The 72089-nt window shown below is 43.8% G+C and overlaps 2 protein-coding genes and 1 long non-coding RNA gene across 3 annotated transcripts; all 3 read left to right on the forward strand.

Moving 5' to 3' along the window:
* Positions 1 to 1817: 1817 nt before the first annotated feature.
* Positions 1818 to 3513, forward strand: LOC146577338 (uncharacterized). Its single transcript, XR_014889395.1, has 3 exons — positions 1818 to 2226; positions 2552 to 2655; positions 3478 to 3513. It is a non-coding gene; the product is annotated as an uncharacterized LOC146577338 (long non-coding RNA).
* A 44-nt stretch (positions 3514 to 3557) lies between these two features.
* Positions 3558 to 34954, forward strand: LOC146577339 (kinesin-like protein KIF1C). The gene is given in 31 exon segments (XM_085253378.1): positions 3558 to 3593; positions 3891 to 3993; positions 12966 to 13091; positions 14001 to 14077; positions 14214 to 14292; positions 14658 to 14758; positions 14866 to 14931; positions 14998 to 15176; positions 15529 to 15649; positions 15739 to 15816; positions 15924 to 15989; positions 16096 to 16174; positions 21653 to 21731; positions 21862 to 22010; positions 22809 to 22925; positions 23058 to 23185; positions 23555 to 23634; positions 24209 to 24284; positions 25316 to 25395; positions 25934 to 26035; positions 26154 to 26166; positions 27940 to 28003; positions 28235 to 28415; positions 28559 to 28635; positions 28704 to 28804; positions 28972 to 29130; positions 30222 to 30328; positions 30330 to 30516; positions 30596 to 30685; positions 30760 to 31031; positions 31184 to 34954. Coding segments are annotated over 29 exon segments (3837 nt in total). The 5' UTR covers positions 3558 to 3593; positions 3891 to 3993; positions 12966 to 12985; the 3' UTR covers positions 32007 to 34954.
* A 3334-nt stretch (positions 34955 to 38288) lies between these two features.
* Positions 38289 to 44444, forward strand: LOC146577340 (butyrophilin subfamily 1 member A1-like). Its single transcript, XM_085253408.1, has 4 exons — positions 38289 to 38441; positions 40114 to 40455; positions 43387 to 43443; positions 43671 to 44444. Exons 1-4 carry the CDS (start codon positions 38372 to 38374, stop codon positions 43754 to 43756), a joined length of 555 nt encoding a protein of 184 aa, XP_085109534.1. The 5' UTR covers positions 38289 to 38371; the 3' UTR covers positions 43757 to 44444.
* Positions 44445 to 72089: the final 27645 nt, after the last annotated feature.

Consider the following 72089-nt stretch of genomic DNA (forward strand, 5'->3'; position numbering starts at 1 on the left):
CGGGGCTCGCACACAAACACAAAGCAGAGGATGAAGCATCACCAAATATGTTTCCAAACCAAAGAAGATAAGATGAAGCATACCTGCGCAGCGGTGGGTGATGAGGAGAGGCCGCAGCGAGTCTGTCTTAAAGTGCAAGTTTGTGACAGTTTAAAGCTTAACAAGCTAAGACGCCAAACATCCAGAGCACAAAGACAAGTCAGAGGGCTTTTTCAGACACACACTTCTAAACTGTCGTGCTCAACAGTGTCTCTGCTAAAACTGCATCTGTGCTCTGCTCCTGTCAAGTTGCCTATCGAGTGCTTAATGACAAGGTGCATGGTAGCTGCTTTCCTCTGCAGGTGGATGAAGCCACTGATAGCGACAAAGGAATGACTTCTCTGCAGACAGGCTCCTGGCAGAGCCACTGCAGAGGAACTCTTTACAATCACTGACTGTGAAACGTGAGGACTGTGTGGGGACGTGCAGACGGGGGCGCGACGGCTGGGAAACGAGGAGGGCTGCAAGTGGACGCACTGTATGATACACGCTGGCGTCTAGACAGCTCAGTCCTGAGCTGAGTGATGTAATGACTGATTGCATCGACACAGTCATTACATCAAAATACAACCCCTTTTTTTCGGCACTGAAACGAAACAGGCTCCGCACACACAGCCGTTCTGTATCACAGCTGTGATGCAAAAAGATTTGGGCACCACTGGTATAGAGTGACTGGAACCCAGAACCTGGAAGTGTCCAGTGATGTGAGGGTAAAGGACGTCTCACTGTGTACTTTGGTGCACAGATGAGTTTGTGGTCGGTTCAGTGAATGCAGCCCATGAGCTGCAGAAAAAGCCCAAATCCTGAGCCCTCCAAGATTTGGGCTCAAGATGTGTTCTGCACTGCAGGCCCTTGGACTCCATCAGGGTTTGGGCCAGTTTTGAGCTCTTATAAGTATCAGAGATGGACACGTGATATTTTCAGGGCTGCGTAGGCATGATGGGTAGAACATGACCCTGGTGTTAAAATGCAGGTAAATGTGATTTAGTTTGTTTACTCTAGCTAGCTACCCAACCCTCACTGTGAAAGGAGCCTGGAAAGTTTCCCCAACATGAATTTCTTTCAGTCAAGTTTTCTCCAGTAATGATCAGAAATCAGATAAAACCCACTCTTTCTTTTATTCTACACACAATAAATTGATAATTATTCCAGGATACAGAAAAGTCTAGATTTCGTCTTCAGACTGTCACATCTGGAGCAGGGCATAATTTTATTTGGTTTTTAGAAGAAGCTAAAGATCTTTCAGTCGTGTTGCTGTTGTTCCCTGACACCTGCAGTGCAACCATCAATTTAGCTAATGAGAGTTCACGTATAATTATAACAGGTCTTAGTTTCTGGATCGTCTCTAAGTTGACGGTATACTGCTAAGACCAGTTCTGAGTCTAGAGACAGCCAATGAGAGACACTAGTAAGGACATCACTGAGGAGAGTTTTCTAGTACTTTGGAGAAACCTCAATCAGCTAACGTCCTGCTGTGATACTCAGACCTTTTCTCTAATTAAACCAGAAAGCTAGTTTTCATTTATTCTGTAATATCCCAGAATGTTTCAGCAGGTCAGAAATGCTTTGGTGCCTATCCAGGTTGTATGCAAATTAATTCTGATTAAGTCTGGACTACAAAATACAAAACATAGCTTGGACACAACAATAATGTCTTCGTTTCACTTCTTTAAAAAATGTATTTTGATCTTATGACACTTACTAAAAGCTTTACTTCCAGAGGTTGACAGAGACGCTCCGTGCTGATAACACGTGAATGTGTGAAGGTTTGTATCATATCTATCTAATAGACTCCAGTTTGTGCATGTAAATGGAGAGTCCTCTTCACACACTGCGGTTAATTATGGAGTTCCACAGGGTTCAGTGCTAGGGCCAATTCTGTTTACATTATACATGCTTCCCTTAGGCAGCATCATTAGAAGACATAGCATACATTTACACTGCTATGCAGATGACACCCAGCTCTATCTGTCCATGAAGCCAGATAACACACACCAATGAGTTAAACTGCAGGAATGTCTTAAAGACACAAAGACCTGGATGGCCGCTAACTTTCTGCTTCTTAATTCAGATCAAACTGAGGTTATTGTACTCGGTTATTGCAGATGGCCCCGCCCCTCCCTGAGCCTGGCTCTGCTGAAGGCTTCTTCCTGTTTAAAGGGAGTTTTTCCTTGTGCCAAAGCACATGTGGGTATATTCCTGGACAAAAGGCTTAGTTTCTATTTGCAGATGTGTTCTGTGATCCTCTGAAATAGCTGGATTAATTAACTCCAATAATAATCCATCAAGACTTTGTGGATATGTTTTAATCTCTGTAAAGATTATTATAAAATGTTGTGAAGGTTTTGATTATTTCAAAAGGATCTGTATTAGTGAGATAATAGTTTGCAGGTTTACTCGATTTTAGACTTTTTCTCATGTTAACAGTAATTGAGGTTACAAACGTGGCAGGTCTTTCTTTTAATCACAGCTTTCTGTCAATCTGGAAACACTGTCATTTCTTCTCTTTCAGAGTCTGCTGAAGATATTCCATCAGTGCAAAAAACCATTCAGCAAGCTACAGTTCAAGCGAGCAAGCTCCTGCAGTCCCCCAACCAGGACTACAAGAAGTTAGAGGTCAGTGAAAACTCGACCGGACTTTCCACAAATAATTCAGTTTAAAAGAAAGTATCATTAGATTCACCCAAAAAAGTTTTGTTTTTAAATACATTATTGATTGATTGTTAACTGTGTTTTTGTTGTTGTTGAGTATGTGCTGTACATGAGGTGTACGTAGACTGGACAGTGTGCTCCATGGCTGAGAACTTGGCTGATAATTATTATGGCCATTGATGGTTGAACCATGAAAACAGGGGTGTGGTGCAGTGGGATTGTAGTGGGAGCTGGAGTAACAAACTCCAGTGCTTCCTCAGTGATTTTTTTCTAAACCTAGGTAATTCCTTCGGCTGTTCCCACCTGGGCTCAAAGCTTTTATACTCTGCTGATATCGGATGTGTTTATCAGTGATCGAAAACAGAGACTGAGATTGTTATTATTGAGTTTGATCACATGTTAGGTGCATTAAACACCTGCTTTAATACTGTCCTAAAGTCTGAGAACAATCATCACTTCTTCACATATAAAAATGTTCTTCTCACTAGCACTCAGTATCCATACAGCCCCTTTTCTTTGAATGTCACTGTACAGCTGCACAGCTAAACCCCACCATGTTAGTTTTCCTTGATTGGACAGTCTTGTTGTGTAAAAGTATTCTTGGGTTTCTCAAAGTACATTTAAGTATGCCATGTATCCACGGTGACTCCAAACACGCCTTTTACACCCCGAGACTCAGCCTATGACGTTCCACGTAGGAAAAACCACGTATGTGTATAAATGTAACAGTCTTGGGGTCTCATGCTGTCAGGATTGAGCAGACAGTTGTTCTTGTCCTGTGTGCAGGATTTCATTAACCAGCTGCTGAGCATGGAGACAGTCATCACTCAAGCTCGCTCGCTCAAGGCCAAGTTCTCCGTTCCTGAGGACGACAGCGGAGAGGCTGCTGATGAACTGAAGAAGTGAGTCGCAGAGTTTGAGCTGCGCTCACTGACAGCTTTGTTTGTGCTGTTGGTAACATGTAACCGTCTTCACCGTCACTACAGATAGTTAGTCAGTAACTTGTTGTCACGATGAATCTGTTAACGTTTCACAAAGACGGCGTCTGAAGGATCACAGTCAGTTCACACGTTTCTTTCTCGCTCATGTTGGTGGTCTTATTTTATAGTTTTGGTGTCTTCAGGTTTCACATGTTCTTATTTAAGTGTTTTGTTTTGTGGGAATATTGTAACATTTTCCACATTGTGTGTTGTCTCTAGGTTTGTGAGCTCCCTGCTGGAGGAACCAGAGGTGGTAGTGACAGGAGCAGGCCAGGGCCTGGCTGGCAGTATAATCCACAGACTCTTCATCAGTGCTCAGAGGGTAACTCTCACTCTGCCTCCGTGTCCTTCCCACGTCTTGCTGTCAGTTTCATGTATACAGTCATGTATTTGTCATCTACAGAGACATCTTTAGAGGTACACACACACACCACACTTATTCAATATCAGCATCAAGAATAGGTCGGTGTCCCGGTCCTAGAACAAGACATGAAGTCAGCGCTGTTTTATTTATATATACTTCATGTGGATGAAACTGGAAGGACGTGGTCAGCACTGATGTAAAGACGCGGTGTTTTCTGTCAGTGTCAGGAGAGTCTGCTCTATTGTAACGTTGTTTCTTCCTGAAACACACAATTGCTGCTGCTGTGCTGTGAAGCACGTTCAGAGCTATAAGAACCAGTCTGTTTAACTATCAATGAAAAATGAAGAATTATCAGTTTGACTGTGTGACAATTCTGCAGGAACAAAGTTGTGCAGCTCTCTCCACAGTGGAGCAGATCTCCTTCCTGTCTTTGACGCTTCTTTTTCTCTTTCTGCAGTAACAACTATTAATGTGCATTTGTATATGTTTACAGTGTTAGCAGAAACAAAGCTTTGGTGGCCGTGACTCCAGAGATGGAGCCGAGTATCTAATCGAATCATCGGTTTGTTCTTTAAGCCTTAAAAGTGTCCATGTGCTCCACACTGGATCCCAGATTGACTCTGATGCATCAACTGGAACATGAATCCAAAATCCTGCTCCTTCAAGGTCTTAAATAATCAGGCCCCATCTTATCTTAATGACCTTGTAGTACCATATCACCCTATTAGAGCACTTCGCTCTCGCTCTGCAGGCCTACTTGTTGTTCCTAGAGTATTTAAAAGTAGAATGGGAGGCAGAGCCTTCAGTTTTCAGGCCCCTCTTCTGTGGAACCAGCTTCCAGTTTGGATTCAGGAGACAGACAAAACTTTCCTCTTTGATAAAGCACATAGTTAGGGTTGGATCAGCAACCTTAATTAGTCTGCAATAGACCCTGTGCACGAGAAAATGCTAACTTCCTGTTTTAAGATCGGATGCAGGGTTGTACATTTCCGGTAGCTTTACTTTGCGGTCAATTGCTGCTGCAAAGATGGACTCCAAAGTCATGTCCAAAATATGAGAACAGAAAGATGGCGTTAAGTTACAAAGAGCAGAAGGTGGGAACACTCACCACTGCTGTGTCATAAAAAAAATCAAATGATCAGTTTTGACGTTTGAAGCGTGCAGATCGATTGGTGGTTTACATCACTCAACACAAGCAGAACTGCATTACAGAATCAGAAGCACATCTCTGTATAGTGACAGTTCTTATGATTTAAACAGGCAGATGTTCAGCATTCAAACTACAGGTGAACAATAGTCAAAGGTTTCCTGCTAGTCAAGTACACACCTACACAGCATGTCAACAAACCGTGGTAAGGGTCTCTATGCATGAGTATTTACGAAGGGTATGTTGTGACGTACCTTCAAAATTACAGCGGTCCCTCGCTATAACGCGGCCTCGCTGGTTCGCACATTTTTTTTTGTGCAAGTTTGCATGCGCACAGCGCTTTGTGTTCTGCGTCCTGATTGGCTGCAGACTATTGTTGATCTCCTCCGTGCCGTCTCTCCTGTGCAGTACAGAATCACTGATTCATTGATTCATTAATGATTCACTGATGTTGAATTATCTCTCAGCTGCTCTGTTCTCATGTGCTGGACCTGAAAACACGGTTTGATCTTTGGTTTCTGTAATACTGGATTTATTTGTCTACGAAGGTTTGAGCTTTGAGAGCTTAAACAGGAGAGAAACGTGTGAAAATGTTCATGTCGGTCTGAGTGTATAAAGTGTGTAGTGACGGGTTTTACCTTAAAACATCTATAATAATTGTAAAAAATAAAGTTGGCTACTTCAGATTTCACCAATCGCAGGTTATTTTTAGAACGTAACTCCCGCGATAAACGAGGGAGCGCTGTAAACAGATACTGAGAAGTATAAAAGTATCATATGCTAAGGCGCACAGGTCTAAGTTATAGGTCTAAGTTCCCCATAATGCACTGGGTGTTTCTTCTTCACTCAACATGTGTTAGTAGACCTCTCTGCATTCAGCCCGTCTGCCCCTCATCTATCGATGGATGTTAGAGGCTTTGGTTCCCACTGTCGCTCACAGACGGTCACCTCATGTTTCCTGTGTAACTGCAGGGTCTTTGCCTTATAACATAGAAGCAGCTTGAGGTAACTGTTGTTGTGATGCTGTGTGTGTGTAATAAAGCTCCCTTACTGACAGTGGGTCACCACAGCTTGTAGCTCCATGTATTTGATGTGGCACGTTTGCCCTCGCTGACACAACCTTAAAGGGATTTGTGTGTATGAATAAAGTTTATTGTTCATACAGTTCATTGCCGTATGTCTGTGAAAGGGTGAATGAGGGTTGTAGCTCCCTCAGCAGCTGTGGAGCGATGGAGATGTGGTTGGTTAGACACGCTGCTTTAGTTTACACTACAAACCACACTCACCTGTTTACACTCCTTTTGTGTTACAACCACCTTGTTACACTCAAACACCAGATGATGGATCTGAGCCAACTAAGGATTCACTGAGACTGAAGAAGCTCGAGATCATAAGAATTTGAGGCTCAGCTGATACAGTATCATAGGACAATCCAACCATTGTATGTCAAGAGACTATAGGCAGTGAAAGCTCCATCTGGAGGAGGAACGACGTGGTTCAGAGCGTTGCCTCCTGCAGCTGGTGACATGTTCAGATTTCAGCTCTGTCGGTTAGAAAGTCTGTTTTTGTTTTTCATCTGTGTGTTGCTCTTTCATCCTTTTCTTCTTCCTGTTTCTTGCATCAAGCTGGCTGACTTCACCACTGATGAGGTAACCATGAGCAGTAAGCCTCGTGTCGCTCACAGTTACATTTAATATAGTGCGATAAACACACTCAGTCATTATAAGGTACATCCTCTAAAGCAGGGGTGCTCAATACGTCGATCGCGATCGACCAGTCGATCGCAAAGGTAGTATTGGTAGATCGCATGGCATTAAAAAAATAGATGCCAGCCTATCATCCATCCCGTCACTTGATTGATACAGGGAAGCCAGTCAGATGACATCAGATTTTTTCTGACGCTTAGGTCGCTGCGCATGCGCAAACAGCGGCGCGAAGTGTAGTAAAACTGACAAGCTAGTCAGCGAGTTAACTCCAATTTTTAGCTCTCGGTTTTTTCTCTTAAACCTGGCCGTCAGCAGCTACTGTCCGGACTATGCATCCCTGGCTGATTCAATTCAGTGCAAGTCATCAGAGTAAACTCAGGTAATGACAAAAAATTTACATAGTTAATTGTGTTGTGAAATATTGGATATTGCGGTTATGCATGTATATACATTGTAGATATAAAGAATCCTCAATATATTTATAAATAAGTATATGTTTTGGATTTTTGTAGTGGGTAGATCATTTTGACTTGGTCATTTTATAAGTAGCTCACATGCGGAAAAAGTGTGAGCACCCCTGCTCTAAAGGTTCACATAACAGACAAACAGGATAATAAAAATAATCTGGTTCTTTGCAGCGTCCTCAGATGAACGACACACGACATTATTACACGTCTCAGTATTTGTTACACTGAACACAAATATAAACACAACACTTTTGTTTCCATGAGCTGAACCGGATCCTGACTGGTTTTGCGACATGTGTGTCATTGTGCTACACATGTACGGCATATTTCAGAGTGGCCTTTTATTGTGGGCAGTCTCAGACACACCTGTGCAATATTCATGCTGTCTAATCAGCACCTTGACATGCCACACCTGTGAGGTGGGATGGATTATCTCAGCTAACGAGAAGTTCTCACTAACACACATTTAGACAGATTTGTGAACAGTGTTTGCGAGCAATGTTCCCTGTAATGTTTCACGTGTCTGAGCGAACACACAAACTCCCTGAGCGTCCCTTGGACCACTGTGAGCAACAGCAGACGTGTGCACTGTGGTCACGCCAGCACCCAAGTTACATGTTTATTAAAATAATCAAATTACAGCATTTACATTTATGTTAGATTACTTTTAATTAACTGCTTTAGCCCACTTACAATGAAAATTAAAACAATCTTCTTCATGACCTGTGCAGCATGTTAACACTATTGGAAGTAAAAATAACTTGAACTTCAATTTTGAAAACACAACTTTCTTTAAATAAAGCTCTGACTTGTATTATGAGTCTGTGGTCTGGGAGAGAGTCTGTAACTCTGTCTGCAAGTACAGGAAATAATGACCAATGTTGGGCAGTTAATTATATAGTTACTTCTTCAAAAAAGTAACTGAGTTTTGCAAACACAGTTTTTTGCAGCTGTTTACCTAAAAATGCAGCCAAGGTGTTTTTTAAACAAACATTTCAAACTATTTACAGAACAATCAGCTGTTCTGCATCAAATCTGATGCCACACAAATTATTTGTGTCGCTCCAAAAAATAATTTCTGTCCACTATGAGATGAAGGAGAACAACAGCCTGATACCTGCAGGCCTGACAGCAGCAGATGTATCACTGCTGTAACACCTGTAAACCATTGTTCTGACACACACAACAAAACTATTGACTACACTACACACTAACTACACACTAACTACACACTGACTACACACTGACTACACACTGACTACACAAGATTTGTGCTAAACTTGGCAATCGCATCTCAAACACCGCCGTCACTCCTAAAACTTCCCCCTTCCTAAACAACTAAATGTCATGTTGCCATATCATTTTTTGATTGGTCGACATGGTGCATTTTTCCACCAATAGGAAAGGCTGGTGGGGGTTTGTTTTGGTGTTGTTTTTGCTCACAGGCTTTCGAGCGTTTTCCTTATAAAACGGCGTTTTTACCGTTTCTTCCCGCAGTAAATATAAACAACGACAGTATTCAGGAAGAAAACCAAACATTGCAGATATTTTATCATAACTCTGGTTTTACACGGCCGATCAACACAATTTAAAAACTGGTATAAAGTCCACACTTTGTCTGTCAGTTGTTCCGTCTGTCCTGCTCACATCTCCAATGGTTGTACACGTTGTCATTAACGTGGCTTCACGCCACATCAGCCGCTTTGCTAAAACACCGGTGTCGCACATAAGGACGCTGTCACAGCCTGTCAACCACGTTGATTAGCTGCGTATATACGAATGTGAATCGCGTGATTGGCTGGACTACGGGATAAGGTGGCCTCGTTCTGATCCCATACGGGAGCAGCCAGTCACTGACTAACACTGCAGAACAATTGTTAAAGTTTTCATTTTAATTTCAATTCAGGTGATTTTTCTTTTTTTCTTTTTTTTTTGTGCGCAACGCAGATTTTCTGTGCAGAGACCGTGCCAGCAGTGCACAATTGTGCACGCGCGCAGCTTAGAGGGAACATTGCTTGCGAGTGTCGGGTCTTTTGTGTTTGTAGAAAATGTTTCATATCTTTGAGTTCAGCTCATGGAAAACAGGAGCAAAAACAAAAGTGTTGCGTTTATATTTTTGTTCAGTGTAAACGATAAAACATCAGGTTTGACCCAGAATACAGTTTGATCCACATGGTGGCGCTGTGAAAAGTGCGCGCTGTACTGGTGGCACCAGTGTCCCCAGCCCACAGACCAGTGCTGCCACTAATCGAGTTTCATTAGCAGCATCTAAATGCTGTTTAAAGGTGGACTTCATCTGTCACACAGGAGCAGTTTGGCTTCACTTTGCTTAAATAATGACCTGGTGTATTTCTTTTTTTTTCTTTTTGTTGCCTGTCCCATTTGGTTCTTTAGCCATCAGAATTGTTGTCTGAAGACCAACAAGGATACCCAATGGATTTACTTTGCCAAATGGATCATCGTGGCATTGCCGTATTGGTCCATTTGGTCGATCTTTGTTTTTATTATTTATTATATTTTATTTTCAGATGTTACAGACGGGACAGACATCAGTGAGGGATAGGAAAGGGAGAAAGGAAGAGGAAGGAAAGGAAAAACAGAAGGGGAGAGGGACAGTGAGAAAGGGGGGGAGAAAAAAAATAAGAATCTCCTGGATCACCTGTTGAGAGAAGAATAGAAAACAAGCAAAAAAACAAAAAAAACAAAGCAACATACTAAACACAACACCATCGCATTAGTCTAGTTTAGTGTAAACAGCAGTAAATACTAAATATTCAATGTTGTTGTGCAGCACGCAGGACAGATGTGCTTCCAAGTAGCAGCCAAGAAAGGTGTAATTTAAGTCTACGAGCAGTGAACACCCGTGTGCATACCTGTGTGGATCAGCGCGCTTGCATTCCAAAGGTTTCTCCATGTAACGATCTGCTAGGGAGTGTGGGGGGGCCACAGCCCCGTCCTCCAGGGTGTGAAGCAGGTATGGAGGAGATCAAAACTCCAGACATCCAGAGGCCCCCAGAACACAAGAGACCAAGGAAGACCAACAGAGGGGCAGCCGCGCCACTGTCCCAGTAAGAGCTGAGGAGAGTCCCAGATGAGGGTTCACTCAGCAGCCGCGGAGCAGAAGCCAGGGGGAGTTGCAGAGCCGGTGTGTACCTGGACGCCCATCCCCAGACACAAAGAACCACCAACGCACCGATGTCTGAGGGAGTCCGCCACCGGCAGGGGAGACGACGACTCCACCAGAGGATCGCATACTTTTCATCCACGTCAGATCATTTTATCTATAAAACAGTGAAGTGATGGAAACGGAGTACTCAGGACTTCCCCGAGCCACCGCTTAGTGAGCTTTTGTTGGAATGTCAGTCATGTGATGATTACAGACCGTCGAGGACGAAATTATGGAGCAGCCGCACACACATGATGCCTGATCCCATCTGCCGGTGGATCACTGACTTCCTGTCGGACAGGAAGCAGCACGTGAGGCTGGGAAAGAATGTCTCGGACTCCCGGACCATCAGCACCGGCTCCCCTCAGGGCTGTGTTCTTTCTCCTCTGCTCTTCTCCCTGTACACCAACTGCTGCACCTCCACCCACCAGTCTGTCAAGCTAATCAAGTTTGCAGATGACACCACCGTTATTGGACTCATCTCGGACGGGGATGAGTCTGCCTACAGGAGGGAGGTTGAACGTCTGGTGTCCTGGTGCAGCCACAACAACCTGGTGCTGAATGCCCAGAAGACAGTGGAGATTATTGTGGACTTCAGGAAGCACACAGCCCCACTCCCCCCCATCATCCTGACTGACACCCCCATCACCTCTGTGGACTCATTCCGCTTCCTGGGTACCACCATCACCCAGGACCTGAAGTGGGAGCCCACCATCACCTCCGTCATCAAGAAAGCCCAGCAGAGGATGTACTTCCTGAGGCAGCTGAAGAAATTCAACCTGCCAACACGGACGATGATGCAATTCTACACTGCAATCATCGAGTCCATCCTCACCTCCTCCATCACCGTGTGGTACGCTGGAGCCACTATCAGGGACAAACAGAGACTGCAGCGTGTTGTGCGCTCTGCTGAGAAGGTGATTGGCTGCAGACTCCCATCTCTGCAGGACCTGTACACCTCCAGGACATTGCGGCGTGCAGCTCGGATCTCAGCTGACCCTTCTCACCCTGGACACAGTCTGTTTGACCTGCTCCCCTCAAGCAGGAGGCTCCGGTCCATTCGCACCAGAACCTCTCGCCATAAGAACAGTTTCTTCCCCTCTGCTGTTGGACACATGAACAATAACCGTATGACTGTTCCCACCACTAACACATGACCCTACGCTGTGTTCACTGCATCATTCCATGTTTGGCACTGATCACCACCTGCACTCATGTATATATCTTTCTACGTAGCACTTTTAATTCTTATTCTTATTTTTATATTTTTATAACACTATGTTTGCACTGAAGCACCGCAGCAATTTCCTAATGTTGTAAACCTGCTCAACATTTGGCAATAAACCCTTTCTGATTCTGATTCTGACATGCTAACACATCAACACCACTGAGCTGATCGCAAGCAGGCCGATGATCATCCCACTCTGATAGATGATTGACTGTCAGATCAATAACCTGCTCACTGTTTAACAGACCTCACACACACACACTCGCTGACTGCAACAGTATCTGACGAGGTTCCTTCCCATGAGAACCGACTGGAGTGTAGATGGGCCCGAGGCGAGGGCGATCGGCATAGACTGACACACAAAGAGAGAAAGGTTTGGGAACGAGAGGAACAATAAAAGGGAAAAAAGTAGGGAAACTGGGGTGAAAAAGAGCCTCGTTGAGACGAGGAAGAACGGGAATGTCAAGAGGGAGGAAAGAATGAAGGGAGGAACTCAGGAGACGCTAATGAAAGGGGGAGAGAGGAGGAAACATTGTTTGAATGCTTCAGATGAGTTGGAGGTAAGAAAGGAGAATAAAAGCACGAGAGAAGCTGGGAAACAAAAGCATAAGAAATGTAGATGATGAGAAAGGGAAGAGGAGGAAAGCAGAAAGATGAATAGAGGAAGTAAGAAAAAGCATTAACAAGAAGAGGAGGAAGAAAAGGAAAGATGAGATGAATGGGAGAGGATAAGAACGAAAGGCAGAAACGGTAAGATGGAAAAATGAAGAAAGAAAGGAGAAGGCAGTTTAGAGAGTCGAGGAAAACTTAAGGATGAGGGGAAAAATAAGAGTTGAGGATTATAGGAAGACTATGGAAGAGGACAGAGGAGAGAAGAAGAGGAAATGAAAATGTGTGAAGGAAAAAAGGATGATAGGGGGATGGAAAACTGAGGACTGGAAAAAGAGGAGGAGAGAAAGAAAAGAGCGGGAATGAGAAAAACCCGGCTCGTAAAATGAAGGGAGGAGTGCTGGGAAAGAGGAGGAAAAGTGGTCTGAGCAGCCTGGAAGCACAGGGAAAAATGGATATTAAAAAAACACGACTAAAGGATCAACAGAAAGACACTAAAATTGACCAAAGTAGTGAAGAAACCCTCTGTGTGCTGTGTGATTTGGATTTTTTTCTGTATGTTTATGACTGCTTTTTTTAACCGTGCTTTCTCATTTGCTGTGCTCAGGTGGTGGGCGGAGCTGAAAAATGGCGGGTGCATCAGTGAAGGTGGCGGTGCGAGTCCGCCCATTCAACTCCAGAGAGATCGGACGCAACGCCAAGTGTGTGATCCAGATGCAGGGAAACACCACCTGTGAGAACAACACACATGTTCTGTCCTTTAGGCTTTATGGGGCCCCTTACTGAGACACTAACCTGAAGATGTCCTCACAGGATCTGAAACATTCAGATGTCCTGACAAAGATAAAGAAAGGAGAACAAATAAATGAGAAACCATGGAAACAGATTACAAAGGTTTTTAGATAATGAGATAATGACAGAGTTTTATGATCACCATCTCATTATGATGTAAGGAGGATTTTTATTGTGACCTTGAATCATAAACTGTGGGTATAACATGGATATAGCCTCTATGCATATTAAAGCCTCAGGTGTAGCATTGTGGCTGCGGCCATGTTGGTGTTTTGGAGGTTAATCCTCTGTCACGAGCATTAATAAAGTTAAAACTGACCTTCAGCTTAAACGCTGTGAACCTGCTCGTCGCAGAGTTAGCCATGAAAGCAGCTGTGGCATCACTTTAATGTGGCTGAAGAATATAACAGTCCCTGGACTGTAACAGCATTTAGCTTTAGGCTAACAGTCACTATTGATTTTAATTAACAAAGAATGCTAACACTCTCCTGTCCCTGTGCGGGTTAGGGGTTTTTATGGCTTCAGCGATCCCAACGTCCTCCTGGGCTGTCATGTGACGTCTGATCCTACTGCTGCATAAACTGACAGGCACACACAGCCTGGTTATTAATAGACTTCACTGCAGCAGGGCTGTTATTGGCAGCTGTGTGTCCATCTGACTAATATTTATATGCAGAGCCCGTCATATATGCTGTGAATGCTGGGAGTGGTCACATGCAGATGTCCCCACTTCAACAGTCACATTTTGTTGCCTCCATATTTGAAAGTGAGGAGAAAAGAAATAAAACTGGAGTGTGTCCACACACTTCTGGTCATGCACTGAAGGTTGTTTCTTTATGATTCTTTCCAGGCATCTCCAATCCCAAACAGCCCAAAGATGGAGCCAAGAACTTCACCTTTGACTACTCCTACTGGTCACACACAACGGTGAAAACACTCTCTCTCTCTCTCTCACTCTCACACACACACACACACACACACACACACACACACACACACAGAAAACATCAATATTATAACCCAGAATCAGTGATAACAGTGCCATGTGTTTGTGTCCCTGCAGCCCGATGACCCCGGCTTCACCTCTCAGACACAGGTGTATAAGGACATCGGAGAGGAGATGCTGCTGCACGCCTTCGAAGGTGCGTCTGAACGTCCTCTCAGATGTCAAAGAATAGTCCGACCTCTGTCTGCTAAAATACAATTTTAAATTTTTTTTAACTCTAATTAAATTTGGCAGTATCGGTCCTCCATAGTCCAACTCCGACTATGTAGCTAATGAGACTAATGGTGACCGGTAACAATGCTGATACTTGTTACTATAGTGATACTGATGTGTAAAATGAGACTGTTGATGGTGATGATGATGCTGATCATGACAGCACAATTATATTCTACATAGGCAGGCTGATAGTCTTAATGTCTAATACAGGAATAAGCTAAAGAGGACTTTATTTATAATTTTAGAATAACTTGTAATATTGTTGTTGTTGTTGTTGTTTTCCAGGATACAATGTGTGTATTTTTGCGTATGGACAGACGGGTGCAGGAAAGAGCTACACTATGATGGGCAAACAGGAGCCTGGACAGGAAGGGATCATACCACAGGTAAACGCAGTCATGTCACGTCATTACTGCTGTTGCATTAATGTTTACTGATTCAAAGGCATAACTGATGAAGAATTATATAAATGTCTGTCTGTCTGTGTGTTCAGCTATGTGAGGACTTGTTTCAGAGAACAGGAGAAAACACAGATCCTGACCTGACCTACTCCGTAGAGGTGAGCCCTCATCTAACCTGATCAGTTTTATTTAAACTGATTTACCCGATTAAACATCCATCACAGGTGTCCTACATGGAGATCTACTGTGAGCGGGTTCGGGACCTGTTGAACCCAAAATCCCAGGGCACGCTGCGGGTCCGGGAGCATCCCATCCTGGGGCCCTACGTGGAGGATCTGTCCAAACTGGCTGTGACTGGATTCACGGACATCCGGGACCTGATGGACGCCGGCAACAAAGCTCGGTCAGTTTTCTTCCGGATAATTTCAGAGGTTGAAGTTTAAAACAAAGTGTAAAAGGCTGCAGCTGTCTGAGGAAGTTTGGAAGGCAAATGATCTAAATTTTTGAAAAACATAAATCTTATTCTACTGGTAACCAATCCATCATATAATACAGCAGAATTATGTAGATCGGCACAGTAGATGGACTTGTCTATCTTTTGAGCCATGATCAGATTGATACCCAATCAGTTCATTAATCGCCCATTAGCCAATGTTACTTATTCTACACTTGTGCTATAAATGTGTAACATCTGTATTATTGTAAAGAATGAATTGCAGTAACATTAAACTAATCAAGTTTATTTCTGATTGCAGGACGGTCGCAGCTACAAACATGAATGAGACGTCGTCCAGGTCCCACGCTGTCTTCACCATCGTCTTCACCCAAAAACGACGAGATCAGATGACCAGCCTGGACAAAAGCAGAAACCAGAAAGTGTGTCTGCTTCTCTGTTTTGTCCCAAAGGACTTTTTTTCCCCCCAAATGTCAGGTTTTTATTTTGATTCTCGCACTTTTCTCTTCAGGTCAGTAAGATCAGTCTGGTCGACCTGGCTGGAAGTGAACAATCAGACTCCTCTGGGGCAAAGGGCACACGGCTCAAGGTCAGAGATAATGTGGCGCAATCAGATTATGTATCTACTCATGTGCTACTCATTGTCATGCATCCACTGCCACATTCATCATGTATTCATTGTATGTTTGCATGAAGGAAGGAGCAAACATCAACAAATCTCTGACCACATTAGGAAAAGTGATTTCAGCTTTGGCTGAAATGGTAATTCTACACTCTTCATATTTACAAGTCAAATACAGTCATGTGCAATGTGGGAGATGGTTCTGGTACATGGGAAAACTGACTGCTTCTTGTCTCTGATCTGCAGCAGAGCAGTAAAAAGAGGAAAAGTGATTTTATTCCCTACAGAGACTCTGTTCTCACCTGGCTACTGAAGGAGAACCTGGGTAAGTAGAGCATTGGTAGGTTAAAGGAGTATTCACAATGTCAGATTGAGCATAAATAAACAGTACAAGGAGTCATTTAAGGCTAACAGCTATTAGTAATAACGTCAATACTAGGACTAACAGCATGTTTCTTTGATCAAACAATTAACAAGACTTGTTGTGTCTGCACTTACAATACACCTTAACCTGTCAGGACTAATAGTACACCTTAACCTGTCAGGACTAATAGTACACTTTAACCTGTCAGGACCAATAGTACACTTTAACCTGTCAGGACTAATAGTACACCTTAACCTGTCAGGACTAAAACTACACTTTAACCTGTCAGGACCAATAGTACACCTTAACCTGTCAGGACTAATAGTACACCTTAACCTGTCAGGACCAATAGTACACCTTAACCTGTCAGGACCAATAGTACACTTTAACCTGTCAGGACTAATAGTACACCTTAACCTGTCAGGACTAAAACTACACTTTAACCTGTCAGGACCAATAGTACACCTTAACCTGTCAGGACTAATAGTACACCTTAACCTGTCAGGACTAATAGTACACCTTAACCTGTCAGGACCAATAGTACACTTTAACCTGTCAGGACTAATAGTACACCTTAACCTGTCAGGACTAATAGTACACTTTAACCTGTCAGGACCAATAGTACACTTTAACCTGTCAGGACTAATAGTACACCTTAACCTGTCAGGACTAATAGTACACTTTAACCTGTCAGGACTAATAGTACACCTTAACCTGTCAGGACCAATAGTACACTTTAACCTGTCAGGACTAATAGTACACCTTAACCTGTCAGGACTAATAGTACACTTTAACCTGTCAGGACTAATAGTACACCTTAACCTGTCAGGACTAATAGTACACCTTAACCTGTCAGGACCAATAGTACACCTTAACCTGTCAGGACCAATAGTACACCTTAACCTGTCAGGACTAATAGTACACTTTAACCTGTCAGGACCAATAGTACACTTTAACCTGTCAGGACTAATAGTACACCTTAACCTGTCAGGACTAAAACTACACTTTAACCTGTCAGGACTAATAGTACACCTTAACCTGTCAGGACTAATAGTACACCTTAACCTGTCAGGACCAATAGTACACTTTAACCTGTCAGGACCAATAGTACACCTTAACCTGTCAGGACCAATAGTACACTTTAACCTGTCAGGACCAATAGTACACCTTAACCTGTCAGGACTAAAACTACACTTTAACCTGTCAGGACTAAAACTACACCTTAACCTGTCAGGACTAATAGTACACCTTAACCTGTCAGGACCAATAGTACACTTTAACCTGTCAGGACCAATAGTACACCTTAACCTGTCAGGACCAATAGTACACCTTAACCTGTCAGGACTAATAGTACACCTTAACCTGTCAGGACCAATAGTACACTTTAACCTGTCAGGACTAATAGTACACTTTAACCTGTCAGGACCAATAGTACACTTTAACCTGTCAGGACTAATAGTACACCTTAACCTGTCAGGACCAATAGTACACCTTAACCTGTCAGGACCAATAGTACACTTTAACCTGTCAGGACCAATAGTACACCTTAACCTGTCAGGACCAATAGTACACTTTAACCTGTCAGGACCAATAGTACACCTTAACCTGTCAGGACTAAAACTACACTTTAACCTGTCAGGACTAAAACTACACCTTAACCTGTCAGGACTAATAGTACACCTTAACCTGTCAGGACCAATAGTACACTTTAACCTGTCAGGACTAATAGTACACCTTAACCTGTCAGGACCAATAGTACACTTTAACCTGTCAGGACCAATAGTACACCTTAACCTGTCAGGACTAATAGTACACCTTAACCTGTCAGGACCAATAGTACACTTTAACCTGTCAGGACTAATAGTACACTTTAACCTGTCAGGACTAAAACTACACTTTAACCTATCAGGACCAATAGTACACTTTAACCTGTCAGGACCAATAGTACACCTTAACCTGTCAGGACCAATAGTACACCTTAACCTGTCAGGACCAATAGTACACTTTAACCTGTCAGGACTAAAACTACACCTTAACCTGTCAGGACCAATAGTACACTTTAACCTGTCAGGACTAAAACTACACCTTAACCTGTCAGGACCAATAGTACACTTTAACCTGTCAGGACCAATAGTACACCTTAACCTGTCAGGACCAATAGTACACTTTAACCTGTCAGGACTAAAACTACACCTTAACCTGTCAGGACTAAAACTACACTTTAACCTGTCAGGACTAAAACTACACCTTAACCTGTCAGGACCAATAGTACACCTTAACCTGTCAGGACTAAAACTACACTTTAACCTGTCAGAACTAAAACTACACTTTAACCTGTCAGGACCAATAGTACACCTTAACCTGTCAGGACTAAAACTACACTTTAACCTGTCAGGACCAATAGTACACCTTAACCTGTCAGGACCAATAGTACACTTTAACCTGTCAGGACTAATAGTACACTTTAACCTGTCAGGACCAATAGTACACCTTAACCTGTCAGGACCAATAGTACACTTTAACCTGTCAGGACCAATAGTACACTTTAACCTGTCAGGACTAAAACTACACTTTAACCTGTCAGGACTAAAACTACACCTTAACCTGTCAGGACTAATAGTACACCTTAACCTGTCAGGACCAATAGTACACTTTAACCTGTCAGGACTAAAACTACACTTTAACCTATCAGGACCAATAGTACACTTTAACCTGTCAGGACTAATAGTACACTTTAACCTGTCAGGACTAAAACTACACTTTAACCTATCAGGACCAATAGTACACTTTAACCTGTCAGGACCAAAACTACACTTTAACCTGTCAGGACCAATAGTACACTTTAACCTGTCAGGACCAATAGTACACCTTAACCTGTCAGGACCAATAGTACACTTTAACCTGTCAGGACTAAAACTACACCTTAACCTGTCAGGACTAAAACTACACCTTAACCTGTCAGGACCAGTAGTACACCTTAACCTGTCAGGACTAAAACTACACTTTAACCTGTCAGAACTAAAACTACACTTTAACCTGTCAGGACCAATAGTACACCTTAACCTGTCAGGACTAAAACTACACTTTAACCTGTCAGGACCAATAGTACACTTTAACCTGTCAGGACTAATAGTACACTTTAACCTGTCAGGACCAATAGTACACTTTAACCTGTCAGGACCAATAGTACACTTTAACCTGTCAGGACTAAAACTACACTTTAACCTGTCAGGACTAAAACTACACCTTAACCTGTCAGGACTAATAGTACACCTTAACCTGTCAGGACCAATAGTACACTTTAACCTGTCAGGACTAAAACTACACTTTAACCTATCAGGACCAATAGTACACTTTAACCTGTCAGGACTAATAGTACACTTTAACCTGTCAGGACTAAAACTACACCTTAACCTGTCAGGACTAAAACTACACCTTAACCTGTCAGGACTAATAGTACACCTTAACCTGTCAGGACTAATAGTACACTTTAACCTGTCAGGACTAAAACTACACTTTAACCTATCAGGACCAATAGTACACTTTAACCTGTCAGGACTAAAACTACACTTTAACCTGTCAGGACCAAAACTACACCTTAACCTATCAGGACCAATAGTACACTTTAACCTGTCAGGACTAAAACTACACTTTAACCTGTCAGGACCAAAACTACACCTTAACCTATCAGGACCAATAGTACACTTTAACCTGTCAGGACTAAAACTACACTTTAACCTGTCAGGACCAAAACTACACTTTAACCTGTCAGGACCAAAACTACACTTTAACCTGTCAGGACTAAAACTACACTTTAACCTATCAGGACCAATAGTACACTTTAACCTGTCAGGACTAATAGTACACTTTAACCTGTCAGGACTAAAACTACACTTTAACCTGTCAGGACCAAAACTACACCTTAACCTATCAGGACCAATAGTACACTTTAACCTGTCAGGACTAAAACTACACTTTAACCTGTCAGGACTAAAACTACACCTTAACCTGTCAGGACTAATAGTACACTTTAACCTGTCAGGACCAAAACTACACCTTAACCTATCAGGACCAATAGTACACTTTAACCTGTCAGGACTAAAACTACACTTTAACCTGTCAGGACTAAAACTACACCTTAACCTATCAGGACCAATAGTACACTTTAACCTGTCAGGACCAAAACTACACTTTAACCTGTCAGGACTAAAACTACACTTTAACCTGTCAGGACCAAAACTACACCTTAACCTATCAGGACCAATAGTACACTTTAACCTATCAGGACCAATAGTACACTTTAACCTGTCAGGACCAATAGTACACTTTAACCTATCAGGACCAATAGTACACTTTAACCTATCAGGACCAATAGTACACTTTAACCTATCAGGACCAATAGTACACTTTAACCTGTCAGGACCAAAACTACACTTTAACCTGTCAGGACTAAAACTACACTTTAACCTGTCAGGACCAAAACTACACCTTAACCTATCAGGACCAATAGTACACTTTAACCTATCAGGACCAATAGTACACTTTAACCTGTCAGGACCAATAGTACACTTTAACCTGTCAGGACTAAAACTACACTTTAACCTGTCAGGACCAAAACTACACCTTAACCTATCAGGACCAATAGTACACTTTAACCTGTCAGGACCAATAGTACACTTTAACCTGTCAGGACTAATAGTACACTTTAACCTGTCAGGACCAAAACTACACCTTAACCTATCAGGACCAATAGTACACTTTAACCTGTCAGGACTAATAGTACACTTTAACCTGTCAGGACCAATAGTACACTTTAACCTGTCAGGACTAAAACTACACTTTAACCTATCAGGACCAATAGTACACTTTAACCTGTCAGGACTAAAACTACACTTTAACCTGTCAGGACCAAAACTACACCTTAACCTATCAGGACCAATAGTACACTTTAACCTGTCAGGACCAATAGTACACTTTAACCTGTCAGGACTAAAACTACACTTTAACCTGTCAGGACCAAAACTACACCTTAACCTATCAGGACCAATAGTACACTTTAACCTGTCAGGACCAATAGTACACTTTAACCTGTCAGGACTAAAACTACACTTTAACCTGTCAGGACCAAAACTACACCTTAACCTATCAGGACCAATAGTACACTTTAACCTGTCAGGACTAAAACTACACTTTAACCTGTCAGGACTAAAACTACACTTTAACCTGTCAGGACCAATAGTACACTTTAACCTGTCAGGACCAATAGTACACCTTAACCTGTCAGGACCAATAGTACACTTTAACCTATCAGGACCAATAGTACACTTTAACCTGTCAGGACCAATAGTACACTTTAACCCCACAGACATGTATAGAGTTGCAGAGTTAATATCAGGCAAAGTTTAAGTACCTTAAAGGTTTGATGTGTGCTTCTTTCAGGAGGAAACTCTCGCACAGCAATGATTGCTGCGCTAAGTCCTGCTGACATCAACTACGAAGAAACACTGAGCACTCTGAGGTCAGTTACTTGGTGTAATCTGTCTATGAGGCTTTTTATGGATCAGTTAATGTGTTTTCAGGCAGCGGGTATGTTGCAAAGCTGGCATAGTCAGATTAATATAATCTGATTCGGTCCGGTTCGGTTCCAGATATGCTGACCGTGCCAAACAGATTCGCTGTAACGCTGTGATCAATGAAGATCCAAATGCCAAACTGATCAGAGAGCTGAAGGCCGAAGTGGAGCGACTGAGAAACCTGCTGTTCTCTCAGGGCCTGCAGGAGCTGCTGGACAATGCTGGTATGCACACATACAGAATAATGAACCTTATCTGCTTGTTCAGTCTGACGTTCGGGTTCAAATTCTCTTTCAGATTCTTTCAGCTTCAAAAACAGGATCAGTGCGTCTGTTCTTGCAGGTCTTACAATAAAGTTTAACGTCAAAACAAACATGAAAAAAACAATTAATGAGATGATGCTCTGACTGAAGTATTTCTAAATACTCTAAATACATCCACAACATGAGGTTAATCATTAACTTGCTGCTGTGTGGTTTTGATTTCTTGGTATGAAAAAGTCCCGTTCCTAAGTGTCACATGCACATTGATTCTTTTCTGAAGCATTTAAATATCTGGTGTCTGCGATGCTGTGAATCCATCATGATTATTTATAAGAAAAAGCTTAGAAATGTGCTGCGCATCAACACTGCTCATAAAAAGCTGGAGAAGCAGAGAAGCTCCTCTCAGACAGCAGAGTTTATTTCTATTGTGAACCTTATGCATTGCTAAACACGCAAACGCTGTGGATGTGATACTCAGACTGTGCTTCATATAAACATGGAATGCAGTCTGTTTACGGCCTAATAAACTGTACACATCACATGCTGTTGTTCTTTCATTTGGACCTGGTATGAACAGCACGTCTATGTGCAGTATGCTGTAGAGACGGTTATTTACAGACAACAGCAACTGTGTGTGTGTGAGAAGATATTTACAAGCTGTCGTTACATAACCAGGATTGCTGAGATTCCAGCATGTTAGAAATTAAATCTCCTCCTCTTCACTTCTTCTTCTCTGCTCTCTTTCTGTGTCTCTTAAAGTCAACAACAACAACAACATCAACGGCCCCGGTGGTGTCGCAGGTGCGTCCCCCTCCCCTCTCCAGCTGGCTCTCACATCCAATGGGATCACGCCTGAGAATGGCTCCGCCCCTCCAGGTCACTCTATATGTTTATGTGGATTATTGGGAATCCAAAAAGACTGTGCCTTTGTCTTTACTAGTTTAAATTTAAAAAATACAGAAGTGGTTCATCATGTTTTCATAATTAAATGTTTTATTTCCTGTGCAGGCGCTGAGCCGGTATCTGAAGGTGACACGCCTGCTGACCGTGATCAGCTGATTGAGGATGGAGAGGAAAGGGTGGAGGGAGAGTCCACAGAGAACATCAGCAAAGAGGAAGCAGCTGAGAGACTGATGGTAGGGCGAGACGTTTTATCACCTCGCACTTTTCCGGGTCATAATTCCATCATATCTAAATTTGAGAAACATATAATCTTAGATCCAGTGTGACTTCCACTGTCAGAGAAATCTATTACTTCTTTGATAGTTTTCTGGAAATCGATTGAAAAGAATGAGAAAAAACAGACTTAAAACTTCAGAACGTGTCTGGGAATCCTCATATTTTTAGTTTTTCTCAGTTTAAGAGAAATTCAGCAAAAGTTTTCTGTACATCTGTGATTACACTGCAAACAGGAGTTGCTGAGCACTATTTCACCTTCTTTGAATGAGAATGAAGAAGTTTTATTGGTATATGTTTACAATACATGTGTGTGTTTTTGCATGTAGGAAACAGAGAAAATCATCGCTGAGCTGAACGAGACGTGGGAGGAGAAACTGAGAAAAACAGAATCTATTCGTTTGGAGAGGTTAGTTTTATTTGAATCTGAGCTTTTTACATGTTTGCCTCTGTCCGTAGTTAATATAGTGAACATGTTTTGGTGTCACCTGTTACTTTCTTAAACGTAACGACGATATCATGAACATCAGCATTTATACCGCTGCTGAGGGCAGCTCTTTTTCTCCTGAGCCACTCAGACAAAACCTCAGGGCAGGTGTAGAAGTGGAAAAAGTCTCATCTTTTCAAGCTGCTGGATCGTCCTCTGTATTAGCTTGAAATCTTGGCGCTTCTGCACTGACACTGATAAAAAACAACAACTCATGTCTGTGACCCGGCAACAGCTACCATGCGAGGTTTTGTGTCAGCAGAGTGACACATCTTTTGGCGTTTCCCACTGTTCATGAAGGCAAAAAAAGGTTTAACGACCCTTTATCCACTGTGGCAGACGAGGCTCATGGGAACTGTAGTGTTTACAGCACAGGTGGAAAAGCTGAGTGTGTTTGTTCACTAACTCACAGATGAAAACATTTGGAAACACGAACACAGAGGGAGAAAAAAAATGGATGATGATTGATGTCTCTGTCTCTCGCTCGCTCCCTCAGAGAGCCCCTGCTGGCAGAGATGGGCGTGTCCATAAAGGAAGATGGAGGAACGCTGGGCGTCTTCTCTCCTAAAGGAGTGAGTGTATATTTAACCCTTTCTCTCTATATATACTGTTGTCAGTCTGTTCTGTGTCTGCAGACATCTTTGCAGAAAATGTTATTATGTAAGCTCTGACAGTCTGTGGAACTGGTTTAGTAATACTTTAACTTTAGGATTGTGTGATCCCTGGCTGCTGACACACGATATGCAGGTATTTGTTAGGAGCTGTAACTCCTGCTGGTATTTTAAAACAGTGTATTTAATTTTTGGATTCACCTTTATGTCAGGTTAAAGCTACTCTTTGAGTTGGTGTGTTTTGTTAGAACAGCCGATAAATTGATTTTACAATCAATCATATAGCACATTTTTAAGACCGAAGTACACCAAAGTGCTTTCCAGTAAAATCACAATAAAATATAAATTACAAATATATAAAATATAAGATGATTACATAATCTAAATACAGAGCCAGATGTAATTTACTTCATGCCTGGGAGTGTTCGTCCAGTCAGAGCCGAGTGTCTGCTGCTCATAAGCACCTGTGTCGACGCGCACTCAGCTTTAGAAGTGATGATGTCACAGTTTGATTTTAAGTCTCTCTGGTCTTTGCAGTAAAATCGCTGCAGTCTGCTGAGCAGATGTTTGAAATCCAGATTAAAACTCAGAGACGATAAATCGTGCAGCAGCTTTTCTCTCCGTACCACCACCTCACCGAACATCTTTAACTCTTTCCCTCATAAAGACGACATCTGACAACCTTTAATGACTTCAGGTGAACTTCGACTCAGTGTCAACATTCACTTTAGTAGTGTTGTCTTCATTCATGGTGTGTTGTTCACTTTGGTAAATGATGCTGTTTATAAAAGTGCTTATAAAAGGATCTGACTGAATGCAGTCCTGGCTCCAGTCACATGTTTAGTACTAGTTAAAAGTTAACAGCATCCAATCGTGTTTAGTGTTTTCTATCTTCCACTCTCACTGTGTGGATCCGCCTCACTTTTAAAGGGGGAAAAAGATGACCCCATCATGTAAAACTAAAGTTAATGTCATGTCTGTGTGTGTTACAGACGCCTCACCTGGTCAACCTGAATGAAGACCCTCTGATGTCCGAGTGCCTCCTCTATTACATCAAGGAGGGAGTGACCAGGTCAGCAGTGATTTCATCATCGGTCATTTAGTTCATCAGTTATTTGATCATTTTGTTGGTCTTTGCTCAGAAAATCTGATAAATTGAGTCTAAAGTGTGAAACGTTTTAGCCATCCTGTGCAGAGACCAAACGTCAGAGACGCCTCGGCTCATCTCCATGTGAAAGCAACAAATTACACACAGACACAAGTCCATCACTAGTTTAGCTGCTTTACTTCATTAGTAGAAAAAGTAATGACACTGTTTACATGTAGTGCATGCAGAAATCTGCTCGTGCAGAGGTTACCACACCGATAATGATCCACAGAGTCATCGTGGAGAACAATGAGTTTCATTACGTATCTTATCAGACACGACACTCGCTGTTATCTAACAACTACTTCATGATCTTGGACATCAGAAGCTCCTCCGTTAGTTTTATTGCAGGAGAAGTTGCACCTTCATCTTTATTCCTGGTGGAGTTGTATAACTAGCTTGGCAGGTGTTTACATTAGTTTTTTCATCTGTCTGTGTGTGTGTGTGTGTGTGCGCGCGCCAGGGTCGGGCAGCAGGACGTGGACATTAAACTGTCGGGTCAGTTCATAAAGGAGATTCACTGCGTTTTTGTCAGTGAGACCAACGAGCAGGGAGAAGGTGAGATGTTTACTCCTTGCATAAACCTTTGCTCACATGTCTGACACTCTGATGCCTGATTGGCTGTCTCTGCTCTGCTGCACTGCTGTTTTGTGGTCACACAGCTTCATTGTGCGGAGTTTAAGCAGCCTCAGTCCTGTGGTTTGATCAGCTCCTGTAGTTCACTGTGCAATAACCTCATTATGAACCATGGGTCCTTCAGTACTTTATACACACCAGAGAAACATGTTCTACACGTTACCTGAAGCTGTTTAACATCTGAAGTTATAAAAGAATAAAAATACAAACTACATTTGTACAAATTACTTACTTATCATCGTTACCACCTGCTGCATCATAGTTGGCCTCTTCTACAATCTGCTGCCATAGATCTCCTGTTCCAGTGCTGGAAGTTTTTCTTTTTATTAAACGTGGTGTGAGTTTCTAATGATGTAGTGAGCATAGCTGTCAGTAATCCTTGTGAGCAGTCTGCCCTACACACAAAGCACAGCGCACACTTTTTGTTTCTATTATAGGATCTATATGATGTCATAAAGAGGTCATATCAATAGTATACCTGTGAGCACACCTGCGGTCTGTTTGGGGGAGTCTGCCGTCAAAGAAAGGAGCTACAGCAGCTTGTTTCAGACAGAGGGGCCAGTGTGACATAAATAAAAATGATTTTAAACTGTGAGTCATGCTGAGCTGCTGTGGCAGTGTGAGACTAACAGAAATAAAAACATGGATCTGGAAATGCATTTTTAATCAGATTTGATTTGCATCACTCCTCAAAGTAACGTTTCTGACATGTTTCAGCAGCAGCCGGGGTTAAAGTCAGACCTGCAGGCAGCTGAGTTGATCATTAACATGTGTAAGTCTGGAATGAGTCACAGTGGCAGACAAATGTGCTCTTGACTTCTGTCACATTACACCTCCTGATTCCACTGGCTTATAATCATCTTTAAATATTGAAAGCACACTCGAGCCTCTCTGAGAAGGTTTCTGAAGAGTTTGAGACCAGAAGGACAAAGAAGGTCCTGCAGTGCTTTTATGTACCACATGATGGCTCCGCATGATGTGTGGATTCGAAACTTTGCAGCCAGAACATGCTGATAAGAAAAGTTTGAGCACTTATATATGTATATATAGATTCAATTAGTTACTAACACTAAAAATATTGTTTTGATTGCTATTGCAATTTCATTTTAAATATACAAATGTGGTATTATATATACATATGTCATGAAACCTGTGCTAATTTGCATAAATGTACACTAGATTATGGGGGGAAAATTCCTGTTTTGTTTTTTTGTTTTTTTCCATGAGCGTCTCACCTTAGAGGTCTGGTCTGTGTCCAGGCTGTAGTTCTTTGTTCTCGGACTGTGTGTAGAGTCTGAAGCTGCAGCTCTCTTCCTGTTTTCATTAAAAGTTATAAACAGGTGTGTGTGTGTGTGTGTGTGTGTGTGTGTGTGTGTGTGTGTGTGCGCCCGCGCTCAGTGAGTGACTCTTTCTTCTTCTCTTTCTGTGAAAGCTGCCAGGAAATCTGTCAGGTATTAGTCATTGCTACTCGTCATGGTGACATCATCCTCATGTTCACACCCATGTTTCCTGTGCCTTCCCCGCCTCCCTCCTCCTGTCCCAGACACCCCTTCCTCACCCTCTGTCTGTATATCTGTGTGTGTGTGTCTGCTGCTGTTACCCTGTGCGCTGTAGCACGATCCCTGGTTTCAGTGCATGTCTGTATGTGAGACCGAGAGGCCTCTGTAGTTGTGGACATACCCCTTTTCAGATCCAGGTCTCTGTCTCTGGATTGTGGATCAACCTTTCTAGTAATGTTACAGGATACAAGCCCAGATATTAAGGTCCATGATAAAGCCTCCGTCACTGCTGCGAGTCCTCCCATCAGACCGTTTCATGCTCATGTGTCATTAGTTAGTTGGAGCAGAGACCTACGTTAACGGGAAGCAGATCACCGATGCTGTCGTATTAAAACAAGGTACAGAAACACACCCGGCAGCTTTTCTTACGAGTTCACTGCGGCTTTAAACAAACAGGAAGCACCTGCCATTACACTGCTCCTGCAGCTGTTACATCAGGTTTCACTTTAGTTTACAGCTTATTACACACGAACATGAAAAACAAAGCAGGTTTGATCGATGGAGTAAACACACCACCCAAAACCTGCAGGAGACCTCAGACTCCGTTTCCTGTCTGTTTCCGTCTCTAGGTAACCGCATTGTGATGGGGAAGAACCACGTGTTTCGGTTCAACCACCCGGAGCAGGCGAGGCTGGAGAGGGAGCGCAGCGCCACGATGGAGCAGCAGGGGGAGCCGGAGGACTGGAACTACGCGCAGAAAGAGCTGCTGGAGAAACAAGGCATCGACATCAAGCTGGAGATGGAGAAGAGGTAGATGCACCTTTACTAGACCCTGAAGTGTGGTTTTCAGATAGCATCTGTAGACACACTGTAAACCACGTCAGATATCAGAGCTGTTTCCTGATTATTGATCGTCTGATTGGTTGGTTGGTGTGTGCGTGTGTGTGCTGCAGACTGCAGGACGTGGAGACTCAGTACCGTAAAGAGAAGGAGGAGGCTGACCTGCTGCTGGAGCAGCACAGACTGGTGAGTTTCTCCTTCAGGTGAGCTCGTGTGGTGACTGCTTCAGGTGTTTTACCTTCTCTGTGTGTGCAGTAGCCTACGCAGACAGCGACAGCGGGGACGACTCGGACAAACGATCCTGTGAGGAGAGCTGGAGGCTCATCTCCTCCCTGAGAGAGAAGCTGCCAGCCAACAAGGTATCAGCTCCTCATAATCTCCTCGTTCATAGCTCCTCATGTAGCTGTGACATCCCATAGAGACCTGATAGGATCGTGAAGCAAGCTTTTCTGCTGACAGGGACAGTCATTGGAGCAGATTAATGTACCTGTGAGCTGACCTGTCTCACCTGTATGTCTGTGTCCAGGTGCAGTCCATAGTGAAACGCTGTGGTCTGCCCAGCAGCGGGAAGAGGAGGGAGCCTCTGCGAGTGTATCAGATCCCTCAGAGGAGGATCAGCAAAGACCCCAAACGGGTGACCATGGAGGACCTCCGCATGCAGGCCGTCAAAGAGATCTGCTACGAGGTCTCACAAACACACACGTGATATCAGAGTGTTCTCTGACTGGTTTCAGAGGGACAGATAAACATTTTAGAAGTTATTCTCATAAATACTCTTATATCTCTACATTCAGGGGCAAAGGGTTAAAACTTTACCTTGAAAAATACACTGGACCTTTCAAAACCCAAACCCTCCTGGAGATGGCTCCAGGTGGACACTTGACACTGGTCTGTAGTGTTGGACCAATTTGGTCCATGACTAAGTCAGACAGACTCTGTTAGTTAGACTCCATAGCTCCAGTCAAACGCAACAAATAAGTGGTAAATTGTGAAAATCATACATGATGCATTTTCCAATAAAACCAGGATCACTAGATTGTTACAGACCTTGCTGTGTAACCATAAACTCTTTAAAAAAGGTAGTCATAGTAAAGCCACATTACCTTTTCCTTTCCAAATTTTGAAGCCTGGACTGTAGCATTTAAGAGTTAAAAACATGCATCCGTGGACTGTACGGGAGTGTCACACTGACACTGGTGCCTGCGATTAAGTGTAAAGAAATAAGTCCACTCACTAAAACTGGAGCACAGAGTTCTCGGAGGGTTGGTAGTAGAGCTAGTACCCATGGCACAGTGTTGATTGGTCTGTTCAGCCTGTGTGAGGTAAAATATGTGATCGTCTTAAGATATCGCACCAGAACATACAGAGGCAAATTATAAACCTGAGTGGGTTCAGATTTGCCCATTTTTGTGGGTTCTGTGCACTCAGGCCCTGCTCTACGGTGTAGATGCCACTGAAGTCCATTGCTAGGTTGTGGTCACGCAACCTTACAGTGGACAGGTGCATAGATGCTAAAAATGGGTTATTGTAACCAGTCGATATGAGGTTCCTAGGCCACATGATTATGTCATAGTGTCTGATGTAGATAAGAACCTCGGGACCCTAATATGTACCTGCGTGCCAAGTTTGGTTGCTCCACTCCTGATTGTTTAGCAGTCTGTGGAGAGATTTGGAGAACAGTAAAATTAACCAGCACAAACAGTCCGGAGGACATTAGAGGAGGAGCTTTTTTTTCTTTTTTTAAACCTGTTCCTCTGTATGTGGCGCCCCCCTCAGGTGGCTCTGGGAGACTTCCGTCACTCCCGTCAGGAGATCGAGGCGCTCTCCATTGTCAAGATGAAGGAGCTGTGCCGCATGTACGCCAAGAAGGACACCAACGAGAGGGAGGGCTGTGGCCCAGGACGTCTGCGACACTGTGGGCATCGGAGAGGAGAGGAGCCCTCCCGCTGAAGAGGGGGGAGGAGGAGGAGGAAGTGGTGGTAGTGGAGGAGGAGAGACAGGGGAAGGTGGAGAAAAGGCAGGCGTGTACGACTTGAAGGCTCACATCGATAAGCTGACAGATATTTTGGAGGTGAGTTATGCTAATCTTGTTTTCTTCACGACCTGAGAGGCGCTAGAGGAGCAGAGCCAAATGTGTGCGACTCCTGCAGGAGGTGAAGCTGCAGAACAACATGAAGGACGAGGAGATCAAAGCTCTGAGAGACAGAATGATCAAGATGGAGAGCGTCATACCTCTTCAGGTATGTTCGCACCTCCTGTCCCGCCCCTTCAACCCATCACCACCAGAGTTAACCGTTGTTTGACTTGTTTCCAGGACGACGACTTGAACGGCGAGGGAGGCGAGTCCCCTCAGAGAGAGAGAGATGGAGATAGGGACGGGGATGATGAATGCCCTAGCCACCCAGAGGTCAGAGTTCAGCGGCTGATGGAGGAGGACCCGGCGTTCAGGAGAGGATGCCTCCGCTGGATGAAAAAGGAGCAGCAGCGCCTCCTGAACCTGCAGCAGCAGAACATCACCAAGAAGCTGCGAGGACAGAACCAAAGCCAAGGTGAGCTCGGGGGTGTGGCCATACCGTGATGGCGAGGGTTCCAATAGAAGTCACTGCAAACGATCGTCATCAATAAACCCTTCAAATGATTGTTTATCTGTACTTAGTCGAGTCGGTTGCTTATGCTGTGACCATCTTTAATTTACAGTCTGTGCTCTGTCCCTAACTTTACTCCTCCCCCAGCTCCAGGTCAGAACGCTTCATCCCTCCGCAGGAATGCAAGCTCAAGTTTCCCTTTAAGAGTAACCCTGCCCATCGGCTGTCATGGGGACCCGCCAGTGCCGCTCTGCAAGCTCTCGGTCTGGGGGAGGGAGGAGGAGGTGATGGTGTTGAGCAGAAGGAGAATGGAGGAGGAGAAGCTAAAGGTTCTCCCTCACCTCCACCTCCCCCACAAGGTCAACTGCCTGGTCTCTTGCCCCTCCCCTTCCCAGCTCAGCCCCCTCGCATGCGCACCCCAAGTCCTCATCGCGCCTGGCAGCAGCGTAACCAGGGCAACCAGGGTGGCTATCACTACAACAACCAGGGCAACAACCAAAACCAGCAGCGTCGTTACCGCCGCAACTCCCTGGACAGCTCGCCACAGGGGAACGGGAGCTACGACAATGACCAGCACTTCAGCAGTGGTGGCAATGGTGGCCACCAGGGGTGACCAAGACAGAGGAGGGGGTTTTGACCTGGGCCAGGTGGGGAGAGAGGAGGAGGAGGCAGAGGAGGAAGCAGAGACAGGGACAGAGACAGAGATGGAGGCTTCCATTATAATCAACGCCAGCACCATCAGTTCCACCACCACCATCCCTACTACAACCCCCACAATGCACCATTCCAGCCTGGACCTCACCCTCACCCCCATTACCACAGCCTGCCGCGCTCAGGGGCTCCACCCCTTCCTGCTGACATGCTACTTGGCATTATGCCACCGCCGGGGGCGTGGAGCTTCAACACTCCGCCCAGGATGAGGCGGCAGTTCAGCGCACCGGACCTCAAAAACAACAACAAGGAGACGCCGATCTGACCTCTGACCTCCTGAATACGGAGACTCCTGATTGGCTGCGGGACACAGGGCGATCCTGATGCTGTAGAGAATCGGCTGAGAGTGTGCGCGCGTGTGTGCAATTGAGCACTTTTACACACCCTGTATCCTCTGTCCTGCTGCGTGTGTTTGTGCTTGTGTGTGTGTGTGTGTGAAGCTTGAATTAGCAAAGGTGAGCTGTTAGCGACACTGACGTGCAAAAAGTGATTTTGAATTTGTTTTATTTTATTTTATCTGTTATGTTGTTCTGTCAGACTTTGATCACGTAGTAATTTAGCCTTTTTTTATTTTTTAAATTTCACCGATGGCTGGTGTTCGGGTGTCGATCATTGTGTTAACAAGGTGCCTTAAAGCCAACGTGTCTGCTGGTGAAGCTAATTTTCTTTTTAAAGATCAAGTATGTTTGTTAGTAGGGTGGTGTTTCTGGGTTAGAAGAGTTTTTTTTTTTTTTTTTTTTTAGTGTTAGCAAGTGAAGAGTAGGTGAAATTGTGAGCTTAGCCTAGCCTACGCTGCATTCAAGTTCCATGGGAATTACAGATTGTACAGCTTGTTTAACTCACTTCAACCCTCAAACTGATGATTAAGAGTTTAATCTGGAGCAGTTCCCAAATGGTGATTAATATTAAAATGAAGTTTATTTTTACTCGTTTATTTAATCATAAATACAATAGAGCCCACTGTGCTTGTATTTAGCATCTGCTGCAAACCAAAAAAAAATGTATACAGTTCAACAACTTAAATATTGATTTAAATTTGAGAAAAAAATATGCAGAAACATATATATTACATGTGAGTACATTTTCTCAATATTTAATTCTTTGAAAAACACACTGATAATGTTGCCTTTTTTTCCTGTCATATTTACCACCTGTGATCTGTTTTTGATTGAAGCTTGAAACTTGTATTTACATCTTCTCCCATGTGATTTGAATGCAGCATCGCTGAGTGCTACAAACCAAAGAAAGCGGCTGTGTGGCGCCTCCTAGTCAGGGTAAAAGCATCAGTGCAGGAACAATAAGTGCCAATGTGGCTTTTGTAAAAACGCTAAAACACGCAGAGTTCCAAAAATGGAGAAGCAGGTGAGAAAGGCGAGTGCAGATGCCCCCCTGAGGAAGAGGAGGTGCAGAGAGGAAGAGGAGTAGGTGGTGCGCTTGTCTTATCTGTCAGATGTTTGTTTTTAAGAGCTGTGTGTGTATATTTGAAGTGTTAAATCTGATTTTAAACACATGAAACGTGCTGACGGTAAGTTCACCGTCTCTGGCAATCGTGGGAAATGCAAGTGATGCGTAACACATGATGATGCCCCAAGGTGGGAAATGTGGGAGCTTTGAGACAGAATCCTGAAGGGATGGATTAGTTTATGTAGGGCTGGATAAGGAAGGAATTCTGGGAGATGTATTGAGAAGCAGAAGGTTTTGAGGAAGAGAAGAAGAAGCTGATATACAGTAAGCTTTTTTTTTTTTTTGAAGAAGTAACAGACACTACAGCATGTCGGGTGTGATACGAGATTCGTGCTGTAAGGACGCGACACTTTTTACTTTATGTCCAATTCAAAAAGGATGGGAAAATTCACTGCTGCCTTCCTGGCACGTCAGGATCCTGGAAATTGTGGCCTCCACCTGTTTCAGGTTGCTTTTAATTTCTTCTCGTTTTTCAAACATGACATTTGCACACACATACTTTTGCTGGTGTTGTGTTCACTTCACATGTGTAAGACAGGAAACAAATTTCCAGCTTCCTGCGTCCCAGCGAACGCAGCACCCTATGTGCGTTTTATTCGCACTGAATTAATGAAGACAAGTTTACTGCCAGGAGGAGCTGGGAGAGTTGGCGATACTGCGCACACTCCACCCACTCAAAGCAGAGGATTGTGGGAGTTAACAAGTGGAGCAACTATGAGCTCTGTGACTTTTAAGGCTTTTTCATAAAAAGGTTAGATCCAACCAATGGCAATGCTCCTTCCCGCTGCAGGAGGGAGTCAGCGCCATGACGATGACAATAATTGTGATGAAAACAAAAGAAGTGATTGCAATTGGCCTGAGAAGCATGATGTCAGCAGAATCTCTGGAGTTGGTCAATCACAGGACAATCGCTAATCCTGCTGCCACTGCCGGGCCTGATGGGAAAATATGTTTGTTTTTTTTTGTTTTTTTTAGATTTGTTTTTTTCATTTCCAGCTTGGGCCTCTGATTGGCTGTTTGTTTTTCCTTTGTGTATCACATCATGTACTGCGTATTTTAACCAACCTCCATGTTTGACCTTTGGTTTATGATGTCATCAGTCATCTTCACTTATTAATATAATTATCCTAAAGTTATACGTGTCATTAATATTTGGTTATTGTGGATGCTGCTAAAGGGAGTTTCTTTGCCCTCACACAAACCGTTGAGTTAGTGTGTGTGTGTGTGTGTGTGTTGAGCGTCTGTTTGTGTGTGTTTGTGGGTTAATTTAGAATCAAACAGTAAAGTTTGTTTTACTTCATAAAGCTGATTTTAGTCATTATTCTTTTTCTTTGGTTAGTTTTGTTGTTTTTTGAGGTGGAATGGGGGAGGGACTTGGAGTGGGTGGGGTGTTGCCATGGCAGCCATGACTCGGCAGAATTCCAGAACATTGTAGAACTCCCCTCACTGACAGGCTGTGCCCATTCCCTGCACCTCTGCTCTAATCATGACCTCAGAATCTGTGACATTACGGCGCAGTGTCGCTTCAGAACTCGAAACACGGATATGGATATGATGACATCATAGTGTAGCCCTCTTCCTGTTGGCCCAGACCCCCTCAGTTGCTTTTTTGTTATTGTTGTTTTTTCTCTCTGTATGTGTTGGGTTGTCTTTTGTTGTTGTTTTGTTTGTATCAGGAACCAATCTCAGGCTCTACCTGCAGAGAACATGATGGCAATAAACTGTCTCCAAGATTCAAAATAAGGCTCACTTCTTGTGTTTTTATTGGGTCTTCATCCACAAAGGATGGCTATGGAAGCTGAGAGGTGTCAGGGCACTCAAACATTGTCTTAAAACTGCATAATTTCTAGTGGCCAGCAGGGGGCATCTCCTGGTTGTTAAATGATTTCCATGACTAAAATGAGCCTGCTGTTTACTGGTCCAGATCCACTGCCTGTTTGAGAAAATAACTTTTCGTATTAGTTTGTGGTAGTAACGGAAAATTGTGAAGTAATAACCCAGAAGTCTAATTTAAAAACAATGTGTTTTTCCAGGGTGCAAACAAGTTTCCCCATATAAGAGTTGCTTTAAATGAGTCCTAGAATAGAAGAATAGAATAATGATAACTGAGATAGAATAGAAAGGACAAAACAGAAAGTATTTTTCGTTGCAAAGATCACAAGCAAAAAGAGCTGTTCATTTATGCATTTTGTGTGTGTGTGTGTGCGCAAGGGCGTAGATTTGGTTTTGGCATTGGTGGGGACGGATGATTCAACCACTGAACCCTGCCCTGTTTCTTTTTTTCCCCTTTTTGTCTTTGCTTCTTGATAAAAAAAAAAAAAGGGAGAAATATACTTGCTTACATATGTTATTCTACATGCTTTTAAACCATTTAAAATTACAATTCATAGTTTTATATGTGAATTATATAATGTTAAATTACTATTAAACAAATGACGAAGTATTTTAGGCTTTAGTTTACTTCAGCCATATTCCATATAAATCAGGTATCATACAAAAATAAAAACCGCTTCAAATACAGTCATGAGAATAAAAGAATATGACTTTAAGGACTTAACAACATTACTTCAGTTATAGTACACCAACATCTCTGATACATTAGCACTAAGGGAACACTGAATGACCTGCTGGTTTTTTTCCATAAAACTACTCATCTAAGATCACCACAAAGTAAAAGATCTCTCAGCAAAACTATGCAACATTTTAGGCACTATAGCCCCGATCAAATCAGTGAGCTGGGATTTTTTATTCTAAACATGAACTACTGTTACAGCAACAGACATGGACTACTGGTGCCCCACACAACAACTCAATGTCCACTATGTGAAGGAGCCAAACACATGCCTTCTCCTCTCGTTAACTGAGATAAACTGCTGGCCAAGGGCGTAGATTTGGCATGGACGGAAGGCACATGTCCCCACCAATAATTTGATCTCTTCGAGTAAAGAAAAACAAAACCGATAGAAAGAAAAAAATCTATCTGTCAACGTCTCATTCGCCCAGCGGTGCAGAAAGAGTTAAATTACGTTCTCTACTGAAGTCCTACGTCATGTGACAAATATGGCCAATGTGATTGGCTGTGCCTATCAGGGAGCTCTGTTTAGTTGTAGCAGCGGCAAGCCTGCGCTGTGAGGAGAGGAGGATGGCAGCACAACGGAAGAACCTGGATATAACAAAGTATTTTTCAAAGAAACCTGTAACTCACTTAAAGCCAAGTTCACTCATAAAATGTGTCCGTCATAATAACGTTACAGGCTATGCTAGGCCGTACATGCCAACCCTCCCGATTTTTCCAGGAGAATCCCGAATTTCAGTGCCGCTCCCGAAAATCTCCCGGAGCCACCATTCTCCCCAATTTCCCCCGTTTTTCCACCCGGACAACAAAATTGAAAACCCATATCTCAGATTGGCGCAGCCAATTCCAGTTTCCAACAATAGCTGCTACTACTGCAGCTACTTAGTTTTAATATTACTCTCATTACTGTTTCTGGGTCGCAAAATAGACGTTTAACATATTTTCAGGCGAGAATGTAGCTGTGTAAACTTCAAATATCTGAGCCGGTGTTCCAGATCTACTGGCGTTTAGATCAACTGGCGTTGGTCGAACAGATGTGTGGCAGACTTGCGTTTCAGGAGCTGCTACCGACAAACCAGCAAAAAAACGCCAAATGTGTCACCTGTGACACTTGTGAGGTTATCTCAAACACACTCAGTCAGTCTTGATGCTGTTGAACAACAAAATGTTTACAAATGTGGCGAGTTCACCTGGTGATATCCTCATGCGCGACGCGATCGCGAAAACAGCAAACAAGTAACACCACGCCGATGTTGTTCACAGGACAGCAAGAGTAAACGATCGGGAGACTCTTGTCGTCGTCATCGTTCCCCTCGCACGGTTTATTTCTCCGAATTCAGCGTTTTTGCTTCACAACTACAGCGTGCTGTTTACTTTGTGCACTAACATGGAGTCGAGTCAACCAGCGCCACCTCTGGCCAAGTGCCACAGCCTACAGCCAGATCAACCTGTGACACACATCTGCACCACGTTTGAATTCGTGTCATGCACATTTGTACCTTTCAATTGTGTCTGTTTGTGCGTCATGCAAATAAACCTTTGAAATGAATGAAATGATATCATGTATTTATTATCAGCCTACATTTGTACAAAATGCCAAATGACATTTACCGTTGAAAAAATAAAAGAAATAAAACCCCATCGGCCCATAAAAACGAAAAATCACGAGCGGCCCATCGGGCCGGTATCGGGCATACCGGGAAAAAGCCCAGTATGCCAGTCCAGCTATGTAAGCAAGTATATTTCTCCCCCCCTTTTTTTTTTTTTTTATCAAGAAGCAAAGACAAAAAGGGAAAAAAAAAGAAACAGGGCAGGGTTCAGTGGTTGAATCATCCGTCCCCACCAATGCCAAAACCAAATCTACGCCCTTGCATCGGTGCAAATTATAAGTCCGTATCATAATGTCTGTTGTTTTCGTGTTTGTTGGTTTGTTTTAAGTTTTTTAATTTAGCGAGTTGGTTATTAGATGCCGCTTCAGCCAGCCAGTGAATCCTCCGCCGCCCAGCCCTTGCGCACCTCGCAAACGGAGGGCGCCCTTACTCCCAGCAATTGGGCGATAGAAAACCGATCGGCGCCTGTGCCATTCCCAATATGCGCTGGCTTGACGTCGGGGCAGCATGAGTACCAGTAAAAAAAAAAAAAAAAAATCTTTTGCTGATGCCCGTGATGCCGCCCCCGTCCGCGTCGTCCGTATCAAAAACCGCTACTTCACTCACAACAGGATAACTTTAAATTAATGTTAACAATGTCATTACCATTACACTGTCAGCTTTAATAAGTATTTTAACAATGAATCAACATTTATTTGAAGACTGAGATTTAAATCTTGACCATAATGATAATCCTGTTAAAGAATCAACATTAATTTAATGTGATTTTGCGATCTGGGTTAGGATGTTTCAACACTTCTAAAGTGCAGTGATTTTGAAACACTGCTCAAAGTGTAGTTGAGACCGCCTTTATGACGGTTCTCAGATCAGTATCATTTTTCACTGAATTTTTTTATGAGCACGTTTATACAGTGAAAATTCCAGAAGACTCACACATCTAGAAAAAACAGAGTGAGATCAGCAGAACTCGAGAACACAGACATGTCTCCTGTAACTGCGACACTCTGCGGGACTCTGCTGTGTTTCAGCGTCTTTGTGTTTGTATCTGCAGGTGAGGTTTTATAATTTAAATTGTTATAAAATTAAACGATATTTTCCTGTGAGATAAACAGTGTTCAGTAGAGTTATTTTCATACTGGTTCAGTTTGTCCGTGTGTGCAGAGACTGGGTGGAGTCATTAAGAGTCTAATGAGACTTTCTCTTGTATTTTCTGAATATTACATTCAGTTGTCAGAACGTGATTTTATTCTGTGCAGCTGGTTAAAGAACAGCAGCGTGTAGAAACACTTTTAATCGTCTCTTTATGGTGCTGCGCCCTTTTTTTTAATCAGCCTGCTGTCCCTTAGGACAAAGTCGGTGGATCAGAGCCAGTTGATATATCTGTTACCGTAATCTGTGATTTTCACCTTTATTTAAACCTCAAGTTAAACCATGAATTGAGTCGAGTTTAAATGGAAAAAAAAGAGGTTTCTATAGCTTAAGAGTCAGATCAGCAGCATCTCTGCTAACTGCGTCACTCTGCTCCACTTTGATGTTTGTCAGCATCTTCGTGTTTGCTGTAAGCTTTAATTGTAAGGCACAAATCTGTCTGTCTCTGAGATAATGACGAATAAACAAAAGGTGGTTTACATGTTACTAACCAAAATATTATTATTAATATTATTATTAATTTCTTGTACATTGTTTCAGTGTGTGTAAACATGACGTGAGGCTTCTTTCTCTCACACATTATGTTCACTTATTATCAGCACATGTTTTTGTTGTGTGGAAGCTAACATCTTGTAGTTTCTGACACTTTGCATGTTTATCATGAGGCTAAAATTCCCCCTCAGTCGGTCACAGGTAACTTGGTGGATGTTCAGAGGTTCATTAAATCCAACATGACTAAAAACTCAAATGTTAAAGGAAATAAACAAAATATTTAAACTAAATCATTCTGATCATAATTGTACTTTGTGTCACGGTACTGGGTCGTGCGACCCAGTGTTTGAGTTTTTATGTATCTTTTGTATTCATTTGTGTTCTAGTTTAGCTCATCTAGTTAATTTCTAGGTTGCAGTTTAGTCCTTTTTTTCTTAGTTGTTTCTGTCATCTCCCCCTGTACTGTCTCCCTGGTCCATGCGTCTATGTCTGTGTGGTCCTTATTGTCAAGTTTGTGTCATGTCTATGTCTCCATGTTTCCTGTTTTATTTCGAAAGAGTCTGGTGTTCTTTGTTCATTGTATTTAGTTTCACTGCCCCTGTCCTGTCATTAGGTTCATGTGTGTCAGCTGTTCTTGCTCATGTGTTTCCACTTCCCCTGCTCATCCCTGTGGGTATTTAGTCTCTGTGTTTCATTCAGTCTGTGTTGCATCATCTGTTACCATTCCTGTCACTCTAGCTACACGTCATGATTTCAGATTCTTTTACTGGTCATGTTCATAATAATCAGATCCTTTCATGTTTTCATAGCTTTTTCATGTCATGTTCATAGCTCATAGTTACAGTTATAGTCCGAGTCTTAGTTTGTCTTAGTCTTTAGTTGTTTCCCAGTTTAGGCTCTTTGTTTAGGTCATTGCCTTAGTTTATGTTTGGCTCACTTTGAGTTTAGTTAAAGTTTTGCCTCCTTCGTCTGTGTCCGCACCTGGGTACTTCAAACACCCTCCACACAGTCTGCCCCCACTGACCGCGACACTTTGACCTTTAACCTTTAACCTCTCTGCTCTGTGTTGTTTCCTCTTTCAGACCTGAAATTGATCACAGCTGAATCTGGACAGGACGTCACTCTGACATGTCGAGCTCCAAACAACAACATCAATACTTTAGAATGGAGCAAACCTGACCTGGGAGATAAGAATGTCTATTTGTACCAGAATGGCCAATTCAAACCAGATCACCAGCATCCATCTGTTAGGAACCGGGCGGATCTGCAGAACAGACGGATGATGGATGGAGACGCGTCTTTGATTCTGAAGGATGTGACAATTGGTGACACTGGAACATACGAGTGTCGTGTCAACATGGAAGGAAAAAACCGCAAGGACGCTAAACCCGTCAGTGTCTTCTACCTCCATGTTGTTCCTCCAGGTGAGTGAGTAGAGTTGAGTGTGTGTGTGATCAGAGGTGAAGCTGCTTCCTGGTTGTTGATGTTTGTTTCTAAAGATGTTGTTGATGAGACTTTGTAGAAAGCAGCTGGTCTGAGTGATGTGATCAGAGTGCAGTAGATAATGTCTGACAGCAGTTTGAAGAGGAAATGGATTCTGTTCTGTTCTTCACTCATCACCTACCTGACAGCTGACACCTCACACCTGTTGTTGTTGTTGGATTTTTGGGGTTTTTTTTTTTTTGCTTGTCCCGTTTGGATCTATAGTCATCAGAATTGTTGTCTGAAGGCCAAGAAAGATGCCAAGCGGATTTACTTTGCCAAGTGGATCATCATGGCCTTGCCATATTGGTCCATTTGATTGACCTTTATTATAATTATGTATTTATTTTATTTTATTTTCGGTTGTTACAGACGGGACAGACATGACTGGGGGATAGAACAGGGAGAAAGAATGAAAGAAAGAGAGGGAGAGAAAGAAAAAGAAAACCCCCAAAACACTTAGATCACCTGTATGGGGATAAGAAAAAAAAGAAGAGAAAAGAGCAAGATAATAAATACAACACCATCACAATATACTACCTAACAGTAGATAACAGTAGATACTAAATATTACATGTTATTATGCAGTACACAATAGACAGAGGTCGACAGCGCACAATGTGCTTTGAGGTAGCAGCCAAAAACGGTGTAGCTTGTGTCTGTGAACACCCGTGTGCACACCTGTGTGGATCAGCACGCTTGTATTCAAAAGGTTTCTCCATGTCCATGACTGGCTCTTATATAGTGCTTTTCTACTCTGTCTGAGCACTCAAAGCACTTTATACATCTAATTCATTCACCCAATCACACAAGCACTTTTTTCTGAGTTTTTAAGTGCTAAGTAGTCTACCATCCATACACATTCACACTCCAATGGATGCATCGGAGAGCAACATGGGGTTAGTATCTTGGCATGCAGACTAGAGCAGCCTGGGATTGAACCACTGACCCTCTGGTTAGTGGCTCTGCCACCTGAGCTACAGCCACCCCGATCTGCTAGGGAGTGTGGGGAGCCATAGCCCCGTCCCCTGAGGGCATGAAGCACTTATGGAGGAGATCCAGGCCATGGACATCCAGAGACCCCAGAATACGAGGACCCAAGGAGGACCACCAGGGTGGCAACCGTGCCACCCTCCTGGGAAGAGCTGCGGAGAGCCCCAAACGAGACGTCACCCAGCATGCAAAGGAGAGGAGGCGAGAGGGGGTTGCAGTGACGTGTCCGCGGGCTCTGCCAGCAGCCAGCTCTACCAGAGGACCGGGCCTCAGGCCCAGAGGCCTGAGGGCACCCCACCCCCCTGAAGGGGCTCAGACGGGCCACAGGCGCCAGGGACAGCCAATCGGTCACCTGGAGTGAGTCGGTACATACATGAGTGCCCAGCCCCAGACACCAAGAACCACCAACACACCAACGGCTGAGGGCATCAGCCACTGGCAGGGAGTGTGGTGAGGGAAGATAGGCCTCCATACCTCGGAGAGCCTGAGATGTTCCCAGTGAAGTCTAAGACCCAAGCTGACATAGACGAACAGGTGCACGGAGACACAAACATGCATTCCCACCCGAATATACAAAACCAAATACTCGGCACTCACCCAATGGAGACAGACACAAATAGACACTTTACACACATTCACACTCCGCAAACATACCCTATATCCCAGGTCCGGGTACAGTTTGCCCCCCTGGGGCAAACTGTACCCGGACCCAGGAGATGTAACCCTTCTGTCTGGGGTGGAGGAAAGCAGACCGCCTCCTTATCGGCAGTAGCAGGGAGGCCCCGCATCCCAGACCCCAATCTGACGGCCAGCACCTCCTCCCAGCCCCAACGGTGAACAAAACGGGGGTGAGTGAAGACCCCAAACCTTCCTCCGCCCGTTCATATGTAGTGTTGCTGCGTGCTGTTCTAAAGTGCATTTAAAACACAGGAGGGCATGGTGCTTCTTGCCAGAGAGCAGCACGGCTCCTCCATCAGTGTCTATATGCATTTAAAATTGAGGGTAGGGCACCAGCACCAGAGGTGGGTTTGAATACACAGACCATCCTCTGGACACTGTGTAACGTACCCATGCCCCAAGGCCCTATTTGTATGTGTTATGAGAGTATGAGTAATGTGGATGTCTAGGTTACGGAATAAAATTGAGGCACAGGCAGCCAGAAGGGGACAGAGGGGGAGTGCCTCCCCTGCACCCTGGTGACACACCTGCACCCCAAGCCCTGCGTATGTGTGGGTGTGGTGGAGCAGGAAGAGGGACTCAGCTGACCCCAGTAGGCATCCCCACACTCTGGAACCCACCAGGGCAAGGGCCAAGACTGTTATTTTTAAAAACTCCCACCATGCTGTTAGAGAAGAGCTGATGTTGATGCTTTTAAAGCATTCATGTCGTTTGATGTTTGAGCTGATAAATGTTAGGTCTGAAATTTCTAGATTATTACATAGTGCCTGTTCTACAGGCTGGGCTATTTATATGGAAACACCGTAATGGCTACCATGGTCACCACCCATCTTGAGGAGTTTGCCCCCTTACATATACTAATGTGCCACAAACAGGACTTTAATATCACCAACCATTCCCATGTTATTACGGTGTATCCATATAAATGGCCCACCGTGTACATCTATCCGGGGTTCATCTAAGTAGGTGTGTTTTAACCATCTAGAGATGAACTGAAGCCTGTTGGCTAAAAAGTAGTGATTAAAGTTAGTCCGATCTAGTCCTCCTTTATCCTTGGTCCTTTTGGTTTTTAAGCTGATATGCGGGGGTTTATCTTTCCAAAGGAATTTAGAAATATACGAGTCTAGAGATCTGAACCAATCTTGTGATGGCTTACTTGGGATCATTGAAAATAAATTTTTTTCATGCCTTTTTCTCATCAGGAGCACACAAAGACAATAAACCTGTTAAAATTGACCCTCCACGTGTTGTTCCTCCAGGTGAGTGAGTAGAGTTGAGTGTGTGATCAGAGGTGAAGCTGCTTCCTGGTTGTTGATGTTTGTTTCTAAAGATGTTGTTGATGAGACTTTGTAGAAAGCAGCTGGTCTGAGTGATGTGATCAGAGTGCAGTAGATAATGTCTGACAGCAGTTTGAAGAGGAAATGGATTCTGTTCTGTTCTTCACTCATCACCTACCTGACACCTCACACCTGTTTCTCACCTGCAGCTCAGAAAGGAGGATCTGGTGGACTGAAAGCTGGTCTGGTAGTTCCTGCTGTGCTTCTTGTTGCTGCTACTGTTGTTGGTTTTTGAAAAGAAACACCAACAACAGCAGCAACAAGAAGAAAACAGTCTCAAGGTTCAAATGAGCGTTCTGCTGAACAACAGAGCGGACAACCTCTTCAGACTTAAGATCATCAACCAATAAACATCATAGACGTCAAACACTCAGAGTTTGGATTTCTTTCTCATTTCTCTGATGATCATCATGTTCAGACTCAGACCAACAGTGTGTGTCTGTGCTGTCTGTCAGTGAACCTGAACTACAGTTTATTCATCTTCATGTTGTTCATGAGATTTACTGACACAAAGTCAAACTGTGTTACAAACATAAATGAATTTATATGATATTATCTCAGAATATATGCACGTTTTGTTTTTTAGCTTCATGTTCAGCGGCTGGTTGTAAGAAAAACTAAAGATCAGCTGTTACAGTATAATTGTTGTTCTGTGAATTATAGACTATTAATAATCTGGCTCATTGTTCAGCTACAACCACTTTGGTTGACATTACTTATTATTCTCTTTTTGTATAAAATGTTGAATTTTACAGCTTACGGAGCAAAATTGTGTAAAAGTAAAAATTTGTGTAGTTACAGACTCATATTTCTTCTCTGATCCTGAACCTTTCTAACCCCTTTCATTTAACATTTCCTCCAGTGAATCTTTGTAAATCCAAATTTCTTCATCTATGTTAATAAAGATTTACATTTATACCTGCTCAAGGTTTTCCAGTGTTTCTGTCATTTGAAGGTTTTGATTTAATTTCTGTTTATTATTTTGTTACAAACTTATCATCAATTAGAAACTTCTAAATATGTAATCAGTTTAAACCTCTTTTTATATTTTCAGTTTGTTTCTCTCATCAGTGTCATGTGGAAAACTAAACTATTTCTAGGTCATCGTATTCGTCTATGTGTTTATACAGCTCTCTGCATTTAAAATCATTAGCTATTGTTAATCTCTGGCTTTCTTCAACAGCATGTCTTTTGTTCTTTTTGTTTTTCCTTCTTTGGCCAGTTGGGATGAGAGAAGGCCCTCCCTCACCCTACATACATACATACATACATACATACATACATACATACGTGTGTGTGTGTGTGTGTGTGTGTGTGTGTATGTATGTATATGTATATATTAGGGGTGCAACAATATTCGTATCGATATTGAACCGTTCGATACAGTGCTTTCGGTTCGGTACGCATATGTATCGAACATTACAAAATTTTTAATTGATTTTATCAACTTTTCTTCTGACGATGCTATCTCTTGTGTGTGTGTGTGTGTGTGTGTGTGTGTGTGGGGGGGGGGGGCTAGCAAGACAGAAGCTAAGCTCGTTGCAACATGGCAACTGCCTCAACGTGACACGAAATTTAACCTCCCCCACCCTCATTCAGATCTGGCGTTTGGAACTATCTTGGTTTTCATGTGAAGCATGACCCTGATATTAAGCGCATCATGGACAAAAGTAAAACAGTATGTCGGATGTGCCACGCAATGCTCAATTTGTGGGAACTAGTGCGTTAGCGCAGTTAGCTTGTTAACGTGTTGATGCCGTCCAGCCCCACGCACGGGGCGATCCGCGGTAACTTGTTAAGGGAGATTTACCGCATTATGGCGTTAACGTAATTTTAACGAGATTAATGCTGAGAGCACTAGTGGGAACACAACGATTATGACTGCACATTTACGCCGACATCATCCTAGTGCAAAGACAAGTGGAAGCAGACAAAAACAACAAGCTTGCTGCAAACTTTACCCGAGTCATTTAGACAGCTGTTAGCACATGATTCTCCTTACCCGAGTCAGCCCAGAAGAAGCGTATAGTATAGCTTTTATTTTGGAAAGAGACATTTCTCTGTAATAAACTCTCTTTTCCAAAGATGAGTGATTTCTCGATCAGATAGATTTTTTTTTTTATTATTATTTTCTTGTTTCAGCAACATTAAATTTAAAAACTGTACTTTTGAGTTAAAATACTGTATATATTTATAATCTTAATAAATGACAAATTAAGAAGGCACGAACATTTTTTTGCATCGAAAAAATATCGAACCGTGACACCAAACTATCGAACCGAACCGAACGGTGAATTTTGTGTATTGTTGCACCCGTAGTACATATATATATTAGGGCTGTCAAAGTTAACGCAATAATGCGTTAATGCAACAAAAATATTTTAACGCAGAATTAACGCACTCACACACACCGGCCTGTGACCTTAGGCCCGCACCGTTTTTTCAGAAAATAGGAAGCAACGCGGCAGTTATAGATGTGAGCAGAAATGGATAAAAAAAGGTTCTTTTGAACGGCAAGTTTTAAGTTCCAAGCAATGCCAGATGGTTCTCTTGACAAGGCCAAAGTAATTTGTATTTACTGTCAATGTGAACTGAGTTATCACTGTAGTACGTCCAGTCTCAAATACCACTTGCTAGCCAAGCACACAGCTAACGCAGAGAGCCCTCATCCCTCTCGCTAAAGGGAGTTCACGCTGGATAGTTTTCAAAGGAGACTGTCACTACCCGATCCGTACCGGAAACTCGATAGGTACCCCGCATGTGCAAATCTTACGTCACTTCCTCTCTTTGCCAACATTGCGACATTCAATATATTTGAATGATACGGTTAGCGCCCAGTTAGCTCCTAGCATTTCTCAACAGCTCTGCCTCCTTTTCGACTGCCCGGGACATTTAAACAATGGATAATCCGTATACAAACAAATTCATGCTTTTCTCCTCAACAGAGAGCGTCCCCCGATTGAACAAAAGCTCCGTAAAATAATAAGAATGGCGCCTAATTACAGACTTAATAATATTGACTTAGCAATGTGTCAAGTGAAGATTCATCAGCCAGATTAAGTGTTTACTGACAATTGACAGTGATAGTGGACATCATCATCACTATTCCAATCAATCCTCTCCACACAGACAAGCATAAAGACACTCGACTACCACTAAATCAAAATTAACACACGTTTGTAATGATGCTAATTCAGTTTACAATACGGTTCGTTCGCTCGGTCAGCAGGGGGCGGTATCCTCGTACACTGGGGAGTAAACTGCCATTAAACGAACAGAAGAAGAAGAAAACCCCTGCACATGCGCGGTACGGATCGGGTAGACCCGATTTGTACGGTCTGACTTTGCACATGCGCAGTAAGGATCGGGGAGTCCTGATCCGTAACTATCTTTTTATTATTTTTATTTTTCTCTACATTATATTAAATGTTTCATTATCGGAAACGTTTTAAGAGACACTTATTATTCTTAACATCTTAACAGATACTCTGACCCGTAACTATCGTAAAACGCTTCGACCGGAAGTAAACACCGTTCGCGCATGTGGGGTACCGATCGGGTTTCCGGTACGGATCGGGTAGTGACAGAGACGTCTGGACAATTCTACAACCAACAAACTTTCAACAGCCATAGCAAAATGGGTGGCTGCAGCTTGCATGGCAATTAACATTGTGGAGGATGAGGGGCTACTTGAAATAATTCGCATAGCATCCAATAACTGCACATATGAATTGCCTTCGAGAGTCACCACTGTAACCAACATACACAACTTGTATGAATATGAGAAATCCAAAGTCGAGGCTTTGGAGCAGACCAACACAGTTGCACTCACCGGAGACTATTGGACTTCTCTAAGTAATCAGTTACCTTGGGGTAACAGCATGTAACGTCGGGTTGCGTTTAGTGGTTGAGAGGAGGCGGCAAAACACTTAGCAGGCTAGTCAAAAGAATACACACTCACGCTGGCATCGGAAATTCCACAGTGTGTTCTTTAATACACGTTCTCTTTGTCAACCATATAAGCCCGGTTGAACGACTGCAGCTTAACAAACATAGCGCAGAGTGTTTGTACAACCCATAACGTTGCAAAAGAAAGGTGTCTGGGGAGGTAAAACATAAAATCCGTCCCTCCTCATGCTCTAGCGTGCAAGCACATGTCCACACAATCAGAATTAGAATTAGAATTCAACTTTATTGTCATTGCACATGCACAGGTACAGGGCAACGAAATGCAGTTTGCATCCATCCAGAAGTGCTTAGCAGAGAGAGGGCAGTGGCGCATACTGATGACAACATTAACCCTCGACTTGAGTTGTCTTAAAGAGACACCACACCATTGTGACTGTTACAAGCGCATTATTTTTCACCAGAGTGGGAACTTCAGTCGCATGCTTTGACAGTTATGAAGACGGAGGAGAGGCAGATCGCTGACATGTGCGCCGAGCACTTTATGCAGGTAAGACAGTGGGGAATTGAACATAAAGTCAGCACGCTGACCACTGACAGTGCACGCAACATGGTTGCAGCAGCCAGGCAGCTGCCATTTTAGCACATGCCTTGCAGCCTCCATACAGCCTCCATCGAGCCATCACTGTTTCTGTACAGAACAGTCCATTTAACAGCGCATTGGCAAAATGCAGAAAGGTCATAGGCCATTTCAAGCATAGCTCACCAAACGCACTGGAGCGCGAACAACAGCAAATTGCACATTTTCATAGGAAAGAGTCACTTATGCAGGACGTATCAACAAGATGGAACAGTACCCTGGATTTCAACCTTATGTGAGTGAATGTAACAAATTCTTAATAAAGTGTATTTCTCTGAGGGGAGAAGTTTGTTTCCTGCTCAGTGGTGCTGCCAGCTTTGTGTCACCAGTCGCGAGTGATGGAGGTCTCCGAGGATGACCCAGCTTACATGGTTAAGTTCAAGGAGACCTTGAAAGCAGAAATGGAGAAGCAAAAGGAAAAAACTAAAATCGTGTGGCTCAGGGTTGCAACAGCACTGGATCCTAGGTTTAAGGATCTTAAGTGTCTGAGCAGACCTGACAGGGCTGAGGTGTGGCGCTTGATCAGTGCGTTGCTGAGGGAGAGGGAGAGGCCTTCACAGCCTGAACAACTAGCAACATATGAGCCATCTAAGAAAAGATCAGCTCTCATGCTTGCCTCAGACTCGTCATCTGATGAAGAGGAGGACTGTAATGAGAAATGTGTGGAGCGATACAGGGCAGAGCCGACTATTGACATTGAGGACTGTCCCCAGAAATGGTGGTCCAAGCAATAAGAGGCACAAACTGAGATGGCCTACCTTGCATGCAAGTACTTGGCAGCACCTGACACATCCATACCATGTGAGAGGTTATTTTCACTTTCTGGGCATGTTGTTCAGAAGGAGCGAGCTGCCCTGTAATCTGAAAATGTCAAAATGCTTGTCTGTTTGAGCAACTGGTTCAGTGCAAAGAAACAAAAGTAATAGGGACAACCCATGCTCTGTATGTTTTTAGTTCTTTTTTTCCCCCTTTCTCCTTTGTGGTGTTTCCATGTTCATGTTTTGTTAAGAAAACAGACAAAGGAAGGAGGTTGCGTTGCTCAGCCTCTGCTAAATACAACTGGAGAGCAACAAGAAGTACAGTGGGGCAAAAAAGTATTTAGTCAGCCACCGATTGTGCAAGTGCCCACACCTAAAATGATGACAGAGGTCAGTAATTTGCACCAGAGGTACACTTCAACTGTGAGAGACAGAATGTGAAAAAAAAAATCCATGAATTCACATGGTAGGATTTATAAAGAATACTTTGTAACATAACCTTTGTTGGCAATAACAGAGGTCAAACGTTTACTATAGGTCTTTACCAGGTTTGCACACACAGTAGCTGGTATTTTGGCCCATTCCTCCATGCAGATCTTCTCGAGAGCAGTGATGTTTTGGGGCTGTCGCCGAGCAACACGGACTTTCAGCTCCCGCCACAGATTTTCTATGGGGTTGAGGTCTGGAGACTGGCTAGGCCACTCCAGGACTTTCAAATGCTTCTTACGGAGCCACTCCTTTGTTGCCCGGGCGGTGTGTTTTGGATCATTGTCATGTTGGAAGACCCAGCCTCGTTTCATCTTCAAAGTTCTCACTGATGGAAGGAGGTTTTGGCTCAAAATCTCACGATACATGGCCCCATTCATTCTGTCCTTAACACGGATCAGTCGTCCTGTCCCCTTGGCAGAAAAACAGTCCCATAGCATGATGTTTCCACCCCCATGCTTCACAGTAGGTATGGTGTTCTTGGGATGCAACTCAGTATTCTTCTTCCTCCAAACACGACGAGTTGAGTTTATACCAAAAAGTTCTACTTTGGTTTCATCTGACCACATGACATTCTCCCAATCCTCTGCTGTATCATCCATGTGCTCTCTGGCAAACTTCAGACGGGCCTGGACATGCACTGGCTTCAGCAGCGGAACACGTCTGGCACTGCGGGATTTGATTCCCTGCCGTTGTAGTGTGTTACTGATGGTGACCTTTGTTACTTTGGTCCCAGCTCTCTGCAGGTCATTCACCAGGTCCCCCCGTGTGGTTCTGGGATCTTTGCTCACCGTTCTCATGATCATTTTGACCCCACGGGATGAGATCTTGCGTGGAGCCCCAGATCGAGGGAGATTATCAGTGGTCTTGTATGTCTTCCATTTTCTGATGATTGCTCCCACAGTTGATTTTTTCACACCAAGCTGCTTGCCTATTGTAGATTCACTCTTCCCAGTCTGGTGCAGGTCTACAATACTTTTCCTGGTGTCCTTCGAGAGCTCTTTGGTCTTGGCCATGGCGGAGTTTGGAGTCTGACTGTTTGAAGCTGTGGACAGGTGTCTTTTATACAGATGATGAGTTCAAACAGGTGCCATTCATACAGGTAACGAGTGGGGGACAGAAAAGCGTCTTACAGAAGACGTTACAGGTCTGTGAGAGCCAGAGATCTTCCATGTTTGAGGTGACCAAATACTTATTTTCCACCCTGATTTACGGATAAATTCTTTACAAATCCTACCATGTGAATTCATGGATTTTTTTTTTCACATTCTGTCTCTCACAGTTGAAGTGTACCTCTGGTGCAAATTACTGACCTCTGTCATCATTTTAAGTGGGGGAACTTGCACAATCGGTGGCTGACTAAATACTTTTTTGCCCCACTGTATAGCCAAACTCTTTTTTTCAAAGACACTGGAAGTATTAAGGTATAGCCTAACTGCACTTTATAGGGTTATGTATTACATTCCCCACAGTTACATATGCATTTTATTTATTGTATTTTTATTTTTAATGTGTATCGCGTCTCCCTGTTTTCATCCCACTTAGATGAGAATATGTTTTGTAAGCCTTAAGTGTCTAATGGTAAATTAAATAGTTACATCGTGATTTTTCATTGTTTTGAATTGTTTCAATAAAAATAAACATATTTGCATAAAGCAAGTGTATTTGTTCACTCCCATACTGTTAAGGGTATTAGAAACACGAAGAGTATCCTGTTAGTTTCTTTCGAACAGATCTTAAGAAAATCTGTGATTAATTTGTGATTACTCTTGAGTTAACTATTGATAAATATGCGATTAATCGCGACTAAATATTTTTAATCGACTGACAGCCCTAATAGATATGTATGTATGTATGTATGTGTGTGTGTGTGTGTGTGTGTGTGTGTGTGTGTATTTAGTAGATCCACCGTTTAATTATAGCCTCTAAACACTTCCTGTAGGTTCCAATGAGAGTCTGGATTGTGGTTGAAGGTATTTTGGACCATTCCTCTTTACAAAACATCTCTAGTTCATTCAGGTTTGATGGCTTCCGAGCATGGACAGCTCTCTTTAACTCACACCACAGATTTTCAACAATATTCAGGTCTGGGGACTGAGATGACCATTCCAGAACATTGTACTTGTTCCTCTGCATGAATGCCTTAGTGGATTTTGAGCAGTGTTTCAGGTCATTGTCTTGGTGAAAGATCCAGCCCAGGCGCAGCTTCAGCTTTGTCACTGATTCTTGGACATTGGTCTCCAGAATCTGCTGATACTGAGTGGAATCCATGTGTCCCTCGACAAGATTCCCAGTCCCTGCACTGGCCACACAGCCCCACAGCATGATGGAACCACCACCATATTTTACTGTAGGTAGCAGCTGTTTTTCTTGGAATGCTGTGTTCTTTTTCCTCCATGCATAACGCCCCTTGTTATGCCCAAATAACTTAATTTTAGTTTCATCAGTCCACAGCACCTTATTCCAGAATGAAGCTGGCTTGTCCAAATGTGCTTTAGCAAACCTCAAGCTCTGTTTGTGCTGTGGGCGGAGAAAAGGCTTCCTCTGCATCACTCTCGCATACAGCATCTCCTTGTGTAAAGTGAACCGAATGGTTGAACGATGCACAGTGACTCAATCTGCTGCAAGATGATGCTGTATGTCTTTGGTGCTGGTCTGTGGGTTGACTCTGGCTAGTTCAATAGCAGTTCAATAGTTGACATTAATCTTACAGAGAATGTGATGATTTTATGGATAATTAAAGTCAGTCATATATCCACAAACACAACAAGCTGAAAGTCAGTGATGCTGTTCGGTTTGCAGTCCTGAATATCACGGCAGAAGCAGGATTCTTCTTCTTGTATACTTTCTGCCCATTTAGCAGAAGTCAGCCTGTTTAAGGCTCTGATATCTATTCTGTATGACTTAAAGCAGTTATGACATGGTCTGATTTTCTCACTGTTAAGGGAAAAATCCCAAACAGAAATCTGCCAATTGTAAACAGAAACACAGTGAGACAAAATACTTAAACACATGTACATGGGTGAAGTCTCAAATGAGAATCACACGGTGTACTTCTTTATTTGTGCATTTATAGTCACTGGTGCCCATACAGCAGTGAATACGCCTATTCATAGGCAGAGGAATGTTAGTGCGTAGGGAGTGAAGATAAGAGTGTCCAGCTCTCCTCTTCCTGGCAGGAGTGAAATAATAACAGCTTGTTCAGCTGTAGAAAAGAATTTATAACACAGTCTTGTAGTGGACAGCAGTCTAAGTCATCAAAAGGTCAACATACAGTATTCTATCATATGCAAACTTATATCATTAAAAGCTTATACTGACTACTAAGTACAATTTTCCATTGACACTCACCCAATAAAGGAATATTTCATATTTTGGTGGACCACCAGGTGGTTCCACTCACACCCAAGTTGAAGGGAAGTGCTGGGGTGGAGATTTTGGTGCTTTCTGTATGTGAAGTTCTGCTGGTTCAGTTAATAAAGTTGGAGTGAGACACTGAGACCTCTCCTGTCGTTTTTACATAGACCCCTGTGGCGAACATGCTAAGGTTCGAAGACAAAGCCAGCTCCGGCCTGGAAGCATCGGCTGCTGCCGGACTTCCACCTCTGCCAATGGCTGCGTTTGCTGTGGCACTTAAATTGCTGGATTTTTGGCTTCATGACCCTCCTTCATGGTTCGTGCACGTAGAAGCTTAGTTTGCTCTTCGTGGAGTTTCAGCCGATGATACCAAATACCACCATGTGGTGGCTTCACTTGATCCTCTGTCCACCCACCGCTTGATGACTCTCCTCCAGGACCCCCCAGCCCAAGGCAAATACACCGCCCTCAAGGCGCTGTTGCTGCAGCGTTACTCCCTCTTTGATGCTGAGCGGGCTGAGCAACTCCTTTCAAGGTCATGGAGAGCATGCTGTCCTTAATGGCCGCGGATGATGGAGGATTCCTCTTCACCCACCTCTTCCTCCGACAGCTGTTGGACTTGCCAACTCCCCGCTATTGGCCACGAAGGATTACCGCTCCCTTGCGGAAGAGCCGGATCGCATCCTCCTGGCTACCAGGAGTTTCGGCATCCAGGCGATTGTCCCGGACTCACCAGCGTTTTCCCCCGCCCCCTCACCGATGCTCCAGGGGCCCTCCGACTCGTCCACGGTGGCTGGAATCGCTGCACCGTGGCACCGCGGAAAAGGGCTTTGTTTTTATCACCAGCATTTTGGAGCGAAGGCACGGCGCTGTCTGCCACCTTGCAGTTTCCAGACCCACGGAAACAGGCCCACCAGTGCTCTGTAGAAGCCGCGACCGCTGGTGAAAAGGAAAGGCTGCTTTTCATAAAGGTCTCATGCTCAGGGAGGCGTTTCCTGGTGGACTCTGGCTCACAGAAGAGCCTTCTTCCCCTGGCTGGCTCGGACAGGCTAGCTGAGGGCTGTGGGTCACTGCTAACTGCGGCTAATGGCTCCCCCATCAAAACCTTCGGTGAAAGGTTAGCGACTGTTTGCTTTCATGACCGTGACTTTTATTGGAACTAGTGTTTGGTTGACCCCTCCGCATGCCTGGAGAATTCATGCCCGAGAACCCTCCCCCCTGCTTCGATCCATCGGTGCTATCCCTCAACCCGCTATTGCACTCGCTTTGGGTTCCTGGTCCGGTGCACCATTGCCTGCCTGACACTTTTGTTCCAAAGACTTTAGAGACTGATAAGTTTGTTTTTGTCAGACACGATGCCCACAGGACACCGCTGCGGCCGCTGTATGACGGCCCATTTAGGGTTATTGAACCGGGCCAGAAACATTTTTTTTTTTGGATTTTGGGGGTCGTAGGGAGACTGTGTAGGTTGACAGATTTAAACCTGCACATGTTCTTCCGGACAGTCATGTAGTGCCAGCCTAGGCCCCTCGCCATGGCCGCCCTCTTTCGATGGGTTTAACAGACTCTGGTTTTCCCCCCAGGACTACCCCCCGACCACTGCCGTTTGAGCTTCCTCCTGCCTTCCTGCTTGCCTTCACCAGCCTCGTTCACAGGATGGAGCTTCCTCTGCCTGTTCTCTCCCTCCCAGGTTCAGTTGTTCGGGCCGTTTGCTTAGGCCCAGGGTCCTGGACTTAGACCAGGAGTGACATGTTCAGCCGCATGTTCTCCTTAAATTGCTGGCTGTCTGAGTGGTGTCCCAGAAACGATGTGGGCTTCATAGATAATTGGCAAACCTTCTGGAGGAAACCTGGTCTTGTTAGGAGAGACGGCATCCATCCCACTTTGGATGGAGCAGCTCTCATTTCTAGAAATATGGACAATTTTATTAACAATAATAATAATAATAATAATAATAATATTAATAATAATAATACATTTTATTTGAGGGCGCCTTTCAGAAACCCAAGGTCACCTTACAAAAAACACAATTAATAAAAGGAACTGTAGTCATAAAATACATAAAATAAGTTAAAATTACAAAACAGAGCTTGACAACAGTTATTTTTTATTTTTTTAATTTTTTTAATTTTTGCCTGTCCCATTTGGTTCTTTAGCCATCAGAATTGTTGTCTGAAGACCAACAAGGATACCCAATGGATTTACTTAGCCAAATGGATCATCGTGGCATTGCCGTATTGGTCCATTTGGTCGATCTTTGTTTTTATTATTTATTATATTTTATTTTCAGATGTTACAGACGGGACAGACATGAGTGAGGGGTAGGAAAAGGAGAAAGGAAGAGGAAGGAAAGGAAAAACAGAAGGGGAGAGGGACAGTGAGAAAGGGGGGGAGAAAAAAAATAAAAATCTCCTGGATCACCTGTTGAGAGAAGAATAGCAAACAAGCAAAAAAACAAAAAAAACAAAGCAACATACTAAACACAACACCATCGCATTAATCTAGCTAAGTGTAAACAGCAGTAAATACTAAATATTCAATGTTGTTGTGCAGCACACAGGACAGATGTGCTTCGAAGTAGTAGCCAAGAAAGGTGTAATTTGGGTCTACGAGCAGTGAACACCCGTGTGCATACCTGTGTGGATCAGCGCGCTTGTATTCCAAAGGTTTCTCCATGTAATGATCTGCTAGAGGGTGTGGGGGGGCCACAGCCCCGTCCTCCAGGGTATGAAGCAGGTATGGAGGAGATCAAAACTCCAGACATCCAGAGGCCCCCAGAACACAAGAGACCATGGAAGACCAACAGAGGGGCAGCCGCGCCACTGTCCCAGTAAGAGCTGAGGAGAGTCCCAGATGAGGGTTCACCCAGCAGCCGCGGAGCAGAAGCCAGGGGGAGTTGCAGTGACGCGCCCGTGAGCTCCGCCGGCAGCCAGCTGTGCCTGAGTGACCGAGCCCCAGGCCGAGAGGCCGGGGGCACCCCACCTCCGAAGTGGCCCGAGCGAGCCCCAGGTTCCAGGCCCCGACAAGCGGCCGCCAAGGAGTGAGCCGGTGTGTGCCTGGACGCCAATCCCCGGACACAAAGAACCACCAACGCACCGACACCTGAGGGAGTCCGCCACTGGCAGGGGAAGTGGTGGTGGGTGGAGATAGGCCTCCAAACCTTGGAGGGCCTGAGATGTCCCCAGAGAGGTGGTGTCTGATACCCAACCTGACATATAGACACAGACATACAGGCACACACAGACACAAACATCCATTCCCCCCTCATGCTCTCATATGCACTCACTCCACACTCAACCAACGTGGAGACAGACATAAAGAGACGCTGTACACACGATCACACTCCCCAAGCGTACTCTACGAACCGGGTCTAGGTGCCCTTGCCCCTGGAGGGGGGGAACTGCACCCAGACCCAGGTGGTGTTACCCTTTTCCCTGCGGTGGGGAGAGGCAGACCACCCCGACTTCGTAGCAGCAGGGAGGCCCCACACTCCAGACCGCAGTCGGACGGCCAACTCCTCCTCCTAGCCCCCCCGCTCCAGCAGGCCGCAGAGAATGGGGGTGAGAGAAGACTCCAAACCTCCCTCCACCCGCTCATTGTAGTGTTGATGCATGTGTGTTCTAAGGTGCAATTAAAACCCAGGAGGGCATGGAGCTACCTGCCAGAGAGCAGCAGGTAAGCGCATGGTCCCTCCTGCTAGCCCTCAATGTCTAAGTGTATTTAAAATTGAGAGGTGGGCAACGACGCCAGGGGTGAGGTGTACACCCTGATGGTAATTTGGACTCCGTGATTGTGCCCACCCCCAAGATCCTATATGTATGTGTAATGAGAGTGTGAGTAATGTGAATGTCTAAGTTGTGGGATAAAATTGAGGCAGAGGCAGCCGGAAGGGGACAGGGGGGGGGGGGGGGGGTGTAGCCTCCTCTGCACCCTGGTGACATACCCCTACTCCAAGGCCCTGCATGTGTGGGTGGTTGTGGTGGAGCGGGAAGAGGGAGGCAGCTGGAGATGGGGAGGGAAGGAAGGGAGGGGCAGGTAACCCCTCCCTGGGGCCAGCTCCCCCGCTGACCCCAGTAGGCACTCCCACACTCCGCGACCCACCAGGGAAAGGGGGCCCAGGCCCATCCAGACCGGGGCCCAGTGCAGCAGCGCCTCCCGGCCCCACAGAGCCCGGGACAGTTGACCCAACCCCACCACAGAGAAAACTGCACCCACCCCACCATCCACTCATCTTCCAGACTACATAAGACAGTAAACGCCCAGGCTGAGATCTTCCTCCACCTCTCCTGTATCTCCCCCTCCTGCAGAGAGAGTCCCTGAAGAGAGGAAAGCTCCTGCAGATGTGAGCTTGACAACAGTTAAAATCAGCATTAAAGAGAATAAGCCAAAACCCCCCAAAATATGACTATCCAGAGTTGGGACCAGGAAGCAGAGTTGCAGTCTTACACGCCTCTCTGCAGCTTCTCTCCTCCTGCTACCCCCCCAAAAACCCATCTCCATAGAGACTGTGTCAGCTTCCAAACAGACAAAAAACAAGCTAAAAACCAGCAACTTAAACAACTTAAACATAAACAATCACAAAGAAAGAACAATACAGTATCCACATCTGAACCAAAGAGTAAAACAGTGAAATGTGGATTATTAAATATTAGGTCTCTCTCCTCCAAGTCTCTGTTAGTACATGACTTAATAATTGATCAACAAATTGATTTACTCTGCCTTACAGAAACCTGGTTGCAGCAGGATGAGTATGTTAGTTTAAATGAATCAACACCCCCGAGTCTACCAGAAACTAACTACCAGAAACCTCGAAGCACAGGCCGAGGGGGCGGTGTGGCAGCAATTTTTCACACCAGCCTATTAATTAACGAAAGACTAAGACAGACTTTTAATTCATTTGATAGCCTGATGCTTTGCCTTGTCCACCCCAGCTGTAAAACTCAGAAACCAGTCTTACTTGTTATTATCTATCGTCCACCTGGGCCTTACACAGAGTTTCTCTCTGATTTCTCAGACTTTTTATCTGATTTAGTGCTCAGCTCAGATAAAATAATTATTGTGGGTGATTTTAACATCCATGTAGATGCTAAAAATGACAGCCTCAACATGGCATTTAATCTGTTATTAGACTCAATTGGCTTCTCTCAAAATGTAAAAGAACCCACCCACCACCAGAGGTCGATTATCTTGTTAATAATTTCACCTCCTCACTACGTACGACTCTGGATACTGTAGCTCCTGTGAAAACTAAGGTCTCTAATCAGAAGTACCTGACTCCGTGGTATAATTCTCAAACACGTACCCTAAAGCAGATGACTTGAAAGCTGGAGAGGAAATGGCGTGTCACAAATTTAGAGGATCATCATTTAGCCTGGAGAAATAGTTTGCTGCTTTATAAGAAAGCCCTCCGGAAAGCCAGAACATCTTACTATTCATCACTGATTGAAGAAAATAAGAACAACCCCAGGTTTCTCTTCAGCACTGTAGCCAGGCTGACAAACAGTCAGAGCTCTACTGAGCCAACAATCCCTTTAACGTTAACTAGTAATGACTTCATGAACTTCTTCAAAAATACAATTTTTATCATTAGAGAAAAAATTACCAATAATCATCCCACAGATGTAATATTATCTACAGCTACTTTTAGTACCATTGATGTTAAGTTAGACTCTTTTTCTCCAATTGATCTTTTTGAGTTAACTTCAATAATTACTTCCTCCAAACCATCAACGTGTCTTTTAGACCCCATTCCTACAAAACTGCTCAATTTTTCTGTGTCTTATCTATTAATATGCCTGTGCACTAAAACTTCCTGTTTTTCAGTCTGGCTGAGCACTTAGTTTGTGAGTCATAAGTGGCCTTGCTCTACAAATCTTCATTATTAAAGTACATAAAACAATATAATAGGAAAATAAGGATACTAAGGATATTGATTTCATGACAATGTGCAAGAACGTGTGTGTGTGTGTGTGTGTGTCTCTGATCACAACATCCTTGGTCATAAAGGGGGTAATCTCCCCCACACCCAATATATAGTTCAATTCCTATATTGGTTCACCATACACAACACAGTAGAGCCATAAAAAGGGCAGGGAGGTTACCAAACATCAAACAGAATCTTCACAAGGGATGTGTCTGTGATAAAACACTTCAGCCTCCCCCCAGAACCCCGAGAGGCTGGAGAGGGGGACAAAGGAATGTCTTGATCCAACAGTTTGAACTAAGACTTTACAAATTTAAGAACCACAATGACAACATTCAACAATTAGACTTAACAGTCAGTATGGATTTCGACGAAACAGGTCAAAAGCTATAGCATTAATGAGTACTACTGAAGACATTTCATTAGCAGCACATAACAATAAATGTGCTATGGGGTATTCATTGATTTTTAAAAAAAAAAAAGCTTTTGACACTGCAATGTTCAGTCTTGACTTTCAAGATTTCCATCTTGAACTGGTTAAGCAGTTACTTAGATAATAGGTGTTAGAGTGATTTCATTAAATGTTGTCATAGTTGTGCTTCAAGTTGTAAGCCTTGTCCTAAACAGCACTATCAGAGACATTCCTTTGTTTCTGTTCCCCTCCCCAGCTCGTCGAATGGTATAGTGAGGATGTTTAACTTCCTGCCCTTTATGACCTCGACTGTGCTTGTGTATAGTGGACCGCTACAGGAATTAAGCCATAAACTGGGTGAGGGGAGTTGACCCTTGTGGAGCAGGAAGTCACGCAGAAACACCCACACTCACGTGTGCACCCCCCCCCCCCCCCACACACACACACAAACACAGAAAACAGACACTGATGTTGTTTAGATATGCCTGCTTAAGAATGTCCTGTGTAGTTGTAAAATGCATATTCATTAGTGTAACCAATAAAAGCAGCTTGCAGAGGGAAGCTAGTTGAAGATGTTCAGAGGCAGCTACTTCTCTTGCGGCAAGTGCAGCAAAGAGCGCTGTGCGATCTCGTTCTTGAGTGAGTGTCTGTTTATCCTGCAGTTTGAGGAATATATCTCTGACAATAGGTTTCAGTATGTGCAGTATTTAGGTAATTCATCTGAAAGAATGAAAATATAATGTGGGGTCACTCAAGACAAAATAAATGAATGTATGAATGAGTTACTCAATATTCCAGCAGCGAGTAAGTTAGCATCTTAGCCTTAAGGAGGTCCCATGATTAGCAGCAAAACGCCAACAGGTGCGTAGGCCAAGGGAGCCTACGGGAGCTCAGTCGGAGCTCTGCCCAGGCAGAGAGGGAGATGTGAAAGCTGCTCCTCAGCAAAGTCTGCATATTGTGTGACCAATAGAGCCACTGGTCTTGATGTAGCTGCAAAAACAGGGGTCCACATGCCCACTGGGACTGGACCGTGAGGTCTTGTAGCCTTTTACCCCTAGTTAGATCATCTGCTGGATTTTCAGATTTTGTCAAATAACGCCAAGGCTGGTTGTTCGTTAGTTCCTGGTTCTCAGCTATCCAAGTTCCCACGAACACCTTGAAATGAAAGGAATCTGACTGAATCCATGTTAGGACAGTGGCAGAGTCTGTCCATAACACCACTCTACATAGTGGCAAGGTGAGCTCTTTGGTCAGGAGGCTAGTAAGTTGAGCTCCAGTCAAGGCCGCACATAGTTCCAGATGTGACATGGACAACTTTTGTTTCAGAGCCACCCTAGAGCAGGCAGTCAGGAAAGCAACTTCCACCATTCCAGGAGCATTTTCTGTCCTTGGGTATGCAACACTCCCATATTCCTGTTGAGATGCATCGCAAAAGATGTGCCTGCTGTCGGATTTGTCCAGCTCTGGGCTTACATGACAACGTTGTAGACTGATGTTGTCCAGATGCTGCAGCTCACCTTCCCATTCGTTCTATGAGGGAGCAGGTCACTCGGTAACAGTGGATCATCCCACTCACAGCTTTTGTCCCATAACTTACAGTTAGCTAGATTAATGCAATGGTGCTGTGTTTATTATGTTGCTCTCTCTCTTTTTTTTTTTTTTGCTTGTTTTCTCTTTTTCCTTTTCTCTCAACAGGCGATCCAGGAGATTTTTACTTTTAAAAGTGTCCTTTTTCACTGTCCCTCTTCCCCTCTGTTTTTTCTGTTCCTTCCTCTTTCTTCCTTCCTGTCCTATCCCCCAGCCATGTCTGTCTTGTTCGAAACAAATGAAATGAAATAAATAGTAACAACAAAGGTTGATCAAATGGACCAAAACGGCAAGGCTGTGCTGATCCACTTGGCAAAGTAAATCCGTTGGGTATCTTTGTTGGCTTTCAGACATCAATTCTGGTGGCTAAAAAAACCCCAAACAGGACAGGCAAAAGAAAAAAAAAGTAGTGGCCAGTCTTAGGGCAGTAGTCTCACCAGGTGGAACATCTCCTTGATGTCACTGCTAACTGCGATGGATCATTCTCTGAAGCCTAGGAGCACACCAAGAAGAGAGGTCCCCAGGTTTGGGCCTGGTAACAGCAGCTCATTGAGGTTCTGATCCCTGTAGGTGAATGAGCAATTAAACATTACATGGTTCTTTCTGTTGTGTGTCACCAGGTGGGGAGCACTGCTTCAGGCAGCACCCTGAGTGTAGGTATATCACTGATGCGCAGAAGGGGGGTTGAATTTCTGTTTACTCCTTCGATATGCAGTCTTGTTGTCCCATAGCTTTCTCTTCCCTCCGAGACCGTGTCACTAGTTTCTCACTTAGATATGGCAGTGTTGAGTTGCCAAAGCCTTTCTACTTGACTATGAAGCTCTGATTGAGGAGAGGCAGTTGAAAGGAAGAGGCATTGTTGCGGTTTAGCAGAGAGCTTAAGGGAGTGGACTGATCCTTGTTGTGCCCAACCAAGTCTAGTCTTGACTGCAGCTGGTCCTCCAGGTAGGCCTAAGTGCAAACGTTTGATGGGCGTTACTAGGTGAGGACAGTCAGAGCCGATCAGGAGTGGCTGGGCATTTTTGAAGGGCTGTAAGGGAAGCGTTCTTAAGTGTCTGTATTTCTGCTGAAGTGCGTTCGCAAGGTATGAATGTTCAGCCAAACCTTGATCATCAGCGGTGAAGTCTCTCTCAATGGTGAATGCTCTGGATGGTTGGCTGGCAGGGGAGACTTTGACTGTCACTGAGGCACCAGGCAATGTTCTCAGTCCTTGTCTCACCATACATAAAGAAAGACTCTCTCCGGTGTCCTGTAGCTGCAGTTTTTGAGTGGCCTAAGGGAGAAGAATCAAAACTCAAGAAGTTTATTGTCATTTCGTACCCAGCCTGAAATGAAATATTGTTTCTCACCAGCCTCTACAGTACAATAAACAATGCAGTTTAAAAAGAATAAATACAGTTTAAATAGAATAACAGTTTAAACGATTGAGTTTGAAAAAGGCATAGATAGCATAAAATCTAAGTTCTAAAACAAACTCCAGTCACATTCGTTCAGGTACATAGCAGCGGTCCTTTCACAGAAGGGGATGGAAAAATTAGGTAGTGTGTGTATCTGGGGAGTGCATTGTATGTGTGTGTGAGTGTGTGTGTAGATAGGGGCAACACCGTCTGCTTGTTGATCTTAGAGTGTAGCTGTGTGGATGGCTGTGTGGCTGTGTGGGTGGGGAGGGGGCACAGTCCATTTATCAGTCTCACAGCTTGTGCAAAGAACCCTTCCACCCTCCTGGTGGTTCTGCAGCTGATGCTCCTGTACCTCTTGCCAGACGGCAGGAGTGAGAACAGGCCATAAGAGGGGTGGTGGGAGTCTCTGGTGATGGAGATAGCTCTGCGTGTGCAGCGCTGTTTGTAGATCTCCTCCATTGATGAGAGAGGGGCACCAACAAACCTGTTGGCAGTCTTAACAATCCTATTAAGTCGACGATTCTCGTAAGACTTGCAGCTGCCAAACCAAGCTGTAAAACTTTGCGTCAGGATGTTTTCAGTTGTGCTTCTGTAGAAAGTTGTGAGATGAAGTGTGGAGAGTCCTGCTTTCCTGAGACTCCTGAGGGAGTGGAGACGCTTTTGTGCTTTTTTGATAACTGCTGTGGTGTTAATGGAGAATCACAGGTCATCAGCAAGGTGCACACCAAGAAACTTAACACTGCTGACCCTCTCCACAGCAGCACCATCTATGGTGAGGTCTGTGTGGTGATCTCTACCAGCCTTCCTGAAATCGATCACCATCTCTTTTGTTTTGTCCACATTGATGGTGAGATTGTGGGATCTGCACCACACTCCAAGCTGCTCCACGTCCATTCTATAGGCAGACTCGTCATTGTCAGTGATGAGACCAACCACAGTTGTGTCGTCTGCAAACTTCACAATGTGGTTAGTGCTGAATCTGGCCGTACAGTCATGTGTGAGCAGGCTAAACAGCAGCTGGCTCAGGACACACCCCCGAGGAGAGCCTGTGCTCACTAAGATGGTCTTTGATGTTTGGCTGCCCACCTTAACTGTCTGTTACCGAAGAATCATCCTCTCTGATCCATCATCTAATATTGCGAATGTCTCCAGGGTGTCTTCACCATTCTGCAGCAGCACTTTAATTATCTTAAGAATCACCTGGCTACAGCCAGCATGCTGGTTCCGATAAAGCACATCAGTAGATGGTTTACTTCCCAGCTCAGCGACTTCCATTGGTAGATTGGGTGCTGCAGGTCTGTGATTCACCTCATGCAGGGCCTCTAGGTGCCAGTAGAGATTGTTGGACTTAATCCAAATGTATTTCTGCTCCTTAGACAGCATCTTGAAGTTGACACATTGATTTAGGAAATGCAGAGTGTTATTAAAATACGGACAATAAGTTGTGGGCTTGTCTTGGACTTCAGAAGTGGAAGGGATTATGGCTGAGGACCTTTTGGGGGCAGCATTGTGCGTTACGCCAAGCAGCATAGTGGTACTCCTTTTAGTGGATCTCTTATCTCTTTTCATGCTTCTGCTGTCTCTCGGTGGTAGTGGTGAAGGTGGAACAGACTGTACCTCTGGCAGATTAGGATGATCTCTCTGGAGGAAAACTGGAGGTGGTGGCACTGACCATTCTTCAACTGCATCCTGCATGGAGGATATTTTGTGCTGCATTTGTCTGAGGGGAAAACGCTGGGTAGTTAGAGGTGTGGAGACCCGAGTATCATCAGCGGAAACGTAGCCCCTTGGTTGCTGGGCAGAATGTTGGCGAGTGGATTCCAGCGTGGTGACATTATGACCTATCTGCCTCTTCATGTCTCCTACCATCAGCTGAAGTTGCCTGTTGTCCTCCTGCAGTTGTTGCACAATGTTTATGAACTCTTCAAGAATGCTGGATGACACTGGTGTCTGTCTTGCAGCTCTGATAGAACCAGGTGTCTGGGTGAGGGCCACATCTTGGCGTATCCCTCTCTAGTCTGATGCTGCTCCAACATGGCAGTGTGTAGCTGTGTGTAGCCTTCATACTAAGTCATCCATCCTGGTGGTCGCACAGCCCTCCGTGGACCTGCATCTGCTCTCTGGGTGCCATAACCCATCTTGACTCTGTAATCACCTCTATCCGGCTTGAAGGACCAATTTGTTGTTATGATTTCTGATAGCAGGTTCAGTTTTCTATGGTGGCGATTGCAGGGTGTGCACAGGTCAAATGTCAATATAACCCTACAGCAAATGACAAGGCCAGGTGATAGTCGTTCAGCTGTCAAATGGCAGATTCAGTGGAATATTTACTGTGGGTTTGTGTGTGGTTCTACAAAACAGAATGAACAAACAGAACACAAACTACAATCCAATGTAGGACTTCCGGATGTGCTTTGCCGTGTGAAGACGTGCGTGCGGAGGCTCCGTGTAAAAGTAGTCAAAATAGTGATATCGCCAGTTCGTTACCATTTTGAGGAAGCTCGGTTAATACAATTCGTGCTGTGGAGTGAACGAGGGTGCTCACGGAGCAATTTATGACCGAAAATGTCCAACCGACAGACCCGTGCCGGCGTAGAAAAGTTGCATGCGGATAGCAACCCTGCCGCCGCAGCTAGCAAGGCCACTGCTAACCCAGCACACGCCGACAACATGCCTCAGTGGGCTCAAGACATGATGTCCGAGATCAAAAAAACGAATGCTGAGATTACAAAATACAGAGAGGAGACAAAAACCGAGATCATGAGATGAAAGGAGGAAGTAGAAAAAGGAAGAAAAGAGTCAAAAGCCGAGATGGAAAAGTGGGCTAAGAGTGTGGAAGATAACACTAAAGCTCAGTTTGAGTTGCTACGTGAGGAGGTGAGACTGATAAGCGAGACGTCCGTCAGTCTGGCTAACGAGATGGAAGCGCGGAAAAAAGAAGTGGATGACACGCTGAACGACCAGTCTGACAGTATAACCAGCATGGAGACGAAACTGAAAGAATTGGAGAAGGAGATGCTGACGCTGAGGAGACGTAGTGAAGATCTCGAGGCGAGATCACGACGCAACAACATACGCATCGTGGGGGTAAGAGAAGGGGCTGAGACGGGCAAGACGCCGTCGGAGTTCATAGCTGGACTGCTGAAAGAAAAACTGGGGCTATCGGTGACACCGACGCTTGACTGGGCACACCGAACACTCGGCGCGAGACGAGACGGAGCCGGGGCTCCACCGAGAGCGTTCGTGGTGAGATGCCACTACTATATAGAGAAGGAGGAGATACTGAAGAAGGTGAGGGAAATGGAGAGAACGCCGGAAGGTCGGAGTGGACGGATTCATATCTTCCCAGACTACACCCAGGAAGTAAACAAGAGAGCAGCCTTCAAAGAAGCAAGGAGCCTCCTGCGTACCTACGGGGGGGTCAGATATGGGCTCCGTTATCCGGCAACGCTGGTGATTACACCAGAAGGGGGACAAACGAAAACCTTCGAGACCCCAAAAGACGCCATGGAGTTCATCAAGAAGACGCTGACTCCCGGGTGAAATATATGGGCTGGTCTGAGCTTGGCTACATATAAGGGCTACACTGGTGTAAGGACTTAAATGTCTCAGGAAAGATATTGGTGATTGGATTTTGCAATATTGGTGAAGTACCACCTCATCTTATTGTTTTATATTTGAATATTTTGTTTAAGAAATTGCTTTATACTACTTACATGTTATTTTTGTATTACTGGATTTTATTTTCAAAGATCTCTTTGCTACAAGTTCCCCCGACTGTTTTTTTTTTCTTTCCCCCTCTTTTTAGGAGGTGGGTAGCTTAGAGGGTGATATTATATTTTTAGAACCATGGGATATTTTGCACGGAGCCGCACACGGTAGGCTTGGTGTGTAGGAGAGGGTGGACCGGTTGGCCACGAGAGTGCTTGTTGATGAGCACTGTGTTTGGGTTCGTATTCATATATGCAATGTGTTGTGTGTTACTTGTGTATGTGTGTGTGTTGTTTCCCCATTTTTTCCCAGACACCGTCCCTTTATTTTTTCTGTTTTTTCATATTTAAGAGACCAGGGAGCAGAGATAGTATATTTGCAAGAGACACATTTCTTAAACAGGGACCACCTTAAACTGTGTAGGGGGGGTTTCAACCAGATCTATCATTCAAATTTTGATAGTAAGAGTCGAGGAGTGGCCATCCTTATACACAGGAATGTACAATTCATAGAAACAACCGCCATAAAAGACAAACATGGTCGATATGTTATTGTAGCTGGGAAATTATTCAATATGCCAGTAGTGTTGGCAAATATATACGCACCCAATTGGGATAATGTTCAATTTTTTAAGGATTTGTTTTCGTTACTACCTAACTTGGACACACATAATTTGATTTTGGGGGGAGACTTGAATTGTGTCCTAGATTTAACTCTGGACCGCTCTAGCCCAACACCTGGTGTGCTAAGTAAATCTGCTCAATGCGTTAACTCCTTTTGTGAAACATATGGTATATTCGATCCATGGAGATATGCAAATCCGACTGTTAGACAGTACTCCTTTTATTCCCCGCCACACCTAACTTATACTAGAATCGACTATCTTTTGTTAGACAAGAAATTGACCCCAATGGTAATGCATGTAGAATACCCTGGTATAGTACTATCTGACTATAGCCCGGTCACACTGAAACTTAAATTCCCTGACTATACACCACCTCAGAGGATGTGGCGTCTTAATAGTAGATTGTTGGCTGATGATGATTTTAAAGAATTCATCAATTCGCAAATAGTTTTTTTTTTTGGATCTTAACCCTTTAGAGCCGATCGGAGCGGGAACGCTCTGTTATGCGTAACTATTTTTAAATCCCGGTAGCACTGCAACCATGTAAGCTAGCGCAAAAATTTTTTTTGCATATGAAACCAGAGGAGTTGTACTTACATATTGTGCCATCAGCTTGTCCTAGGTCACGGTTTCCTTCCACATAAAGCTTTGCAAAAACTGCATAAAAAGCGCTTGCAGGAACAAAAACATAATATTCCAGAAACACGCTTTGCCGGTCCGATCAGCTGTTCAAAACACTTCCTACGTTGGAATAGACGTCAGCGCGAACTTTTGCATTTCCGCCATTACCTGGCCGAAACCGGAAGTGACGTCATTTCGCGGAAATGTAGTCATTTTTGCGATCAGGGCCTCAGGGCCTATACTGCTCTTTTTAAAAGTTATCTTTGACTTTATGACTTTCTGTGTCGTTTCTGGGATGTTTAGGACTCATATTGCACTGCTGGAAATAGTTTATTTTGATGCATATGCTGCCTTTTTGCAAATTTGCAGTATAATATTTATTTTCGTTTTTCCTGCAGTGTATAAAAATTGGTGTATTTCAAAAATAAAACTATGAAGACACTCAAAATAAATTTCCTGTGGTGGGAAACTATTTTGTGCAACTTTTTTGTATTTACAGTTTTGAGGGATAAGCCTCTTAAATTTCTCTAACTACAAATATATGTTAAAAAATCAAAAACGATTTTCAATTTTTTTGTAGTTTATTGCACTTTTTTGCAATTTATGTAATTACTATGCACTTAATGAATACATATTATTAAAATCTGGGCTATAATGGTTGTATTGATGTATAGCAACTTGAAATGCTCCCAAAAATGGCTCCACAGCATGTAAAAATATAATATAAGCTCTGGCGGACTTGGTTCTATGGTAGGTCTTAAAGGGTTAATTATACTCCTGATATAAGCAGTGGCATTTTATGGGAATCATTAAAAGCGTACGTACGCAGACAAATTATTTCATACAGTGCTGGTGAAAGGAAAAGAAGAATGAAACGTACCACAGAATTAATGACAGCAATAAAAGAAGTTGACCGGGCAAATTCTTTGACTCCATCTGCGGAGCTGCATAGAAAAAGGATTTTGCTCCAGACTGAATATGACATTCTGACAAGTCAGCGCGAGGAGGATTTATATCTTAGGTCGAGACAAGATCTCTATGAGTATGGTGAGCGCGCCGGCAAACTCCTGAGCTACCAGCTGAAACAATCAGCAGCTGCTGGTATGATAGTAGAGATAGGAGACAATGTGGGTAATAAAATTATAGATCAGAAGGGGATTAACAATCAATTTAAATCTTTTTATGAGGACTTGTATACCTCAGAAATAAATGATAGGGACCGAGTGAAGAATTTTTTTGAAAACCTTGAAATACCACCACTAGAGGCAGCAGATAGAGATAGGTTAGAGGGACCCATATCTGTCATGGAGATAGACAAAGCAATTCGGAGTATGAAGACAGGAAAAGCGCCGGGCCCTGATGGGTACCCAAGTGAGTTTTATAGGACATTTGCTCCCGCACTGATTCCCTTACTTTGCAGAATATTTCAGGAAATTCTTGATAAAAAAGCTCTGCCCCAAACAATGTCACAGGCCTTGATCTCTGTACTCCTTAAGAAGAATAAGGACCCACTTAAATGTGAGTCATATCGCCCAGTAAGTTTACTTGGATGTGATTATAAAATACTGACCAAGGTACTGGCAGCTAGAATTGAGCTTGTCATAAGTAAGATAATACATCCTGATCAGACAGGGTTTGTTGCAGGTAGACAACTCTCCAGCAATCTCCGCCGTCTGTTCAATGTAGTATATACTGCTGGAGATAACATTATGCCAGAGATTGTGATATCCTTAGATGCCCACAAAGCCTTTGATAGAATAGAGTATTACTATCTATTTACGGCCCTCGAAAGATTCGGCTTTGGTCCAACATTTTGCTCGTGGATTAAAATAATTTATTCGAGCCCCCAGGCTATGGTGAGAACGAATAATATCATATCTGAACCCTTCTCTCTATTCCGAGGAACAAGGCAGGGGTGCCCTCTGTCACCCCTGCTCTTTGATGTGGCAATTGAACCCCTTGCGATGATGCTGAGACAGGCTGCTGGATTGGTAGGGATACAAAGGGGGACACAAAACCATAGGCTGTCCTTATATGCTGACGATCTCCTCCTTTTTCTGTCAAACCCTGCCACTAGTATCCCGGTGGGCCTTGGTATTATCAAAGATTTTGGGAGGGTGTCGGGCTATAAAATTAATTTAGACAAAAGTGTTCTTTTCCCCATTAATAAACAGGCGAGGAAACTTTCTTTCTGGGCCTATCCCTTTGCAATACATAAGGATAGATTCACATATTTAGGTGTTAATGTAACTAGTAAGTATAAAGATTTACTTATATACTTATAGTCCACTATAACTTTAAAGTTGCACTGGACAAAGCGAAATTAGATATGGAAAGGTGGACATCGCTCCCCTTATCATTAGCAGGGAAGGTAAATTCTGTTAAAATGAATATACTGCCGCGGCTCCTCTATTTATTTCAGACGATACCGATTTTCATTCCTAAATCATTTTTTAAGGAATTGAACAAATGTACGTCTGCCTTTATTTGGAAAAAAACTGTCCCCAGAATAAGACGGGAGTTTCTTGAGAGACAGAAAGAAGAGGGAGGCCTGGCTCTGCCGAACTATATGCACTATTATTTTGCTGCTAATATACATAAGTTGTTATTTTGGGTCAAAGAGTTAGATGAGGATGAAACCCCAATATGGGTACATATGGAAAGGTATGTTTCTAGTCCAGTGTCCCTGCGCTCCCTGGTCTGCGCTCCTCTACCCTTGAGCAAACATCTTTACACAAACAACCCGGTGGTATCTCATTCTCTGAAAATTTGGACTCAATTCAGATCACATTTTAAAAACAGAACCGCCCTCCTGTCTGCTCCCATCTATGGAAATCACTTGTTTCCCCCAGCCCTCGGGGGAACAGCCTTTAGGGAATGGCATAGAGCTGGGGTGGAATGTGTCAAAGATCTTTTTAAAAATGGTACTTTTATGTCTGCTGCTCAACTGGAAAAGGACTATGGAATCTCCTCCAAGACTAATTACTTTAGATATTTCCAGGTTCGGGACTTTGTGAAAAAGTCATTCAGCCCCTCCCTCGAGCTTCCACAAAGCGGATGGATAGACGAGTTGATGGACACAGATCCGACTGCTAAGGGGACAATCTCCACGCTATATGCACGTATTCAGAATGTGGCTTCCCCCTCCCTGGACAATGTAAGACGGAAATGGGAGGAAGAATTGGAGCTGGACATTTCAGAGGTTGACTGGGGGGGGGGCTTTAGATCTAGTACACTCTGCTTCTATATGTGTGAGACACGGATTGATACAGTTCAAGGTGTTGCACAGACTCCATTTGGCAAGGGAGAAACTGGCAAGAATGTACCAGGGGGCCGATCCGACCTGCCCCAGATGTAAACAGGTGCCAGCCAACTTATGCCACATGTTCTGGTCTTGTTCCAGGCTGAAAGACTTTTGGGCTAACATCTTTAGAACATTCTCATTCATTTCTAATAAGGATATAGAACCAATGCCTCTGACAGCCATCTTTGGTGTGGCACCGAGGGAAACTCAACTAACAGCCTCTCAGAGGAAGGCAATAGCATTCGCCTCATTGCTGGCAAGGAGATTGATTCTATTTAACTGGATAAAGGCAACACCGCCATCCCATAAACGCTGGGTGGAGGAGGTGATGGCATACCTCAAATTAGAACATCTCAGATTTACTATACAGGGCAACACCAAGAAATTCTTTAAGGTCTGGCAGCCTTTCATTTCCTATTTTGAAGATGAGTTTCCGTCCACTCCATAACTGGCAACTCCCCCCCCCCCCCTTTTTTTTTTCTTCTTCTGTCTGGGTATAGTTCTGTCTTGCACTGTGTGGTAGGACTTGAGTTCAAGCTTTTCTGTATGAATGATATGCTTTCTGAAAACTCAATAAAAACACTTTGATTATTATTACAATCCAATGTAGACAACAAGAATCACTACATAAAATATTAAAGCCACATACTTATCCTGTAGACCTTATTACTAGGCTTATAGAATTAACCGTGTTTGGTAATAACAAAACAAATATCTTTCTATCACTCAAATTTTGAGCCCCACTTGCTTATGATGCTAAATAGAGAAAAAGAAGGCAAATACACATTATAAAATCACCAGCTCAAAACAATACTTAGCTTGGCCTAGCCAAACTTAAATTAGTTTAGCAATAACTTAGCGTGAGTGAAATGTACAGACAGAAGATGTCGAGCGCGATAAACCAGAGAGGCTAACATTCTTAAACAAGAAATATCCTGTAAATCACCAGTCTTAAGGATACACACCCTCAAAGTACCCACAAATACTCCCAAGCATAACTCTGCATTAACACTGCCTCCATGAACAGTACAACATTACTCACAAAATGGCCGCACTCTCTAGTGGTGAGGCTAAAAACTGCAACACAGTCCTGCCTTCAGAACAAGTATTATATCATATAATAAAACAAAAAGGCTGTTAAATGGGATGGTCTAGCCTGAGACTTGCTGCTCAGTTTGCCTAGCAAGTATGACACCAGCTGCTAGAAACACTTTATAGCTAACTTCTACGCAGCTTGTAGAGCAGAATTTGGTGTGGTGAATGAAGTGGTGAAAAGATGGAGCTGAAAAACAGAGAGTAAAAGAAATAGGGTGTATCATGGTAATTTTCCACAGCATCTGCTCTCCTCCTCTGGGTGAAGTACTCATCTCTCCTTTCTCGATTGCCACCTCATGGCAATCATACTGGCAGTATAAAAGACCACTGCTCACGACTAGTCTTTGCCAAGTTGTTGGGTAACCCATGTTAGTTTGCGGCCTCACATCTCCCTTCTCTATAATACTGTTTGTACTTACCTTGATCTTCTGTTTGCTAGTAGGTTCATGGAAACCACCTCTCAAACCTCGCTGTACTCACTTAATTGGATGCTGATCTCCACTGTACTGCTGCTGTCAGTAACAAAGCCCTGATGATCTTGTCACTCTCACCTGCCTGCCTCTCTGCTCTCCAGCGTAGCACACTGGACTCAACCGGACCACTGCCTCACACGCTCCTCTCTTGCTTCTCTCCATCTGCGTGCAAATAAGGCAACACAGTTTGATTACTGAACCTTTCACTGGACATCTCTGACCACCCTTTCCTTCTGTTTCAGTACCCTTGGCCTACCACAGTTTCCCTGT

This window comes from Mchenga conophoros, linkage group LG3, assembly GCF_057382185.1.
Source record: "Mchenga conophoros isolate Kocher_MC1m ecotype Shallow Benthic linkage group LG3, M_conophoros_male_GT1.1, whole genome shotgun sequence".
NCBI classification, from domain to species: Eukaryota; Metazoa; Chordata; class Actinopteri; order Cichliformes; family Cichlidae; genus Mchenga; species Mchenga conophoros.

Coding starts and splice junctions, on each gene's coding strand:
- LOC146577340 (XM_085253408.1), top strand. CDS start 38,372: ATGTCTCCTGTAACTGCGACACTCTGCGGGACTCTGCTGTGTTTCAGC. Junction 38,442..40,113: donor CTTTGTGTTTGTATCTGCAG/GTGAGGTTTTAT, acceptor TTCCTCTTTCAG/ACCTGAAATTGATCACAGCT. Junction 40,456..43,386: donor CCTCCATGTTGTTCCTCCAG/GTGAGTGAGTAG, acceptor TTTTCTCATCAG/GAGCACACAAAGACAATAAA.